The following is a 60,948-nucleotide window of genomic DNA, read 5'->3' on the forward strand; positions in this document are numbered from 1 at the left end:
ATCTTCCCAGCTCTGCAGATTTTGCTGTGAGGAGGCAGAGTCATTAGATCATTTGTTTTGGTACTGTCCATATGTAGCTCATTTTTGGTCACAGATCCAGGACTGGCTGAAGAAATGCAACATTTGCCTAGAACTAACACTGCAGATAGCAATACTGGGTGATTTGAAAGTCATAGTCAATCAATCAATAATATAATAATTATTTTTGCAAAAATGTTTATCTTTAATTTACAATCTGTAGAAGCTATGAGAATAGAAAGGTTCAGTACTTTTGTGAAGCATCACAGCACAGTTGAAAAATATATGCCAAATAGAAATCCAAAATGGATGGTGTTAAGAGATAGATGGGAGGGTTTGAAGGGAGCTGAAGGGTGGGACTATTAATAAGATAACCAATGGAAAACATACAGGGTATGTAAAATGTATATACAGTTGAAGTCAGAAGTTTACATACACTTAGGTTGGAGTCATTAAAACTCGTTTTTCAACCACTCCACAAATTTCTTGTTAACAAACTATAGTTTTGGCAAGTCGGTTAGGACATCTACTTTGTGCATGACACAAGTAATTTTTCCAACAATTGTTTACAGACAGATGATTTCACTTATAATTCAATGTATCACAATATTATTTACTTTTCTGCTCTTTTTGCACACCAGTATCTCTACATGCACATCTTCATATGCTCATTAATCACTCCAGTGTTAATCTGCAAAATTGTAATTGTTCGCTCCTTTGGCCTATTTTATTGCCTACCTCCTCATGCCTTTTGCACACACTGTATACAGACTTTCTTTTTTCTACTGTGTCATTGAATTGTTTATTGTGTTATTGGCTTGTTTGTTTACTCCATGTGTAACTCTGTGTTGTTGTCTGTGTCACACTGCTTTGCTTTATCTTGGCCAGGTCGCAGTTGTAAATGAGAACTTGTTCTCAACTAGCCTACCTGGTTAAATAAAGGTGAAATAAAAATTTAAAATAAAAAAATTCCAGTAGGTCAGAAGTTCACATACACTAAGTTGACTGTGCCTTTAAACAGCTTGGACAATTCCAGAAAATGATGTCATGGCTATAGAAGCTTCTGATTGGAAAATTGACATCATTCAAGTCAATTGGAGGTGTACCTGTGGATGTATTTCATGGCCTACCTTCAAACTCAGTGCCTCTTTGCTTAACATCATGGGAAAATCAAAAGAAATCAACCAAAACCTCAGAAAAAGAATTGTAGACCTCCGCAAGTCTGGTTCATCCTTGGGAGCAATTTCCAAATGCCTGAAGGTACCACGTTCATCTGTACAAAAATAGTATGCAAGTATAAACACCATGGGACCACGCAGCCGTCATACCGCTCAGGAAGGAGACGCGTTCTGTCTCCTAGAGATGAACGTACTTTGGTGCGAAAAGTGCAAATCAATCCCAGAACAACAGCAAAGGACCTTGTGAAGATGCTGGAGGAAACTGGTACAAAAGTATCTATATCCACAGAAAAACGAGTCCTATATCGACATAACCTGAAAGGCTGCTCAGCAAGGAAGAAGCCACTGCTCCAAAACTGCCATAAAAAAGCCAGACTATGGTTTGCAACTGCACATGGGAACAAAGATCGTACTTTTTGGAGAAATGTCCTCAGGTCTGATGAAACAAAAAAATATAACTGTTTGGCCATAATGACCATCGTTATGTTTGGAGGAAAAAGGGGGAGGCTTGCAAGCCAAAGAACACCATCCCAACCGTGAAGCGAGGGGGGTGGCAGCATCATGTTGTGGGGGTGCTTTGCTGCAGGAGGGACTGGTGCACTTCACAAAATAGATGGCATCATGAGGGAGGAAAATTATGTGGATATATTGAAGACCTCAGTCAGGAAGTTAAAGCTAGGTAGCAAATGGGTCTTCCAAATGGACAATTTTATTTATTTTATTTTTTATTTCACCTTTATTTAACCAGGTAGGCTAGTTGAGAACAAGTTCTCATTTACAACTGCGACCTGGCCAAGATAAAGCAAAGCAGTGCGACACAAACAACAACACAGAGTTACACATGGAATAAACAAGCGTACAGTCAATAACACAATAGAAAAAAAGAAAATAGTAGCGAAATAATTACAATTTAGCAAATTAACACTGGAGTGGTAGATGTGCAGATGATGATGTGCAAGTAGAAATACTGGTGTGCAAAAGAGCAGAAAAGTCAATAAAAACAATATGGGGATGAGGTAGGTAGATTGGATGGGCTATTTACAGATGGGCTCTGTACAGCTGCAACGGTCAGTTAGCTGCTCAGATAGCTGATGTTTAAAGTTAGTGAGGGAAATATCAGTCTCCAGCGTCAGCAATTTTTGCAATTCGTTCCAGTCATTGGCAGCAGAGAACTGTAAGGAAAGGTGGCCAAAGGTGGTGTTGGCTTTGGGGATGATCAGTGAGATATACTTGCTGGAGCGCGTGCTACGGGTGGGTGTTGTTATCGTGACCAGTGAGCTGAGATAAGACTTATAGATGACATGGAGCCAGTGGGTCTGGCAACAAATATGTAGCGAGGGCCAGCCAACGAGAGCATACAGGTCGCAGTGGTGAGTGGTGTATGGGGCTTTGGTGACAAAACGGATGGCATCCAGTTTGCAGAGTAGAGTGTTGGAGGCTATTTTGTAGATGACATCGCCGAAGTCGAGGATCGGTAGGATAGTCAGTTTAACGAGGGTATGTTTGGCGGCGTGAGTGAAGGAGGCTTAGTTGCGAAATAGGAAGTCAATTCTAGATTTAATTTTGGATTGGAGATGTTTAATATGAGTCTGGAAGGAGAGTTTACAGTCTAACCAGACACCTAGGTATTTGTAGATGTCCACATATTCTAAGTCGGAACCGTCCAGAGTAGTGACGCTAGTCGGGCGTGCGGGTGCGGGCAGCGAACGGTTGAAAAGCATTTATTTAGGGCAGGATGGATATAGGTCTGTAACAGTTTGGGTCTAGAGTGTCACCCACGTTGAAGAGGGGGATGACCGCGGCAGTCTTCCAATCTTTAGGGATCTCAGACGATACGATGAGAGATTGAACAGACTGGTATTAGGGGTTGCAACAATGGCGGTGGATAATTTTAAAAAGAAAGGGTCCAGATTGTCTAGCCCAGCTGATATGTTGGGGTCCAGGTTTTGCAGCTCTTTCAGAACATCTGCTATCTGGATTTGGGTGAAGGAGAAGCTGGGGGGGCTTGGGCAAGTAGCTGTGGGGGGTGCGGAGCTGTTGGCCGGGGTTGGGGGTAGCCAGGAGGAAAGCATGGCCAGCCGTAGACAAATGCTTATTGAAATTCTCGATTATCGTGGATCTATCGGTGGTGACAGTGTTACCTAGCCTCAGTGCAGTGGGCAGCTGGGAGGAGGTGCTCTTATTCTCCATGGACTTTACAGTGTCCCAAAACTCTTTGGAGTTAGAGCTTCAGGATGCAAATGTCTGTTTGAAAAAGCTAGCCTTTGCTTTCCTGACTGACTGTGTGCATTGGTTCCTGACTTCCCTGAAAGTTGCATATCGCGGGGACTATTTGATGCTAGTGCAGTCCGCCACAGGATGTTTTTGTGCTGGTTGAGGGCAGTCAGGTCTGGAGTGAAACAAGGGCTATATCTGTTCTTAGTTCTACATTTTTTGAAAGGGGCATGCTTATTTAAGATGGTGAGGAAATTACTTTTAAAGAACGACCAGGCATCCTCGACTGACAGGATGAGGTCAATATCCTTCCAGGATACCCGGGCTAGGTCGATTAGAAAGACCTGCTCGCAGAAGTGTTTTAGGGAGTGTTTGACAGTGATGAGTGGTGGTCGTTTGACCGCAGACCCATAGCGGATGCAGGCAATGAGGCAGTGATCGCTGAGATCCTGATTGACAACAGCAGAGGTGTATTTGGAGGGCAAGTTGGTCAGGATAATATCTATGAGGGTGCCCATGTTTACGGATTAAGGGTTGTACCTGGTGGGTTCCTTGATAATTTGTGTGAGATTGAGGAAATCTAGTTTAGATTGTAGGACTGCAGGGGTGTTAACTTTTTAAGGCTAGGGGGCAGTATTCGGAAGTTTGGATGACTGAGGTGCCCAAAGTAAACTGCCTGTTGCTCAGGCCCAGAAGCTAGGATATGCATATGCATGGTAGTATTGGATAGAAAACACTCTAAACACTTTAAAATAAAGTCTGTGAGTATAACAGAACTGATTTGGCAGGCGAAGCCCCGAGGACAATCCATCCAGGAATTTTGTTTTTTAGGTCATTGGACTTTTCAATGCTTTTCTATAGGAAAGTCTAATAATTAGGATCCAGACTGCAGTTCCTATGGCTTCCACTAGATGTCAACAGTCTTTAGAAATTGTTTCATGCTTGTTTTTTGAAAAATGAAGAAGTATTCGTATTCTTTCGAAGTATCCCTCAAAAGTAATCTAGTCTTTTGGCGTGCGTGAATGAGTTCGCGCGCCTCGTTCTTTTTCTCCGGTATTGAACACCTTATATTCCGTCTTAAATCTTAGCGATTATTTACATATTAGGGTACCTGAGGTTGGATTAGAAACGTTGTTTGAATTGTTTGGACGAAGTTTACAGGTAACTTTTTAGATTCCTTTGTTGACATGTTGGGCGAGTTGGAACAGGTGGATTTCTGAATCAAACGCGCCAAATAAACAGACATTTTTGGGATATAAAGAAGGACTTTATCGAACAAAACGATCATTCATTGTGTAACTGGGACCCTTTGGATTGCAAACAGATGAAGATCTTCAAAGGTAAGTGATTTATTTTATCGCTTTTTTTGAGTTTTGTGACACATGAATTCATGTTAATGCAGGAAGTGGGTGAGGCGCTGTGGGTCAGACGATCAAATGCTATGCTTTTGCCATAAAGCCTATTGTAAATCAGACAAAGTGGTTCGATCAGCAAGATTCTAAGCTAAAGAATGATGTATAACACTTGTATTTTTATGAATGTTTAATATTACTACTTTTGTATTTTGAATTTCGCGCTCTGCAATTTCACTGGATGTTGTCTAGCATCCCAATGAACCGAAAGAAGTTTAGGATATCCCAGTTTAGGTCACCTAACAGAACAAACTCTGAAGATAGATGGGGGCCAATCAATTCACATATGGTGTCCAGGGCACAGATGGGAGCTGAGGGGGGTCTATAACAGGCGGCAACAATGAGAGACTTATTTCTGACGGAAAATGTTGTAGTTGGGGATGGAAATCTCAGAATTTTTGGTGGCCTTCCTAAGCCAGGATTCAGACACGGCAAGGACATCAGGGTTGGCGGAGTGTGCTAAAGCAGTGAGTAAAACAAACTTCGGGAGGAGGCTTCTGATGTTAACATGCATGAAACCAAGGCTTTTTCGGTTACAGAAGTCAACAAATAAAGAGCGCCTGTGGACACGTAGGGCCTAGGTTAACCTCCACATCACCTGAGGAACAGAGGAGGAGTAGGATGCTAAAGGCTATCAGAACTGGTCGTCTAGTGCGTTGGGGACAGAGAATAAAAGGAGCAGATTTCTGGGCGGGCGTGGTAGGATAGGTTCAGGGCATAATGTACAGACAGGGGTATGGCAGGGTGCGGGTACAGTGGAGGAAAAATACAAATGTACACGGGAGAAACGACAAACCATGTCTGCACTGCTACGCCATCTTGGAAGAGACCACAAGCAATAACCCCAAGCATACTTCCAAAGGCAAAATGGCTTAAAGACAACAAAGTCAAGGTATTTGAGTGGCCATCACAAAGCACTGACCTCAATCCTATAGAAAATTTGTGGGTAGAACTGAAAAAGTGTGTGTGAGCAAGGAGGCCTACAAACCTGACTCAGTTACACCAGCTCTGTCAGGAGGAATGGGCCAAAATTCACCCAACTTATTGTGGGAAACTTGTGGTAAGCTACCTGAAACGTTTGACCCAAGTTAAAGAATTTAAAGGCAATGCTACCAAATACTAATTGAGTGTATGTAAACTTCTGACCCACTGGGAATGTGATGAAAGAAATAAAAGCTGAAATAAATAATTCTCTCTACTATTATTCTGACATTTCACATTCTTAAAATAAAGTGGTGATCCTAACTGACCTAAGACAGTGAATCTTTACTAGGGTTAAATGTCAGGAATTGTGAAAAACTGAGTTTAAATGTATTTGGCTAAGGTGTATGTAATCTTCTGACTTCAACTGTATGTATGTATGTCGATATATATATTAACCCCCAAAATATATGGAGGATTTGAAATTATGCAGACAATTACATTGATGTAAGCAACAATCTTTCCGCAATAATAGAGCTGATCCACCCCTTATAAAATATATTTTTTTATAACAAAAAATTCTATTAAAAAAACGCTCCATTTAAAAACCCTTAAAAATCCCAATTTGTAGATGAACATGTCGACCCATTGTCTAAGTATCCACCATGAGTAAAGTAAATCGGTCAGTCTATTAAAGATACTATAATTTGTGTTGAAATTGTACTGGCTAAATAACATAACAAACGTCTGGATGTGAGTAGAGAAGAGAGAGACGGTGAGTGAGTGAGAGAGAGAGAGAGAGAGAGAGAGATTGACATTTTCTGCAAATAAAGTATGCAAATCTTCAGTTAGATAAATGAATGCTACTTTTCCAACAGTCATAGGCTTTGACGGCTTAGCAGGATAGAAATGGTCAACAACAAATCATCAAATGTGATTAATTTCAGTAAAGCTCATTTCAGGACTGTTATGGGTATATATTTCTTCATGATCTGTAAACACACTTAGGCCTACAGCTTAGTGTAAAAAATATATAAATCGAAATGAACTGCTGTGGATAATCGGAATAAAATATTCAGACGTTCATAATGATACACAGACATAAAAATCTACCCTGTACTGATCTTAGTATGAAAACAGGGACCTTTGATGAACACATGCAGTCTTCAAACCCTTGAATCATGAATGACCTTCAAAGCTTAGTAGTACAACTGTGACTGATTCCTGATACGCGCTATTCCTTTTGGAAGGATCCAATCTCAAACACAGAGAGAGGGGAGGAGGCCATGTGATTGGTTGGGAGAACCCCTGACTTCTCAACAACAACAAAACAGTGAAACAAGGGAGGGAGTATGGAAGGAAGGAAGGCTGCCCCAATCAATATGTCAGAGTAAAAGTTGGCTCTGTAGAAGCGCTCAGTCATCCATCTTCTCCCACAGTGATGAAGCCCCTATGAATGCAGAGAGAACCTGTAAGAACCATCTGCTGACAGAGAAGGATTGAGCACCATCACACACTATTCTAAACCAGTACGCGGGCTCTCTCTCAGACACACACACACACACACACACACACACACACACACACACACACACACACACACACACTGTGACAAGGACACTGTAAGAACTGCTCCTCCTTCATGGAACAACAGCATGCCAAATTGATTGTAGACAAGCTGTGTGTCCTGAAGGGTAGCCTATTGCTTTGTGTGTCTGTGTTCTGAACATACTTTGTAATGCATGTGTTATCTGGTTTGCTATCCCTACATTGATGCAAAGCTACTCCCAGTTGGTTCAATTACTTCCAAAAAGCCCTCGAACCAAACAGCTATGCTGCCATAAAGCATTGCATCATCACCAGCCAATCGGCAGGCAGCAGTCATGTGCTTTGTGAAACAAAGACCTGGGGAATAAGCAGGTGCATGGCAAGAAAACAATGAAATATAGTCACATACTGTATAGTATAGACAAATACACAGACACGGTACCGAAAAATGCATAACATTAAAGCACACACACACACACTCATAGGTTTCCGCAATTGCTATTCCCTGCTTGAAACAGGCCCATGGACAGACTGAAATGTTTGTGGCTGTATCTCTTCGATTCAGACACGTGTCTCTTCTAATGAAGAGGAGAGAACAAATAAATAGAGAGGAGAGAGCAAGTAAATAGAGGAGAGAGCAGAGGTACACAAGCCTTCTCAAGTGTTATTTTAAATAACTACTCCAAGAGCTACCTTGAGGTACTGTTGCATTAGCCCTATGCCACGGCAGGGTGAAGCTGTACACACGCACGCACAACCACACACTGACGCGCACACACTGACAGACACACGCACGGACGCACACACACAAGAACACGCACACACACGCACACACTTCATTCCACTCATCCCCTTATACAGTAGGCTGTGTTTGTTATTCTTCCGACATCGACAGTCATGCCGTGGTATTAGAATGTTTCCATCCCTCAGAGTAGTGTTATCTCCCTTCCATACAGTATTACAGCATCCTGTCACTAGGTAACATGGTTTCTGTAACATGGTTTCTGTAGCATGGTTTCTGTAACATGGTTTCTGTAACATGGTTTCTGTAGCATGGTTTCTGTAACATGGTTTCTGTAGCATGGTGTCTGTAACATGGTTTCTGTAGCATGGTGTCTGTAACATGGTTTCTGTAGCATGGTGTCTGTAACATGGTTTCTGTAGCATGGTTTCTGTAACATGGTTTCTGTAACATGGTGTCTGTAACATGGTTTCTGTAGCATGGTGTCTGTAACATGGTTTCTGTAGCATGGTTTCTGTAACATGGTTTCTGTAACATGGTGTCTGTAACATGGTTTCTGTAGCATGGTGTCTGTAACATGGTTTCTGTAGCATGGTGTCTGTAACATGGTTTCTGTAGCATGGTTTCTGTAACATGGTTTCTGTAGCATGGTTTCTGTAACATGGTTTCTGTAGCATGGTTTCTGTAACATGGTTTCTGTAACATGGTTTCTGTAGCATGGTTTCTGTAACATGGTTTCTGTAACATGGTTTCTGTAACATGGTTTCTGTAGCATGGTTTCTGTAACAAACATGGTTTCTGTAACATGGTTTCTGTAGCATGGTTTCTGTAACATGGTTTCTGTAACATGGTTTCTGTAGCATGGTTTCTGTAACATGGTTTCTGTAGCATGGTTTCTGTTGCATGGTTTCTGTAGCATGGTTTCTGTAACATGGTTTCTGTAACATGGTTTCTGTAACATGGTTTCTGTAACATGGTTTCTGTAGCATGGTGTCTGTAACATGGTTTCTGTAACATGGTTTCTGTAACATGGTTTCTGTAGCATGGTTTCTGTAACATGGTTTCTGTAACATGGTTTCTGTAACATGGTTTCTGTAGCATGGTTTCTGTAACATGGTTTCTGTTGCATGGTTTCTGTAACATGGTTTCTGTAACATGGTTTCTGTTGCATGGTTTCTGTAATGTGTACTGGTCAACCTAAGTCAAGGGCTTAAGATAGAAACTGAATGGTGATATTTTCAGGCTACTTATTGCTGGCCTTCAATTACCTCACTCAGCAAGTGGGCTACTGGCATACGGCTGACCTCGGTTGTGTCCCAAATGGCACCCTATTCCCTACATGGTGCACTACTTTGACCGGTGGCTATGAGGCTACGGTCAAAAGTAGTGCACTAGGTAGGGAATAAGTGGCATCTGGGACGCAGGCCCTCATGTCTGTTTGGAGGAAAAGAAGCCAGTGGCTCAGCTATTCAGCCTACTAATCCATTTCAATCCCTCCAAAAACTAGACAGCAGACAAAACCCCAAGGACGAGCAGAATGAAGGATAGCGGACAGACAGACAAGAGTCCAAAGCAGCCCCGGCACATTTTGTTCTGGATATGACCGTTGACCAAAGCATTTTAGGATACTGCAGTTTCTTTCTTTCTTTCATCTCTTGACCCTTTTTGAAAGTGGCTTTTCCTTTGAGGCATTTCAGGTTATGTGTTCTGGATGGCTACATGAATAGAATCACACTTGTCTTTGAATCTAGTGTAACCTCAGTCAGGACCAAGTCATCATCACTAAGAGAAAAGAATCTGGTTCAACTCCACCTCTCTCCTCTATAGTACTCTGCCATCTTCATTGTCATCCACATCCTCCTATTACTTACAGTGCATTTGGAAAGTATTTAGACCCCTTGACTTTTTCCACATTTTGTTACGTTACGGCCTTATTCTAAAATGGATTCAATTATTGTTTCCCCTCATCAATCTACACACAGTACCCCATAATGACAAAGCAAAAACGTTTTTTTTTTATTCTTGCAGATTTACAAAAAATAAAAAACATAAATACCTTATTTATAAGTATTCAGACCTTTTGCTATGACACTCAAAATTAAGCTCAGGTGCACCCTGTTTCCATTGATCATCCTTGAGATGTTTCTACAACTTCAATGGAGTCCACCCGTGACAAATTCAATCGATTGGAAATTATTTGAAAAAAAGAAACTTTTGCTTTTGTGAAGCATCACAGCACAGTTGAAAAATATATGCCAAATAGAAATCCAAAATGGATGGTGTTAAGAGATAGATGGGGGGGTTTGAAGGGAGCTGAAGGGTGGGACTATTAATAAGATAACCAATGGAAAACATACAGGGTATGTGAAATGTATATACAGTTGAAGTCAGAAGTTTACATACACTTGGTTGGAGTCATTAAAACTCGTTTTTCAACCACTCCACAAATTTCTTGTTAACAAACTATAGTTTTGGTAAGTTGGTTAGGACATCTACTTTGTGCATGACACAAGTAATTTTTCAAACAATTGTTTACAGACAGATTATTTAACTTATAATTCACTGTATCACAATTCCAGTTGGTCAGAAGTTTACATACACTAAGTTGACTGTGCATTTAAACAGCTTGGAAAATTCAAAAAAATTATGTCATGTCTTTAGAAGCTTCTGATAGGCTAATTGACATCATTTGAGTCAATTGGAGGTGTACCTGTATATGTATTTCAAGGCCTACCTTCAAGCTCAGTGCCTCTTTGCTTGACATCATGGGAAAGTCAAAAGAAATCAGCCAAGACCTCAGAAAAAAAATTGTAGACCTCCACAAGTCTGGTTCATCCTTGGGAGCAATTTCCAAACGCCTGAAGGTACCACGTTCATCTGTACAAACAATAGTACGCAAGTATAAACACCATGGGACCACGCAGCCGTCATACCGCTCAGGAAGGAGACGCGTTCTGTCTCCTAGAGTTGAATGTACTTTGGTGCGAAAAGTGCAAATCAATCCCAGAACAACAGCAAAGGACTTTCTGAAGATGCTGGAGGAAACAGGTACAAAAGTATCTATATCCACAGTAAAACGAGTCCTACATCAACATAACATGAAAGGCCGCTCAGCAAGGAAGAAGCCACTGCTCCAAAACCGCCATAAAAAAAGCCAGACTACGGTTTGCAACTGCACATGGGAACAAAGATCGTACTTTTTGGAGAAATGTCCTCTGGTCTGATGAAACAAAAATAGAACTGTTTGGCCATAATGACCATCGTTATGTTTAGAGGGAAAAGGAGGAGGCTTGCAAGCCGAAGAACACCATCCCAACCATGAAGCACGGGGGTTGGCAGCATCATGTTGTGGGGGTGCTTTGCTGCAGCAGGGACTGGTGCAATTCACAAAATAGATGGCATCATGAAGGGAGGAAATGATGTGGATATATTGAAGCAACATCTCAAGACATCAGTCAGGAAGTTAAAGCTTGGTCGCAAATGGGTCTTCCAAATGGACAATGACCCCAAGAATACTTCCAAAGTTGTGGAAAAATGGCTTAAAAACAACAAAGTCAAGGTATTGGAGTGGCCATCACAAAACCCTGACCTCAATCCTATAGAAAATTTGTGGGCAGAACTGAAAAAGCGTGTGCGAGCAAGGAGGCCTACAAACCTGACTCAGTTACGCCAGCTCTGTCAGGAGGAATGGGCCAAAATTCACCCAATTTATTGTCGGACGCTTGTGGAAGGCTACCCGAAACGTTTGACCCAAGTTAAACAATTTAAAGGCAATGCTACCAAATACTAATTGAGTGTATGTAAACATCTGACCCACTGGGAATGTGATGAAAGAAATAAAAGCTGAAGGACATTTCACATTCTTAAAATAAAGTGGTGATCCTAACTGACCTAAGACAGGGAATTTTTACTTGGATTAAATGTCAGGAATTGTGAGAAACTGAGTTTAAATGTATTTGGCTAAGGTGTATGTAAACTTCCGATTTCAACTGTACGGTCCCACAGCTGTCAGAGCAAAAACCAAGGCCTGAGGTCGAAGGAATTGTCCATAGAGCTCTGAGACAGGATTGTATCGAGGCACAGATCTGGGGAAGGGTACCAAAACATTTTTGCAGTATTGAAGGTTCCCAAGAACACAGTGGCCTCCATCATTCTTAAATGGAAAAACTTTGTAACCACCAACTTCCTAGAGCTGGCTGCTTGGACAAACTGAGTAATCGGGGGAGAAGGGCCAGAGTTCCTCTGTGAAGATGGGAGAACCTTCCAGAAGGACAACCATCTCTGCAGCACTCCACCAATCAGGCCTTTATTGTAGAGTGGCCAGACCGAAGCCACTCCACAATAAAAAGCACATGACAGCCCTCTTGGAGTTTGCCAAAGGCACCTAAAGACTCTCAGACCATGAGAAACAAGGTTCTCTGGTCTGATGAAACCAAGATTGAACTCTCGTCACGTCTGGAGGAAACCTGGTGCCATCTCTACGGTGAAGCATGGTGGTGGCAGCATCATGCTGTGGGGATGTTTTTCAGCGGCAGGGACTGAGAGACTAGTCAGGATCGAGTGAAAGATGAACGGAGCAAAAATACAGACCGATCCTTGATGAAATCCTGCTCCAGAGCGCTCGGGACCTCAGAAGGTTCACCTTACAACAGGACAACGACCCTAAGCACACAGCCAAGACAACACAGAAGTGGCTTTGAGACAATTCTCTGAATGTCCTTGAGGGACCCAGCCAGAGGTTGGACTTGAACCTGATCGAACATCTCTGGAGAGACCTGAAACTAGCTGTGCAGCAAAGCTCCCCATCCAACCTGACAGAGCTTGAGAGGATCTGCAGAGAAGAATGGGAGAAACTCCCCAAATGCAGGTGTGCCAAGCTTGTAGCGTCATACACATGATCATGGTCACCTAATCATCTCCAGCTTACAATTGGCTCATTCATCCCCCTCCTCTCCCCTGTAACTATTCCCCAGGTCAATGCTGTAAATGAGAACGTGTTCTCAGTCAACTTACCTGGTAAAATAACGGTAAAATAAAAATAAATACAAATACTCGAATACACTGTATTGTCTAGCAACCTTGTGTCTTTGTACTGCTCCTGGCCTGTTCTTCCCTCAACCGTTACTTACATTACCATCTCATCTCTCCTAAACTCTCCTTTCTTCTGTCATTTCTTTCATTCTCTCTCTCTCAACCTCCTTATCACTCTCTTCTCAACTGATTTTCCCTCTAGCAACCAGACAGTCCCTGGCTGATGGGAAAATAAGAGCAGTGGAAGGGGAGGGAAAAAAAGAGGGGAAGAGACAGGAAAAAACAGAGAGGGAGGGAAAGAAAGGTAGCAGAATTCCCCAAGCTATATTCCTCCCTCCACTCTGAGCAGTCAGCCATCCCTCCCTATTCCCATTTTCTCTGCCTCTGTGTTTCTGTTACAGCTCCCTCCTTCTCTGGCTTATCAAAGACGCACGTCCATCCCATTAAGGCTAAGGCATGCCTAAAGCATTTTTTATCCATCCATTTCTGTCTTTACATCCCCCACCCCCCGACATACACACACCTTCTCACTCCTCTCTTGCTCTCACTCTCTCTAAGAATTCCTCTTTCTTACACTTGTCTCCCTCCATTTTCAGGGGTGTTTCAGCAAACCAAACCTGTGCACTGCTTTTTCCAGTTAGGAAACAGAAAATGAGGGTAAGAAAGAGAAAGAGAAAGAGAGAGAGAGAGCGAGAGAGAGAGAGAGAGAGAGAGAGAGAGAAAAAAAGAGACAGACAGACAGACAGACAGACAGACAGACAGACAGACAGACAGACAGACAGACAGACAGACAGACAGACAGACAGACATCAAAAGCACACCAGCAGGAAACAGTACTAACCCACCCATTCCTCCATTAACAGCACCATCCCATTTTACACACACACAAACAAATTGACTGTGCTCTACACACCCATTCATTTCCATCTCGCTTTCTCTCACACACACAATCCTTGGAACGCTTAACTTCCCCGAGGCTTCCCATGAGGCTGATAGATGCAGCTGTTGTCACCGCCACCTCCACACACCGGTATTTCCACCTTCTGTTCACCTCACACACACACACACACACACACACACACACACACACACACACACACACACACACACACACACACACACACACACACACACACACACACACACACACACACACACACACACACACATCAGCAACTCCTGCCTCAGTAATGACTGTTCTATTCCCTCAGCTCTACACAAGCCCCCTCCCATTTCCCGGCTCTTCCGCACATGCATGCATCCTGCAACCTCCACCCAATCCATCCAGCATCTCCCAGTATCTCTCTCATCCATAACCCCACATCCCCTCTCCCTTTCCCCAGCCACCCTGCATCCTTGTCCCCCTCATCCGCCTGGATCTGTTCAGAGCATCACATTCTAGCAATGCCTCATCGCCAGCGCCCACATCCAACCCCCCATTCCCTGCTGGGAGAGAATCTGATAGCACAGCCAGCAGATTGGAAAATAAAACACATTGCAAAATAAAATCGAGCTGCTACTTATGTATACATGGAGATAGTAGCGTTGACATGCCTTGGGATGGTGCATTGCCCATGCTGCGACGCGGACAGCTAGAGCCGAGAGTGATCGCGTTTCCTGTTCCTCCTCTTTCTTCTCCTCCCTCCTGTCCCTCGCGTTCTCTTCTTCACACAAGCGTTTAGTCTCTCCTTCCTCGTGCCGTCCCCGCTTCCTATTCGTTCCTCTCCTTCTTCCGTCCTCCTTCCCTTTGTCTCTCTCTCTCCGTTTTCCTCTTGCTCTCTTGGATCCTCCTGGGCGAGATGGCTGTGATCCAGCAGCCGAGCTCTGATATCTGTGAGCGTGTGTGTGTGAGAGAGGCGTACTCTTTAGCAATAAGTGCCTAAGAAGAGAGTGTGTGTGCCTGTGCAGAGATGCTCAGCACACGGCTAAGAATGAACAAAAATTTTGTTGATGATAGTTTATTATGCTCTCTATGTCTCTTTCTCTCTCGATCTCTCCTGTTTCTCTCCATTGCACACCTCTCTCTCTTTCCATCTCTCTCTCTCTCCCTCTCTCTTAAAGGCACAGGCAGTGCGTTGCATTGCTACAGTCCTGAGGGCGCATCTCTCGCACCGAGAGATGATATGGTAACCAACGGGAGCCAAGGGACTTGGTCTTGTGGAGCTGAGAACCAGAGCTAGGAGGAGGTGGGTGGAGAAACGCTCCCCAGTAATGAGAGAGGAGGCTGGGGCAGATAGTGATCCTTTCTAGGTCCCTCAACCACACACTCAATCTGAGGAAGATTGTGTGCAATGTGTATACAAGAACATATGGTGGATGGGGGAGAGAGAGAGAGAGAGAGAGAGAGAGAGAGGGAGAGAGAGAGGGAGAGAGAGAGAGAGAGAGAGAGAGAGAGAGAGCATGGAGATGGTGTACTGTACCAGCAGTCTTTGGCCCATGCAGAGAGGGCATTAGCTCACTATCACAGAGAGTGTTATGCTCTGTCAGCCCACTTTCCCACCCCACTGATGACCACAACAATAAAGTTATGAGTTCAGTTTCATACTTATAAACAATGGTGAGGTGAAAATACCGCCCTGTGACTGGAGCAGCTCGGGATAGCTCTGTGGTGGGCGGGCCAGAGGCAAGGTTACTCTTGACAGGCAGCAGCAACACAATATCAGTCCACAGGGATACAAACCTGAGAGGGGGTGACATGATGGAAATGTGGAGAGCAAAGGTTACCTTGGTAACCCTGGCATCGCTGTTATCAAATGTTATTAGTCACATGCTCCGAATACAACAGGTGTAGATCTTACAGTGCAATGCTTACTTACGAGCCCCTAACCAACAATGTAGTTTAAAAAAATATGGATAAGAATAAGAAATAAAAGTAACAAGGATTTAAAGAGCAGCAGTAAAATAACAATAGCGAGACTATATACAGAGGGGTACCGGTACAGAGTCAATGTGCGGGGGCACCGGTAAGTTGAGGTAATATGTACATGCATAGATGATAACAACAGAGAGTAGCAGCGGTATAAAAAAGGGGGGGGCAATGCATATAGTCTGGGTAGCCATTTGATTAGGTGTTCAGGAGTCTTATGGCTTGGGGGTAGAAGCTGTTTAGAAGCCTCTTGAACCTAGACTTGGCGCTCCGGTACTGCTTGCCGTGCGGAAGCAGAGAGAACAGTCTATGACTAGGGTGGCTGGAGTCTTTGACAATTTTTAGAGCCTTCCTCTGAATCCGCCTGGTGTAGAGGATGGCAGGAACCTTAGCCCCAGTGATGTACTGGGCCGTTCGCACTACCCTCTGTAGTGCCTTGCGGTCGGAGGCCGAGCAGTTGCCATACCAGGCAGTGATGCAACAAGTCAGGATGCTCTCGATGGTGCAGCTGTAGAACCTTTTGAGAATCTGAGGACCTATGCCAAATCTTTTAAGTCTCCTGAGGGGGCATAGGTTTTGTCGCGCCCTCTTCACAACTGTCTTGGCGTGCTTGGACCATGTTCGTTTGTTGGTGATGTGGACACCAAGGAACTTGAAGCTCTCAAACTGCTCCACTGCTGTTCCATCGATGAGAATGGGGGCGTGCTCGGTCCTATTTTTCCTGTAGTCCACAATCATCTCCCTTGTCTTGATTATGTTGAGGGAGAGGTTGTTGTCCTGGCACCACCCGGCCAGGTCTCTGACTTCCTCCCTATAGGCTGTCTTGTTGTTGTCGGGGATCGGGCGTGAGTGAACAGGGAGTACAGAAGGGGACAGAGCACGCACCTCTGAGGGGCCCCTGTGTTGAGGATCAGCGTGGCGGATGTGTTGCTACCTACCCTTACCACCTGGGGGCGGCCCGTCAGGAAGTCCAGGATCCCGTTGCAGAGGGAGGTGTTTAGTCCCATGGTCCTTGGCTTATTGATGAGCTTTGAGGGCACTATGGTGTTGAACGCTGAGCTGTAGTCAATGAATAGCATTCTCAAATAGGTGTTCCTTTCGTCCAGGTGGGAAAGGGCAGTGTGGAGTGCAATAGAGATGGCATCATCTGTGGATCTGTTGGGGCGGTATGCAAATTGGAGTGGGTCTAGGGTTTCTGGGATAATGGTGTTGATGTGAGCCATGACCAGCCTTTCAAAGCACTTCATGGCTCCAGATGTGAGTGCTACGGGTCAGTAGTCATTTAGGCAGGTTACCTTAGTGTTCTTGGGCACAGGAACTATGGTGGTCTGCTTAAAACATGTTGTTATTACAAACTCGGACAGGGAGAGGTTGAAAATGTCAGTGAAGGCACTGTGCTTCCCTTTGTAGTCTGTAATGGCTTGCAAGCCCTGCCACATCAGAGCCGGAGTAGTACAATTCGATCTTAGTCCTGTATTGACGTTTTGCCTGTTTGATGGTTCATCGGAGGGCATAGCGGGATTTCTTATAAGCTTCCGGGTTAGAGTCCCGCTCCTTGAAAGCAGCAGCTCTAGCCTTTAGCTCAGTGTGGATGTTGCCTGTAATCCATGGCTTCTGGTTGGGGTATGTACGTACGGTCACTGTGGGAACGACATCATCGATGCACTTATTGATGAAGCCAATGACTGATGTGGCGTACTCCTCAATGCCATCGGAGGAATCTCGTAACATATTCCAGTCTGTGCTAGCAAAACAGTCCTGTAGCTTAGCATCTGCTTCATCAGACCACTTTTTTATTGATCTAGTCAATGGTGCTTCCTGCTTTAATTTTAGCTTGTAAGCAGGAATCAGGAGGATTCGTCTATGGTACCTCTATGACTCTTTTCGCCTCTTAGGATGTTTTTCACTGTAAGCATTGATGTATTCTTCTGTTGTCTGGGCAATATACACCTCTCAGACATGAACACAACCAGGATCTAGGGCAGAGCCCAGCTACATACACAAGAACAGTTTACAAATAGAAAAATCTATATGGCTATGAATTTTCGTTGCACGTAACAATATGGTATCTGACAGAACAAGGTAAAGTATGAACCACCAGTGGTGAAATCACGCACGCTATAGCGGGGGTCAGGGACATACCAAGGTCGAGGGAAAGAACCACAGGCATTATGGGTGAGAGGAAGATCCTGAGCATTGCAGTCGAGGGACAAAGATTGAGGGGAGAGTGGGAAGAGAGTACAGCAGCTAATAGACTGTGAAAGATGGAGGAGAGAGAAGAGGGGGTGAAATGCCAGAAGATGGAAAGAGATAAGAGGAGGAAGGAAAAAAATTGTTTTTAATGATCGGATTGATAAATAATGTATGGAAGAGCCAGGCTGCCCAGAACTTTAAGAACATGCTGGTCTGTCTGTCTGTCTGTCTGTCTGTCTGTCTGTCTGTCTGTCTGTCTGTCTGTCTGTCTGTCTGTCTGTCTGTCTGTCCGCCCGTCTGTCCGTCCGTCTGCCTGTCTGTGGTCCAGCTGGTTTACAGGCAGAGAAAAACATGAGCCTGTTGCCTGCTGTCACTCCATCTCTATTGGAAACAGAGTCAGAGGCATGGATGGTAGAAGCCTGCTGTACTTCACATAACATACCATAGTGTTCCTTCCCGAGGAGGGAGGGAGAGAGAGACATCTCCTGAGTCCACGTTTTTATCCCAGTCACTCCCCTGTGTTATACAATCTTATAAGAGCTGCCAGTCTTGGGACTCGCGTACACATAGGCACAAACATGCCATTCTGCATTTCACTCTGAGATCATCAAAATAATGATGATAATAATGATAATAGCCGGTAATGATTGTCATGATGGGAATGATTTTCACTTATCATCATCATAAACAGATTGGGTGGTTGTGTGCCACAATGTGTCATGGCAGGTTTGATTTCCACCGAGTGAGTGAGAGAGAGAGAGAGAGAGAGAGAGAGAGAGAGAGAGAGAGAGAGAGAGGGGGAGAGATAGAGAGACAGAGAGAGAGAGAGAGAGAGAGAGGGAGGGAGAGAGAGTGGGGGTTGACATTATTACAGGTACTCAACAGCCCAATATGGAAACAAGACCATCATTACTCATCCCCAGTATGTACATTTTCTATACCGTACTTAGTCCGCCAATTCTAATCAGTTACTATGGATGGCAGCTGGGCAGTGACATATCACAACATGCCATAACAAAACACAAAGCCAACTGTGGGATATCACATATTTATCAGTCATCTATCGTTCTAAACCCAAACAATTAGCCAGTCACCACTCCGATGAACCTCTCATGGCAAAGGAGAGGTAGGCCCTATTAGTGACAACAAAGCCCCCAGAACAACAGATAGGCCTAAACTAACGTACTGTATCACAGCTCAAGGAGAGGGAGGCCCTATTAGTGACAACAAAGCCCCCAGAACAACAGATAGGCCTAAACTAACGTACTGTATCACAGCTCAAGGAGAGGTAGGCCCTATTAGTGACAACAAAGCCCCCAGAACAACAGATAGGTCTAAACTAACGTACTGTATCACAGCTCAAGGAGAGGGAGGCCCTATTAGTGACAACAAAGCCCCCAGAACAACAGATAGGTCTAAACTAACGTACTGTATCACAGCTCAAGGAGAGGGAGGCCCTATTAGTGACAACAAAGCCCCCAGAACAACAGAAAGGTCTAAACTAACGTACTGTATCACAGCTCAAGGAGAGGGAGGCCCTATTAGTGACAACAAAGCCCCCAGAACAACAGATAGGTCTAAACTAACGTACTGTATCACAGCTCAAGGAGAGGTAGGCCCTATTAGTGACAACAAAGCCCCCAGAACAACAGATAGGTCTAAACTAACGTACTGTATCACAGCTCAAGGAGAGGGAGGCCCTATTAGTGACAACAAAGCCCCCAGAACAACAGATAGGCCTAAACTAACGTACTGTATCACAGCTCAAGGAGAGGGAGGCCCTATTAGTGACAACAAAGCCCCCAGAACAACAGATAGGTCTAAACTAACGTACTGTATCACAGCTCAAGGAGAGGGAGGCCCTATTAGTGACAACAAAGCCCCCAGAACAACAGATAGGTCTAAACTAACGTACTGTATCACAGCTCAAGGAGAGGGAGGCCCTATTAGTGACAACAAAGCCCCCAGAACAACAGATAGGTCTAAACTAACGTACTGTATCACAGCTCAAGGAGAGGGAGGCCCTATTAGTGACAACAAAGCCCCCAGAACAACAGATAGGTCTAAACTAACGTACTGTATCACAGCTCAAGGAGAGGGAGGCCCTATTAGTGACAACAAAGCCCCCAGAACAACAGATAGGTCTAAACTAACGTACTGTATCACAGCTACAGAGAGAAAACAAAAAACTCATTTCACTGTAATTTAGTGCAGCTCCCTCGGGCTCTTTTGATGGCAGCAAGGTGATGTGCTTAATATAGTTTTGTGGAGCGCAGAAAGAGGATGTCTTCAGTGGCCATTAAAAATCATTCAGGCCTAGATCACTGTGTGTAGACTACAAGGGGAAAGGAGCACCTGACTGGACTGCACAATGACTGGGTTAGCTAAACAAAACAACACATTCAACATTGCACATACAACTGAAGGCTTAATGCTGCCTGTACTATGACCTTTTCAAAAGCCCCAGAAGGACTCTAACAGTTGTAGGTTACACTAAGTCAATGGAACATCAACATGAGGGTAGAACAGTCCTGCCTTTAAAAGACCATTGGGATGCCCATTATATACTATAGAGATGCTTCTCTACAGCTCAATATCAAAGTCCTATGTGGCTCACTTGTTAGAGCATGGTGCTTGCAATGCCAGGATTGTGGGTTTGATTCCCACGGGGGGAACCAGTATGAAAATATATGGACTCACTACTGTAAATGTTATGCTATAACAAACATTTTGAAAACATAAATCTCATAATTAAGGCTACACACTCACTGGCAAAAACATGTAGCCTATAGGCTACTATGGAATGAGGGGCAGTCTTGTATGGCCATGGGCTTCTTCTTTAAACTACATATCTTTGACTTTAACTGGACAGGAGAACATTTCAACAATGTTTGTCACAAACATTCTCCGGTTAGACTAACATTTATTTTTGAATTGTTATGTGCAAAGTAGGCTAAAGCTATTTAATGCAGTTGTTGGCAGGTTGTTCTGCCGAAGTGCAGACACATTTTTACCAAACGGTCAATACAAAAAGAGAAGAAAAAAAGCGACGCACCTGCAGAGGCCATGCAGACAGATGGAGACAAATTGCCTCTAAAAAAAGAACGACTTTGCAAAAAAAAAAGCAATTGCGTTATGATGAAATGGAAACTTTTTCCCCCATGTCCTCCTATACTAGGCTACATTAAGTGAGAGATATTTGTAGCTTTTTTGTCAAATATGGATTAGACTCTAGAGTATGCTAATTTCAATTGTTCACGGCCTCTCAAAATTCGCTGACATTTATGACAGTCCGCTGTCTTTTTCATCTTCAGCAACTTTGTACACCACTGTGCCTTTGTCTGCAAGGGCTTCAATCAGCATACAAATTCAACGCCCATACAAGGCATGATGGCAGCGATCTAAATGTCATCAGAGATTTTTTAGAAATTCCTAGAACATGGCTGCAATTATGTTTCCTCAATTATATTCCAGAGAAAATGGGCCCTATTCTTTATTAGAACAGCCAACAGCTCAACAATGACAACAATGTTATCTCCCCTTGTTCATGTTTCATTCACCAGTGTTCCATCCTTGCACAAAGGTTACAAATGTTATCTGTGTTATCATATATGTTTGTCCCTAAAGATTCTTGCTTGCACGAAGTTACATATGTTCTCTGTGTGTGGATGAAGAAAACATTATCATTAGAAGCAATAGCAAGCAATGGTGGCAGCAGCCCGTATGAGTTTTGCCTGGGGGCTTTCTCTCATCGGGTCGTGGTTGTGGATTGAGTGAGGCCAGGGAACTGGTTGTTGTACAAATAGCTCAGGAGGCCGAGCTTCATCGTAGCAGCCCTGCAGTGTTCTGCTGGACTGCAGGCTCGGCTCCTGCCTTCTAATAACATGACATATACTGTTAGCCTCTTCACTCTGGAGCTGACTTCATTTGTAGTGAAATGTAGTCCTACCCTATACCCACCCTAACCGCCTCCTCTCCTTGACATCCATTGCTTTTCAGTTGGCTCTTTAACGATGTGTGTGAATTAGATGTAGGCCTACCCATCCTCCCCACCCACACAACTAACCCACATACCCATCACTGTCACTTTAATGGACATACACATCAATCTGGGGAAATCTGAGTAACTGCCTTGCACTTTGTTACTTTCTTAGTACAAGTCTCTCTGCATGCTGGCTGGGGGGGATGCACAGTGGCGGATTTACAATTAGGTAGAAGAGGCAATTGCCTCAAGTCTCACATCATCAAGGGGCCTTGTGAGCTGGGCATAATTTAATAAAATAATACAAGTAATCTTTTATTAAAAAATATATCATTTCTTGGCTTGAGACCCCGGCTGCTCCACTCGATACATATACATACATACACAGTTGAAGTCGGAAGTTCATATACACCTTAGTCAAATACATTTAAACTCAGTTTTTCACAATTCCTGACATTTAATCCTAGTAAAAAATCCCTGTCTTAGGTCAGTTAGGATCACCACTTTATTTTAAGAATGTGAAAAATCAGAATAATAGTAGAGAAAATGATTTATTTCAGCTTTTATTTCTTTCATCACATTCCCGGTGGGTCAGAAGTTTACATACACTCAATTAGTATTTGGTGGCATTGCCGTTAAATTGTTTAACTTGGGTCAAACGTTTCGGGTAGCTTTTCACAAGCTTCCCACAATAAGTTGGGTGAATTTTGGCCCATTCCTCCTGTCAGAGCTGGTGTAACTGAGTCAGGTTTGTAAGAATCCTTGCTCGCACATGCTTTTTTCAGTTCTACCCACAAATGTTCTATGGGATTGAGGTCAGGGCTTTGTGAAGGCCACTCCAATACCTTGACTTTGTTGTCCTTAAGCCATTTTGCCACAACTTTGGAAGTATGCTTGGGGTCATTGTCCATTTGGAAGACCCATTTGCGACCAAGCTTTAACTTCCTGACTGATGTCTTGAGATGTTGCTTCAATATATCCACATAATTTTCCTCCTCATGATGCCATCTATTTTGTGAAGTGCACCAGTCCCTCCTGCAGCAAAGCACCCCCACGACATAATGCTGCCAACCCCCGTGCTTCACGGTTTGGATGGTGTTCTTCGGCTTGCAAGACTCCCCCCTTTTCCTCCAAACATAACGATGGTCATTATGGCCAAACAGTTCTATTTTTGTTTCATCAGACCAGAGGACATTTCTCCAAAAAGTACGATCTTTGTTCCCATGTGCAGTTGCAAACCGTAGTGTGGCTTTTTTTATGGCGGTTTTGGAGCAGTGGCTTCTTCCTTGCTGAGCGGCCTTTCATGTTATGTCAATATAGAACTTGTTTTACTGTGGATATAGATACTTTGTACATGTTTCCTCCAGCATCTTCACAAGGTCCTTCGCTGTTGTACTGGGATTGATTTGCACTTTTCGCCAAAGTACGTTCATCTCTAGGAGACAGAACGCATCTCCTTCCTGAGCAGTATGACGGCTACGTGGTCCCATGGTGTTTATACTTGCGTACTATTGTTTGTACAGATGAACGTGGTACCTTCAGGCATTTGGAAATTGCTCCCAAGGATGAAACAGACTTGTGGAGGTCTACAATTTTTCTCTGAGGTCTTCACTGATTAATTTCAATTTTCCCATGATGCCAAGCAACGAGGCACTGAGTTTGAAGGTATGGCCTTGAAATACATACACAGGTACACCTCCAATTGACTCAAATGATGTCAATTAGCCTATCAGAAGCTTCTAAAGTCATAACATAATTTTCTGGAATTTTCCAAGCTGTTTAAAGGCACAGTCAACTTAGTGTATGTAAACTTCTGACCCACTGGAATTGTGACACAGTGAGTTATAAGTGAAATAATATGTCTGTAAACAATTGTTAGAAAAATTAGTTGTTTCATGCACAAAGTAGATGTCCTAACCGACTTGCCAAAACTATAGTTTGTTAACAAGAAATTTGTGGAGTATTTGAAAAACGAGTTTTAATGATTCCAACCTAAGTGTATATAAACTTCCAACTTCAACTGTACATATACACTGAGTGTACAAAACATTTGGAACACCTCCTCTTTCCATGACATAGACTGACCAGGTAAATCCAGGTGAAAGCTATGATCCCTTATTGATGTCACTTGTTAATTCCACTTCAATCAGTATAGATGAAGGGGAGGAGACAGGTTAAAGAGGATTTTTAAGCCTTCAGACAATTGAGACATGCATTGTGTATGTGTGCCATTCAGAGGGTGATTGGGCAAGACAAAATATTTAATTGCCTTTAACTTCTTATGGCTTGGGGGCATTATTTCCACATCTGGATGATAAGTGTGCCCAAAGTAAACTGCCTGTAACTCAGGCCCAGAAGCTAGGATATGCATGTAATTGGTAGATTTGGATAGAAAACACTCCAAAGTTTCCAAAACTGTTAACATAATGTCTGTGAGTATAACAGAACTGATATGGCAGGCGAAAATCTGAGGAAAATCCATCCAGGAAGTGGGATTTTGTTTGATGTGGGTACTTTTCAATTGAATGACTATAGAGTTTCTAATGGGTTAGGACCCAGATTGCAGTTCCTATGCTTCCACTAGATGTCAACAGTCTTTAAACATTGTTTCAGTCTTGTTTTCTGAAAAATGAAGAAGACTGAGACCTTTCTCTCAGTGGACTGAGGAAGAATGCAGAGCTGGTTTGCAAGCGTGACCGATTGCGCGCCCTTTGTTGTTTTTCCTTTCTATTGAACACGCTATTGTCCGGTTGAAGTATTATCGATTATTTAGACAATTGACAACCTGAGGATTAATTATAAACATCGTTTAACATGTTTCGACGAACTTTACCGGTACTATTAGGACGTATTTGTCTGCATGTTTTGACCGCCTTTGAGCCTGTGGATTACTGAACAAAACGCGCCAATAAAATAGAGTTTTTGGGATATAAAGAGGGACTTTATCGAACAAAGCAAAAATGTATTGTGTAGCTGGGACTCTTGTGACTGCAACCATATGAAGATCTTCAAAGGTAAGTGATTAATTTTATCGCTATTTCTGACTTTTGTAATTCCTTTACTTGGTTGTAAAATGTTTGTTTACCACCAACCCCGAACTTTCTTGTCTCATTACGCACATCTGGTTCCCATTCCCCCTGATTAGTATATTATATATGTGCCTTCTGTTCCCCATTGTCCTTGTAGGTTATTGTTACCATGTCCATTGGTCATGTGAGTACCTGTGCTGTTGTATCAGCTTCCATGCTACGTGTTATTGTGCACTTGTTTTACGGGTCTCGTCCCGTCCCGTCTATTATTTAGAGGTTTGCACCTCGCTCTTTTGGTTGGGGGGAGTAAATAAAACCCCCTATTGCGTATTTCTGCGCCTGTCTCCAATCATTAGACAACGTGACAGCAGTAGAGCAGGGCAGAGAAAGAAAAAGAAAGAAATTTGATTGAAAGTTCCCAGAATTTGCAATTCTAGTCGCATCCCTCCAATAGAGTCCCCGACACTTGTAGAATCTATGCCAAGGTGTATTGAAGCTGTTTTGGTGGTTTGTGGCGGCCCGACGCCCTAAGACACTTTATGTTGGTATTTCCTTTCTTTTGGCAGTAACCTATAATTTCAGCCACTACGAATTGAAGGAAAGTTGGTGGGTGCACAGTGCACTGTTCGGATGCTAGAATCATATGGGATGAACAGGCGAAGCTAACATACTTTTTCAAGTGATTTGTTTGACAATCATATGAAAACATCATGACTGGTTGTGTTCATGGCACATTAAAATGTAATACATTTTTACAGTTAAATTACATGTCTTTACTATAAAACCTTATGGGGGGGCTCAGACTGGCCTCTTTCTGGGTCCTCCAAATCACTAAATCCACCCCTGGTGATACATGGAGAATGGGTCTGCAAAATGGTTTAGATGTTATGTTTTTAGGTTGAGCTGATCACTGCACATAACAACTTGATAATGTTCTGCTTGGGACCACCTCCTTCAGTAGCTCATAGAGCAGGTTACAGTACTGTAGGTGGTGCAATGATGCTATTAATCTAAATGTATCTACAGGTTAATTGCTGGCATTTTGAATTTCCCAGGGCTGAGCTTAAGACTGGCTAGTCCCCTAGGGCTAACACTGTTTGTCATCTTCGTCATCCTCTTCATCACCACCCCTCTCTGTTCTCTCAATCCAAGCATTGCGAGCTCACCGGCCCAGAAACCCTTTCACCGGTACAAGCAGTGGCACAATAGATCTGCACTCGCTCCAGTGGTGATACTGTAGGGGAATGTCAATGACAATGTGATTGGCTGGATGCTCGAGGAGGGGACATGTTTGGTGAGTGGGTGGGGGTGGGGGGGGGGGGTGTGTTATTGTGCTGAGAAAAAAAGGTAACTGCTCAAGTACATCGATCATCCTTCAACCTCACCCCCACCACTCTTACACTCTCTCACACATTCAGTCACTCACCTCTCAACGGTAACCTTCACAGCTACCTCCAGCCAATAACGCAATAACCCTGCATCTTGGATGGAGTGTACTATAGAATAAAATATACACTCCCCTACATATTTATTTGGTAGGTGAAGCTAAATTGTTTAATTTGGCTTTATACTCCAGCATCTTGGATTTGAGATCAAATGTTTTATGAGGCAATAGTAGAGAATGTCACCTTTTATTTGAGGGTATTTTCATACATATCTGTTTTAGTGTTTAGAAATGAAAGCACTTTATGTATCTAGTCCCCCCCATTTGAAGGTGTATTCAATTTAGTCAAAAGTTTTGTATTTGGTCCCATGCTCCTGGCACACAGTGACTACATCAAGCTTTGACACCACAAACTTGTTGGACGCATTTGCAATGTGATTTGGTTGTATTTCAGATTATGTTGTGCCCAATAGAAACGAATGGTAAATAATGTATTGTGTAACTTTGGAGTCACCTTTATTGTACAGTTGAAGTCGGAAGTTTACATACACCTTAGCCAAATACATTTAAACTCAGTTTTTCACAATTCATGACATTTAATCCAAGTAAAAATTCCCTGTCTTAGGTCAGTTAGGATCACCACTTTAATATTTATGTGAAATGTCAGAAAAATAGTAGAGAGAATGATTTATTTCAGCTTTTATTTCTTTCATCACATTCCCAGTGGGTCAGAAGTTTACATATACTCAATTAGTATTTGGTAGCATTGCCTTTAAATTGTTTAACTTGGGTCAATCGTTTCGGGTAGCCTTCAACAAGCTTCCCACAATAAGTTGGGTAAATTTTGTCCCATTCGCCCTGACAGAGCTGGTGTAACTGAGTCAGGTTTGTAGACCTCCTTGCTCGCATACGCTTTTTCAGTTCTGCCCACAAATTTGATAGGATTGAGGTCAGGGCTTTGTGATGGCCACTCCAATACCTTGACTTTCTTGTCCTTAAGCCATTTTGCCACAACTTTGAAAGTATGCTTGGGGTCATTGTCCATTTGGAAGACCCATTTGCGACCAAGCTTTAACTTCCTGATTGATGTCTTGAGATGTTGCTTCAGTATATCCAATTTTCCCCCTCATGATGCCATCTATTTTGTGAAGTGCAGTGAAGTGCAGCAAAGCACCCCCCACAACATGATGCTGCCACAGCCCGTGCTTCACAGTTGGGATGGTGTTCTTCGGCTTGCAAGCTTCCCCCTTTTTCCTCCAAACATAATGATGGTCATTATGGCCAAACAGTTCTATTTTTGTTTCCTCAGACCAGAGGACATTTCTCCAAAAAGTACAATCTTTGTCCCCATGTGCAGTTGCAAACCGTAGTCTGGCTTTTTTATGGCAGTTTTGGAGCAGTGGCTTCTTCCTTGCTGAGCGGCCTTTTGTACCTGTTGTACCTGTTTCCTCCAGCATCTTCACAAGGTCCTTTGCTGTTGTTCTGGGATTGATTTGCACTTTTCGCACCAAAGTACGTTCATCTCTAGGAGACAGAACGCGTCTCCTTCCTGAGCAGTATGACGGCTGCGTGGTCCCATGGTGTTTATACTTGCGTACTATTGTTTGTACAGATGAACGTGGTACCTTCAGGCGTTTGGAAATTGCTTCCAAGGATGAACCAGACTTGTGGAGGTCTACAATTTTCTTATGAGGTCTTGGCTGATTTCTTTAGATTTTCCCATGATGTCAAGCAAAGAGGCACTGAGTTTGAAGGTATGGCCTTGAAATACATCCACAGGTACACCTCCAATTGACTCAAATGATGTCAATTAACCTATCAGAAGCTTCTAAGGCCGTGACATCATTTTCTGAAATGTTCCAAGCTGTTTAAAGACACATTCAACTTAGTATGTTAACTTCTGACCTACTGGAATTGTGATACAGTGAATTATAAGTGAAATAATCTGTCTGTAAACAATTGTTGGAAAAATTACTTGTGTCATGTACAAAGTAGATGTCCTAACCGACTTGCCAAAACTATAGTTTGTGGTTGAAAAACGAGCTTTAATGACTCCAACCTACTTCAACTGTAAATAAGAATGGAATATGTTTCTGAACATTTCTATATTAATGTGGATGCTACCATGATTATGGATAATCATTCATGAATCGTGAATAATGATGCGAAAGTTAGAGGCAAAAATATCATACCCCCCAAAAATGCTAACCTCCCCTGGTATTGTTAATGGTGAGAGGTTAGCATGTTTTGGGGGTATCGTCTTTGTGCATCTGTAACTTTCTCATTATCCACAGAAAAACAGATATGTAATGCAGATATGTATGAAAATATCCTCCAATAAAAGGTGACGTTCAATCCTGTCACCTCATATAAAATGTTTGATCTTAAATCCAAAATGCTGGAGTACAGAGACAAATTAAGAGTTTTAGCTTCACTATCCACATAAATCTGTAGGGGAGTATAGGTTCCTTTGAGAATTAGAGGTTAGAGTAGGGGTATAGTAGTGCATGTGGAGAATATGATGGATATCAAGCCGGTAGATGCACTAATACTGCAATGCACGGTGAACCCAGCCTGATCCAATATACTGACTAATAGCTAACAACCTCAGTGAGAGGGTAATAAAAGCTGGCTGTGACTCGGTTTCACTGTGTGTGTGTGTGTGTGTGTGAGTGAGTGTGTGTGTCCGGGCGTGTGCATGCATGCAATTTTTTTCTCTGCATACTGACCTCACTCAGAGCAAGAAATCCCTTCTTCATCCTTTTCCATGTCCGTGTGCAGAACGTTGATCCCACATACGTAGACCAACACACCCTCTGCATGGCACGCCAGAATCACAGTCTGCCCTCAGCCATGTGTCTGTACTCTGTCTGGATCCTAATGAGCATGTACGCACGCACGTGCACACACACACACACACACACACATGAGCATGCAACACAGCCCAGCCACAACCCCCTCTTATGCTCTATACATTACACAGGAGCAGCTAGGCCATAGGCATCAGTGGATCTCCATGATAGAGACTACTGTCCATCTAAACCAATGAGCAACATCATCATGGGCTTCGTGATTTACATTTTACCCATGATTGCCCACAAGTCAGCGACATTCATCGCAGTCAATATTGTTGCACCAATTTCAGTGTCAACACAGAACAGAGTGAGATAATGTGGGAATCAGCCCTATCTCTTTTGTTTCACCATTCAGACAGCACCAGCATGATCAGACAATGGATTTGACTCCCTTATCAATGCAAAGAGTGCTGCTCCCCAGTACTTGGCCTCCTTCACATACAGCCGCCGCCAATCAACTGACCAAATCCAGTGTTTCCATGGCGATGTAGATGGTAGGAGATGAGTCGTGGTCTTTATGGATGAGGACAGAGTTGGGGGGGGGTGTTTGCACGTGTGTGGAGCAGTGTTGGAGCAGTGTGGGTGGATGGGATTATGAATGTCTGTCACCATGTGTACTGGGTTGTGGCTGGGCTGTGTTGCATGCTCATGTGTTTGTGTTGCATGCTCATGTGTTTGTGTGCGTGTGTGTGTGTGTGTGTGTGTGTGTGTGCACGTGCGTGTGGACTCATGAGGATCCAGACAGAGTACAGACACATGGCTGAGGGCAGACTGTGATTCTGGCGTGCCATGCAGAGGGTGTGTCGGTCTACGTATGTGGGATCAACGTTCTGCACACGGACATGGAAAAGGATGAAGAAGGGATTTCTTGCTCTGAGTGAGGTCAGTATGCAGAGAAAAAAATTGCATGCATGCACACGCCCGGACACACACACTCACACACACACACACACACACACAGTGAAACCGAGTCACAGCCAGCTTTTATCACCCTCTCACTGAGGTTGTTAGCTATGTTCTTACTGATTTATCAAAGGCAGCCATCTCTGGATCAACACAGAGCAGAGGGCTCTGTCACTATGACAGGGGAGATGGACAGTGTACTACTGCAGACAGGGTGTCTTACAACTGTGGAGGAAGGGTAGGACATAATGCTGCTAAAAGAGGGATGGAGAGAGCCGAGGTACAGACAGTATGTACATAGACTGACATTAATAGAGGAATGGAGATACAAGAGAGCATGAGAGCAGTGCTGCACAGAGTATACCCAAGTCTGAGTTAGAGAGAAAAGGTCAGAGGTGAGGTTAGAGAATGTGAGAAGTAAAGTGGGAGGGGAGAGGGAGAAATAGAGATAATTATAGGCAGTGTTTGTGGAAAGAATAAAGAGAAATGTTCTGGAAGATGTATTGTTGTTGCTATCTCTAAGATCATACTAACAGCCCTACAGAACACGCACACACTCAGCCCCCCTCTTCCATCTGCTCTTAGTCCATCTTGACAGGAAATGGCAGATAGAGAGGCTTGTCACGCATGCTTCTTTCTCTCCCTCACTCCCTCTCTCCTTCTCACCCCTCTCTTCAGATGGACCTGCAGTGACTCCCTATGGGATGCAGTAGGACAGGATGGATCAAATGAAAAACTGTGCTGCTGCTGTCACAGAGATCCCCTGGGCTGACGGGCTGATCAGTGCTCCTGCGGGGCGGGGGGGAAGGGAGGGGGGGGGGGTGAATTGGGGGTGTGATGCCTCGATCCAGTTGAGATGTAGGCACTCCACAGAGACCTCCTTCTAAAGGTCATGTTCAGCCGGCCGCTGTTTGGCCATGTGTGAGAGGGAAGGAGTGTGTTTTTATGTACCGGTATTAAGCTGTCGGAGTGTGTTTGTGTCTGTGTGTGAATTTGGTGAACGCTAAGATATTTTTTTTTAAGTCTGCATGTTTATCATACATCATTTTTTGCATATATAGGATCAACATCCACTGTTAAAAAAAAGAATAATAATCAAAAAGTGTTCCACTAGCAGATCACTCCTAAAATCACACTCCATAAGGAAGGGATTCCAGGCATTAGATGGGACTAGCAAGATCTCATCCACATCAACCAATCATTGAATCAGTCTCCTTAGCGATGACACAGCATCCTCGTTAAGCAACCCTCAAACTACAGACCACATTAGCATGAAAACGATGATGTTAAACTGCCCACTATCAACACACACACACATCTTGTGGCAAATCGTCCATGTCTCCCGATCTCCTTTATTTTTCCATGTCTGCCCAACCACTCTCTATAAATAAGTGAGGTGCTGTTTCCAAGGTAACGTCACCATGGAGAATTGTCCACCTGAAATCATGCTGTAGAGAGAACCGTGGAGCAGTGGTCTAGCCAGCACAGTATGGGCTCCGTTTTATATAAACAGACCCTCATCACCAGCAGCACAGCATTCTAGGACCCCCAACCAGGCCTCGCCCAGCCCTCAGCTCTCATCAACCCACCATGATCCTCAGCCCTCATTAACCCACCATGATCCTCAGCCCTCATCAACCCACCATGATTCTCAGCCCTCATCAACCCACCATGATCCCCAGCCCTCATCAACCCACCATGATCCCCAGCCCTCATCAACCCACCATGATCCTCAGCCCTCATCAACCCACCATGATCCTCAGCCCTCATCAACCCACCATGATCCTCAACCCTCATTAACCCACCATGATCCTCAGCCCTCATCAACCCGCCATGATCCTCGGCCCTCTACAACCCACCATGATCCTCAACCCTCATTAACCCACCATGATCCTCATCCCTCATCAACCCGCCATGATCCTCGGCCCTCTACAACCCACCATGATCCTCAACCCTCATTAACCCACCATGATCCTCATCCCTCATCAACCCGCCATGATCCTCGGCCCTCTACAACCCACCATGATCCTCAACCCTCATTAACCCACCATGATCCTCAGCCCTCATCAACCCGCCATGATCCTCGGCCCTCTACAACCCACCATGATCCTCGGCCCTCATCAACCCACCATGATCCTCAGCCCTCATCAACCCGCCATGATCCTCGGCCCTCTACAACCCACCATGATCCTCGGCCCTCATCAACCCACCATGATCCTCGGCCCTCATCAACCCACCATGATCCTCAGCCCTCATTAACCCACCATGATCTTCAGCCCTCATTAACCCAACATGATCCTCAGCCCTCATCAACCCACCATGATCCTCAACCCTCATCAACCCACCATGATCCTCTGCCCTCTACAACCCACCATGATCCTCAACCCTCATTAACCCACCATGATCCTCAGCCCTCATCAACCCGCCATGATCCTCGGCCCTCTACAACCCACCATGATCCTCAACCCTCATTAACCCACCATGATCCTCAGCCCTCATCAACCCGCCATGATCCTCGGCCCTCTACAACCCACCATGATCCTCGGCCCTCATCAACCCACCATGATCCTCAGCCCTCATCAACCCGCCATGATCCTCGGCCCTCTACAACCCACCATGATCCTCGGCCCTCATCAACCCACCATGATCCTCGGCCCTCATCAACCCACCATGATCCTCAGCCCTCATTAACCCACCATGATCTTCAGCCCTCATTAACCCAACATGATCCTCAGCCCTCATCAACCCACCATGATCCTCAACCCTCATCAACCCACCATGATCCTCTGCCCTCATCAACCCACCATGATCTTCAGCCCTCATCAACCACCATGATTCTCAGCCCTCATTAACCCACCATGATCCTCAGCCCTCATTAACCCACCATGATCCTCAGCCCTCATCAACCTACATTATGCAGTAATTCATACTTATAGCCCCAACATTATTCTTAGCATTTCTGCTAACTAATGCAGTTCCACTGACACTCATTTAAATCCTGTGTGTGTGTGTGTGTGTGTGCTCGTGCGCGTGTGCGCAGATCAGAAACCAAATAGAAAGCCAGCAGTGAGCTAAATGGAACTTTGATACCCTCTAGTGGTGAGAGCAGACACTGACATGTTTAGGGTGGATTCTACATAGCAGCAAGGCGGAGAGGGGTAATTACCCATCATCACACACTAGTAAAGCCATATTCAATGTTTTTCTTGTTAGGTTACAGTGCAACATTACAGTTGAGGTGTTTTCCTAAGCTGTGGTATTAAGGTTAGAGGGATGTAGTGTGCATGTGAAAAGAGACAGTCTGCAGTCTGCCTGGCACCCTGCAGGAGGTGAGGAGACTGTCTCTCTGAGTTCCATCTCAGTAGTGCCAGTGGACTTTTCAAACACAGGGCTGTCACTGAGTGTGAGGTGACACCTACCTCTGGTCTCCCTTCACACACGCATGCAGACACACAGACACAGACAGACGAACAGACGGACGGACGGACGGACGGACGGACAGACCACTGTCATCTCTAATTAAAATGTATTTCCCCTAAAACCTGACTAAACCAATCCAATTTCAATCTGAATGAGGGGAAAAAGAGTATTCTCAATCATGGGAGATTTTTCATGACAGAGAAATGTGGAGAATGTGCTAGAGATATATATTGGGCTTCCGAGTGGCGCAGCGGTCTAAGGCACTGCATCTCAGTGCTAGAGGCATCACTATAGACCCTGGTTTGATTCCAGGCTGTATCACAACCAGCCGTGATTGGGAGTCCCATAGGGCAACGCACAATTGGCCCAGCGTTGTCCAGGTTAGGGTTTGGCTGGGGTAGGCCGTCATTGTAAATAAGAATTTGTTCTTAACTGACTTGCCTAGTTAAATAAATATGATTAAAGTGGGCATCTGGGGGATAGGGGGTCTCTCTCTATCGTCTCTCTCTCGCTGTCAGAACAGCTCTCCCATGTGGGCCTTGTTAGGAAAGGTCAACAGTTAAACTCTTGAGGAGTTTTGGAAGGGCCATACTGAACCATCCAGGGCCAATCTCAAGATCTCCTTTGGAGAGACTTCTCAGGTGTCGTCATTAGAATCATGACAGCCACGTCTGTTGAGAGAATTGAGGCAGGTGCCTGCTAATGTGAATATAATGCCCTTCCTTTCCCAGAACCCTACCCGGCTATACACAGAGCATTAATACCCCAACAAACATCAAATAGACAAATTAAATCATCCTGATTAGTCCATCAACACTAATTATCTAATTTAGTTCCTGATGGTACACTAAAAGCAATCATGGAAATTTGGTCTGGAGGAGGAAGAGAGGATTATGGGGGATTCCAATACATTAGCTACTATATTTGCATGGTGATATGACTCTGACTGAGGCAGTGACAGTAACAAAGCCATAGATGCTTCACCACTGCCAGATGGTCTTAATTAGGTGCATACTGATATAGATCCATTTCATATGGATATGCATATTAATTTTTATGAGAGCAAAAATAGTATGCAGTATGTGTGATCAAGCCCTCTCCTGCTGCTGAGCGGCTGTCACAAAGGGAAAGAACACGCCGTCTCTCCTTTGTGGTCAACATCACCTTGTTTTCAATGTCAATGGCAGGTACTTGAAAATGGTGAAAATTGCTACATGCATGACAGGTGAGATAGGCACGTTTCCAAGGGGACAAGTGTCAGTTGGCATGGGGATAAGACTCTAGTCCATCACACTGACCTCAATATGTCACATGTCACATGACCTGTGCATCAGACAGCCAAGATGTAGGGCGAAACAAGGGGAGATCACTCTCTATTGTTATGGTTCCATTTGATAGTCACTATTCTTCAAGGGGTTCCAATAAAGTTCACTTCATATGGAGAAATATGAGGAACATTCCCTAAGACTCCTTTTCAATGTAATATCCTCCCTTTTCATGAGATGAAGGAAAGAAAATGAAGCTTTCTTATCAGAACGAAAAACATTGGGCATGTAAAAATCTAAATTGAATACAGATACAACGACCTGATTCCTTGAATCCTTTGTAGAATTTGGGGAACCTAAACAAAGAGGATAATGAACTGTCTGCATGAGCTTCACCTAAACCGTATGGACCCCTTCAAAAAATCTAACTGAAAATGGGATATGGTCCCCTGTCAAGTATATTTAAGGGCTTGTTCGAAGCTCCACACAGGGACATTCTTCAGGATATTGACTTGTAATGAAAGACTAGCTTAAAACTCAATCTCAGCCTGGTCTGAGGATATTGAGAAATGATATTGAGATAGATCACCTGGGTATTCCAAACGATGACAGAAGTCAGTAAAAGTGCTCTGAGCGTTCTTTGAAAGCATCATTTTTTGATTTCGGGGCAACCGATACAAAGTTTGCATGCCACATATTATTGATTCATCAGGGGAATTCCAGAGGTCATTACTCTTATTCCTGAAGAACCACATTAAGGGGTGGGCAACATAGCCAAAATATCATATCACAATATTTTTCCGATTTTTGACGGTATGTCGGTATTTTACAGTATTTCATGTTTTTGAATAAAAGTTCTAAATATGTTTTATGAGTAGTGCATGACCCAAGATGGCAACAAATGAATTCTAAGTGGTTATAATGGGCTTTCTCTATTCTGATTAGGCTATTTATACTCAACCAAACTAGGACCACACTGTCAGTGGTGTAGCCCAATTTGTAAAACTTTTCATTTGTTTAGCACTGCATCAACATATCGTTACAGTATTGTAAAAATCCATATGGGTATACCAGTATTCCCGATATATTGCCCAGCTCTAACCACATTATTGACCATAATTCTGAGCTGGTCAATGGACCTGAGACAATGAGATGGTGAAACAATCACCTTTTTTTTTTTACTGAAAAAGTACACAAAAGCTAGCATAGAATTGATGTGTGTGGTTTACATTGCCATGGAGGGGACACACACAACATGGCCTAAAAACCACCCCAGTTCTCTCTAGCAGACACTACAGGAAAGGACAGACGAGCCTCTGCAGGCCAAGCATCCCTGAACAGCCTGCTATGAAAGCATTTTCTGTCAGTGGGAGAAACCATGCTACACGACTTATTCTCTGAAAGAAGAGAGAAACATAATGCTGTTGTTTTGTAGGTAGTGCCACACTGTGACTAAGAGGAGTAATTGCAGTCTAGGAAAATCTGCCTCAGGGGCTATTGACATTCTTTTGTAATTTTTGTAACTCAAAAACACTAATGTTAGCCTGAAAACCATAAAGGTTTACCTTAAAAGTGAACCCTTGTTGAATATCATTTGTTTAGCACTGCATCAACATATCGTTACAGTATTGTAAAAATCCATATGGGTATACCAGTATTCCCGATATATTGCCCAGCTCTAACCACATTATTGACCATAATTCTGAGCTGGTCAATGGACCTGAGACAATGAGATGGTGAAACAATCACTTTTTTTTTACTGAAAAAGTACACAAAAGCTAGCATAGAATTGATGTGTGTGGTTTACATTGCCATGGAGGGGACACACACAACATGGCCTAAAAACCACCCCAGTTCTCTCAAGCAGACACTACAGGAAAGGACAGACGGAGCCTCTGCAGGCCAAGCATCCCTGAACAGCCTGCTATGAAAGCATTTTCTGTCAGTGGGAGAAACCATGCGGTGGAATTGTAAAACTGATGTTTCAGTATCTAAGCCTATTTTAGCCCAGTGTTTCAGTATCTAAGCATCTATTTTATGAAATAAATATACAAGAGATTTGTAATAGAGATCTCTTTATTATAGTGCATTTCTCAGATGTTACAAGATGGGTTAAAAAAAGCTAAAAACAAAGGGAAATCCTTAAGTAAAAGAAAATACATATGCACACACACCTTGTGTCATTTGTACAGAAAATGATCTGAAAATTAGAGCTTCACATCTGAACAAGGGTAGCTAAATGAAATTGTCAAGTTAAAATAAATGTTCATACAGAAGTTCATATACACTTTAATTACCTGCCATATACCGGAAGTGACGCTCATCATTCAATTCAATGGATTTTCTTTCAGCACTAAACTCTACAATATCATTACAGAAGAAAAGGGCCAAAAATTAGAGTTATTAATTTGTTGAATCCATTTTCTGGAACAATTCATAAAAGAAAAAAAAAAGAGATCCAATTGTCCAGTTGTACACAGATACAAGGGTAAAGGTCAGTCCTACCCTCAAGAGGTCAGTGTGGAGCTGGGACCTTAGGGTCATCTTCGATCAGCAGGGGGTGTGTACAGTACAGTGTACTAAGGGTTTCTCAACTAAATTCGCAGTAGCCTTTGGAATACATGGGATGTACAGAAAACCATTGTCAGTTATGGTATACATTTTGAAGCTGTGTGTTGATGTGGAGAACAGCCGCGGCTTAAATTTGCACATGGTCTGCTGGTGTAGTTGCTATGGCGATGGTGATGGGAGAGAGTTGTCAATGAGAGCACTGCTGATGTGAGCAGAATGCTCAAGCTTTCCCCCTGCTGCTTGTTGTAAAGAGGTTGATGAGGCAACCTTCCATGGTCTAGTTACAGTACTATTGTATTATAGTGCAAGCTGGTCATGTTTCACATGGAGCGAAGGGGAAGATGTGACTCTACCTGTGCAGCAGAACCGGGATAACTAACCCCGACGACACATAGAGCAAACAACCTAGATAGCCCCGAATAGGGTGTGTTAATTCAGAGTTTGGATTGTAGGCTGAAGTAAAGCGTAACGCATTGAATGCCATGAGAGCTTGATAACAACACGGCACTATGAGGAATTGGAGAGTGCCGTGTTAGTGCAGCTGAAAGTCAGTAGCGGCTGATGGAAGGAGCTAAAGGAGGGGCTTAATGTAATGTCTGGAATGGAATCAATGGAAAGGTATCAAATATATCGGAACCACATTTGACTCCGTTCCAAATATGTCATTCCAGTCATTACAATGAGCCCATCCTCCTATAGCTCCTCCCACCAACCTCTTCTGCTGGAAGTGACCCATCAGGCCCACCCCGTGCCCTGCAGGAAAGTCCAACTCTGCAGCAAACATCCTAAAAGCTAACCCAAACACAACCAGCCCTTCATAAGTCAAACCCAAAGGATCCTAAAGCATTTTGATTGAAATACTGCACACCTGGCTCCTCAGCTCATGCTAGACCAAGGGAACCAGGTCATCTGTACAAAAAAGAACAATGTAAATAAAATATAATAAAAAGGAAAAAAGTAGACAACAGAAAATGTAATGATGAGAAAGCCAGAGTGGGAGCAACTCTCAAAAGGCCTCGCTGTTCCAGTGGACAGGAATGGTGCTGAAAACACCCAACTAATCCCACGTACACTCACCCAATGTACTCGCAGAGCTGTGGCTAGCTGCACTCAACTACACTGACCCTCTGCCTAGCATAGGTAGTATAGTGTAGTGCTAGACAAACACACAATTTATTGCGTTTTCCATACCCGGCGGTAAGGATCGTTCACTCAAAACATTATCAATGATCTCACAAGGCCCTGTGAAAGGAACATCACTTGGTGTTAGCCACCAATAAAGATGCAGCATGATAAAGAGGCCATCACTTGTGATCCTAGAGGGCAGCAGGGTCAGCAGCTGGTTACCATGGTTACCTCTTGGAACAAGTTATTTCCAGACAAGACAAGTCTTGCTCCATTCTAATAAACCAAAGACAATAGTAACAACTCATTTCAGTCAGTAATGCCTACCAAACAGCTGACCCTAAAGTCCTGCAGGTCTTATTAAGCACCACCGTCATCATTCAGGCTAAGGTGGCTACGCTCAACAACAAAAACGAGTGGACGAGGGGCATGGTGACATCACTAATTTGTTGTGCTTCAATGGAGATTTGAGGGTTGGGACAGCGACTGAAAGCTAATAATTTATTAGCTAGTGTTCCCAAGACAGCCAGAACAATGCGGTTGGGCATACTAGAACATGATTTTCCAAAGAATGCAAAGAAGGATCTAGGATGGAAAAGCTATTTTTACTTGTCTTTTTCCCAACCTGATACAGGTTACATTGAGATTTATTTCATGGTGTGGGGTCTCAAACCAACAGTTTAACAAGAGTGTCTGACAGATCGCAACACTAGTGGATGTAAAATCAAAATAGTTTTTTTAATCTATAAACTTGATTCATTTTTCAGATTACACATAAGACTTAGCATCCTGGGTCTTTCTTTGCCTTGTGAAAACCAGGGTGTCTTAGGAGCCACTGAGGGTGGGTTGGGAGGGGGCGCTAGAGTTAGCCATGCTGTCATTTCCATGGGTGAGAGTGACTGTTGAAGGCACAGCAGAGCTGCTCCCACTCCCGGCTCACACACATGCACCCACACATACATACACATTAAGATCCACACAAACACTTGCACTCTCTCACACACACACACACGTATGTGGGGTATCACTGGTCAAAGCCCCAATGGTTGGAGGGGATGGAGTGAGAAACGGGAGGAGAGAGGGGCTGGGACCAGCGCTGTCGCCCATAACACACTGCGCAGACAAAGACGCAGACAGACGGCGGAATGGTGGATCATTTTGCGTTCTTTAGCTGGTTGGAGAGCCAGTCGAGGCCCTCGTAGAGCCCGTCCCCGCTGGTAGCGCAGGTGGCCTGGATGTACCAATTACGCTGGCGCAGGGAGTGCAGGCCCAGCTTGTCTGTGATCTCTGCTGCGTTCATAGCGTTGGGGAGGTCCTGAAGAGTGAAGAGAAAAGGGTTAACCTAGGAAAACTTGCGTCTGCAACAGACCTTCACAAGCCATCTTAGTATTAGAGGTCGACCAATTTACCGGCATGGCCGATTTGAAGTTTTCATAACAAATCAGTAATCTGCCTTTTTGGACGCCGATTACATTGCAATCCACAAGGAAACTGCGTGGCAGGCTGACCACCTGTTACGCGAGTGCAACATCACAAGGAGCCACGGTAAGTTGCTAGCTAGCATTAAACTTATCTTATAAAAAACAATCAATCTTAACATAATCACTAGTTAACTATACATGGTTGATGATATTACTAGTTTATCTAACGTGTCCTGCGTTGCATATAATCGATGCGGTGCCTGTTAATTTATCATTGAATCATAGCCTATTTCGCCAAACGGGTGTTGATTTAACAAGCGCATTTGCGAAAAAAGCACTGTCGTTGCAGCAATGTACCTAACCATAAACATCAATGCCTTTCTTTAAAATCAATAAACAAGTATATATTTTTTAACCTGCATATTTAGTTACTATTGCCTGCTAACATGAAATTGTGCCACATCTCTAGCGTTCATTGCACTCAGAGTCAGGGTATATGCAACAGTTTGGGCCGCCTGGCTCGTTGCGAACTAATTTGCCAGAATTTTACGTAATTATGACATAGCATTGACATAACATAACTCGTAAGCATTCATTCAGACAGCACTTTCGTGCGTTTTGCCAGCAGCTCTTCGCTGTGTTTCAAGCTGTTTATGACTTCAAACCGGGTGGGTATAATTTGTGGAACGTTCCAACAGAAATCTATTCCAAAAACTTCATAAATAACAAGGTTGCCAAAAAACAACGCATACAAAGTTGTATAGCGGCAGAATAAGATACCGGGTAGTGAGTGGTCTATTTCATTGCGTTTTTCACTCATCACGTTTATTCCGAAAAATGTCTGTCCTCACTCTGGTTGCCTATAGACAAACATTAAGAATAAGCTACGTGGTGAGTTGATACCTATTCGGCAGCTAGCTAGCTAGGTTTGTATGCGTTGCTACTTTGTATGCGTTGTTGGTTGGCAACCTTTTACTTTACGTTTTTTTGGAACAGAGTCCTGTTGGAACGCTCCACAAATTATACCCACCCCTTCAAGCCTGTCAACTCCCAAGATTAGGCTGGTGTAACCGATGTGAAATGGCTAGCTAGTTAGCGGGGTATGCGCTAATAGTGTTTTAAACGTCACTCGCTCTGAGACTTGGGGTAGTTGTTTCCCCTTGCTCTGCATGGGTAACGCTGCTTCGAGGGTGGCTGTTGTCGATGTGTTCCTGGTTCAAGCCCAGGTAGGAGCGAGGAGAGGGACGGAAGCTATACTGTTACACTGGCAATACTAAAGTGCCTATAAGAACATCCAATAGTCAAAGGTATATGAAATACAAATCGTATTGAGAGAAATAGTGCTATAATAACTACAACCTAAAACTTACCTGGGAATATTGAAGACTCATGTTAAAAGGAACCACCAGCTTTCATATGTTCCCATGTTCTCAGCAAGGAACTTAAACCTTAGCTTTTTTACATGGCACATATTGCACTTTTACCTTCTCCAACACTTTGATTTGCATTATTTAAACCAAATTGAACATGTTTCATTATTTTTTTTTGAGGCTAAATTGATTTTATTGATGTATTATTTTAAGTTAAAATAAGTGTTCATTCAGTATTGTTGTAATTATCATTATTATAAATACAGTTTTTTTTTTTTTTTTTTTTTTTTGTTTTTTTTTTGTTTTTTTTTTTTTTTTTTTTTAAATCGGCTGATTAATTGGTATCGGCTTTTTTTGGTCCTCCAATAATTGGTATTGGCGTTGAAAAATCATAATCGGTCGACCTCTAATAACAATACTGTACTACCAATTACAGATGCAGTTTACTGGTGAAGCCTTGGGCTGCGTTAACCTGATACGGATAGGGGGCAGTATTTTCACGGCCGGATGAAAAAACGTACCCGATTTAAACTGGTTACTACTCTTGCCCAGAAACGAGAATATGCATATTATTAGCAGATTTGGATAGAAAACACTGACGTTTCTAAAACTGTTTGAATGGTGTCTGTGAGTATAACAGAACTCATATGGCAGGCAAAAAACTTAGAAATTCAACCAGGAAGTGTAGGATCTGAGAAATGTAGTTCTTTCTAGTCCCTTTCGAAACTACAGCATCTGTGCTCTCATGTTGCACTTTCTAAGGCTTCCATTGGCTGTCTAAAGCCTACAGAAAGTGTTTTTAGCATTCCCCTGTCACTGGGCAGAGTATAGTAGCTCAGTTTCTGAGTGGACTGCCTGGGGACAAAGAGATTGGATATGCGCGTTCCCGCGAGCACGCTGTTTTTTTCTTTTCCTCCTTGAATGAATACACTATTGTCCGGTTGGAATATTATCGCAATTTTACGTTAAAAATAACAAAAATTGATTTTAAACAGCGTTCGACATGCTTCTAAGTACGGTAATGGAACATTTTGACTTTGTGTCTAGAAATGCGCTCGCACGTTACCCTTTGGATAGTGACCTAAACGCACAAACAAAACGGAGGTATTTGGACATAACTATGGATTATTTCGAACAAAAACAACATTTATTGTGGAAGTAGCAGTCCTGGGAGTGCATTCTGACGAAGATCTGCAAAGGTAATACAATATTTCTAATACTAATTCTGAGTTTAGTTTGCCCAGAACTTGGCGGGTGTCTTAATACTCAGAATATTGAAAAATGTGCTTTCGCCAAAAAGCTATTTTAAAATCTGACACAGCCATTGCATAACCTCTCTAGGGTAGGTGGCACCAAATCGTCCCACCTACGTAACAGCCAGTGGAAATGCTATTACTTCAATTTCTCAAACATATGACTATTTTACAGCATTTTAAAGACAAGACTCTCGTTAATCTAACCACACTGTCCGATTTCAAAAAGGCTTTACAACGAAAGCAAAACATTAGATTCTGTCAGTAGAGTACCCAGCCAGAAATAATCAGACACCCATTTTTCAAGCTAGCATATAATGTCACAAAAACCCAGAAGACAGCTAAATGCAGCACTAACCTTTGATGATCTTCATCAGATGACACACCTAGGACATTATGTTATACAATACATGCATGTTTTGTTCAATCAAGTTCATATTAATATCAAAAACCAGCTTTTTACATTAGCATGTGACGTTCAGAACTTAGGTAAACAGACGAAAGAAAATAAAGCATGGGGTCGACTCGGGCACGCGCCTAAGCCTATTGTCCTCTGATCGGCCACTTGGCAAAGGCGATAATGTGTTTCAGCCAGAGGCTGCCTCGATATCCTTCAGCTTTTTCCCGGGCTCTGAGAGCCTATGGGAGCCGTAGGAAGTGTCACGTTATAGCAAAGATCCTCAGTCTTCAATAAACAGAGCCAAGATGAAACACAACTTGTCAGACAGGCCACTTCCTGCATGGAATCTTCTCAGGTTTTGGCCTGCCATATGAGTTCTGTTATACTCACAGACACCATTCAAACAGTTTTAGAAACTTTAGGGTGTTTTCTATCCAAAGCCAATAATTATATGCATATTCTAGTTACTGGGTAGGAGTAGTAACCAGATTAAAATCGGGTACGTTTTTTATCCGGCCGTGTCAATACTGCCCCCTAGCCCTAACAGGATAAAGGAGTTCTGTATCTATAATTCTTAAAATAATTGTTATGTATTTTTTCAACGTTTATGATGAGTATTTTTGTAAAGTCACCGGAAGTTTTTGGTGGGAATACATTTTCTGAACATCACGCGCCAATGTAAAAAGCTGTTTTTGGATATAAATATGAACTTGATTGAACAAAACATACATGTATTGTATAACATAATGTCCTAGGAGTGTCATCTGATGAAGATCAAAGGTTAGTGCTTCATTTAGCTGTGTTTTGGGTTTTATTGACATATATGCTTGCTTGGAAAATGGCTGTGATTATTTTTGTCTATGTACTCTCCTAACATAATCTAAATGTTTTGCTTTCGCTGTAAAGCCTTTTTGAAATCGGACACCGTGGTTAGATTCAGGAGAGGTTTATCTTTCAAATGGTGTAAAATAGTCGTATGTTTGAAAAATTGAAATTATAGGATTTTTGAGGTTTTTGTATTTCGCGCCATGCGATCCCATTGGCTGTTGGCTAGGGGTTCCGCTGACGGAGTTCCGCTAGTGGAACGCCTAGATGTAAGAGGTTAACCTCAGCCCAATTGTGATCTTTTGCCCAATTAGTGGCCAAATATTTGATCTGATTGGTCAAAAGACCAAATTGGTGGGAAAAGGATCACCTGTTTGTTAGTCTCGCTCTGCTCAGTGTAAAATTGCGCTCCGATTCCATTTTTGAAGAATTTGACGCACCGCTCACGCCGAGAACACTTGATTTAAGTGGCCTACTCTTTACGCGTCAAGCTAAATTTACATGTCCAGTGTAGCAGGTAAAAAGAAACTACGGTTTTCCTGACGCACTAGTGTCTCTCCCCAGTTAGTCAGTTCACCTGTTTGTTAGCGAACACAAGCAGCACAGCGTCTCTCAGCTCATCCTCAGCCAGCATCCTTGTCAGCTCCTCCCGTGCCTCGTTCACTCTCTCCCTATCGTTACTGTCCACCACAAAGATCAGACCTGAGAGAAGCAGAGGGTGAGAAAGGATGGAGGGTGAGGAAAATATGAACATTTACCCGGGACAGTCTCAACTCAAAGTCAGAAAGCGTGAAGATGGTGCTGAGGGGGTTCTGGTGACAGTGTCCACTCACCTTGGGTGTTCTGGAAGTAGTGCCGCCACAGAGGCCTGATCTTGTCCTGACCGCCCACATCCCACACTGTGAAGCTGATGTTCTTGTATTCTACCGTCTCAACGTTAAAACCTGAGAGAGCGAGAAAGTGTCTTAGGTTGCTGACGTAACTGATCTAACATTCCAAGAGGCTGTGTGAGATGACATATCAGCAATCCCAAACAGGCAAGCTAAGTCACTCCCTTAACACAAATGTCTGCATGAATGTCTTTGCCCGAATGTAGCTGCAAATTAAAATGTATATTTGAATAAAATATGCAAAGTGAATGAACATCTACTGGAATATGAAATGTCATCAGCCTTGTTACATTCCTATAAAGCAACATTTATTTCGGGGGGGGGCTGTAAAGCTCCATTCATGCCTATATTTAAAAGTCACTTAATCCCTATGACAACAGCCACATTGCAGGACGTTGCCTGCCTGCGGGAGCTCTGCAGCTGATGTAGGTAGGCTACACAGTGCCCGACCCACGTCTCCTAATGAAATCCATGTACAGGCAGACTGCTGGCCTTAACAGGGGCCCACTCATTGCTTCAGAGCCGGAGGGCAGCTCACGGCAGCTACTCTGGGCATGTGGGAAGTGATCAGGGTTCAGATGAGATGAGGACAGAGGGAGTACATGGCTATACGTAGGACATTCATTTCTACTCCCCTACAACTAAACAAACAGGAGCCTAGATCTCATGAAAATCACATGGAGCAAGTTATTGGAGGAACATTGGGGAGCATTTCAGGAGGGGTTTGTACCTAGGTGAGGGGTGTGTGATGACAAGGGGTAAAAGGGATAAGGCTAAGCTACTCACCGATGGTAGGGATTGTGGTGACGATCTCTCCCAGTTTGAGCTTGTACAGGATGGTGGTCTTGCCGGCAGCATCCAGCCCCACCATCAGAATCCGCATCTCTTTTTTACCAAAGAGATTCTTAAACAGGCCTGCAAACATGTTCCCCATCTTGGCTAATCTGGAGGAAAGGAGACAGAAACCAAAATGGTTAAGCTCGTAGTCGTACAACATTCATTGCGCCTAACACCAGGCTAAACCGGCCGTGTGTATGTGTGTCCACGTGTTCGGTAACACAAAAGCTATGTCAGGCTAAGCTTCCTTATCTCTGATAAAGGGCAACCACAGAGATTAAATTCATGAGGGGGAGAAAAAGTGCTGAGAAAAGCTTTCAGTCGCTGTCTGTGTTTATTTTGCGTCTTAACAATAGGCCCTCACACCACACAGGAGCAGGACTTGGCTGATGGGGCTGCAGGTCAGTGTCGTTCTGACTGGCAGGCAACTGTTTACTCATAGTCAGGAGCAGAGAAGTGGATCACATGACTGGCAGAGCACTGACCAGAGACACGATCCAGGGGTAGAGGCTAGTTACAACATAGCTCCACCTGAACACCTATTGCCCAACACCCACCAGACAAGAACACCAACAGGCTCTGTAACAGCAGCCACAACGATTAGAATGTAATAGCCTAGTCAGTCCCAAATAGAAGCCTACATACATGTCTAACACAACACCATATAACTAATTCATGTTTTTTTTTTTACATAACTTTCTCACAGTTGAAATGCGTTTCTAAATGTACATGGGTCTTTCCAACAATTTGGTGCCTTTTGAGAAGTGTAACTTTCACATAATTTCAACTTCATGAAAAAATAAAAATCCTCCCTAAGAGGTACATTTTGTTTTTATAAAGACTATGGTAAGTAGTGCCTATTAAGTGCAAAATAAAGTAACAGGGTTGATGATTTCTTCTTACATCAACCATAAAATTTGGGGCGGCGGGTAGGCTAGTGGTTAGAGCGTTGGACTAGTAACTGAAAGGTTGCAAGATCGAATCCCCGAGCTCACAAGGTAAAAATCTGTCGTTCTGACCCTGAACAAGGCAGTTAACCCACTGTTCCTAGGTCATCATTGAATATTAGAATTTGTTCTTAGCTGACTAGCCTAATTAAATAATCGTGTAAAAAAAAATATTATAATATCCACTTGTGACAGGGAAACTGTCACAGAAAAGTTTGAATGCAAGCTTCACACAAAAAAAATACATTGTTACAACATTTCTAGTCTATGGGTAACAGGATTGACATGTTATGCTCGACCCGCTCAGTTTTGCACCACACAATTGCCAAGAAGAGTAGAATCAGCTTTTACTCTAAGATTACTATTAAAATGTTCAATGTTTTAAAAGACAGTCTCACCATATTAAAATGAGAGTTCAGTTCACATAACAGGGTTGAGGGACATACTTAAATGAATCACATGAATAATCATCTTCAGAAATACCCGTCTAGCAACAAAATGACTAGGGCTTTACAATGATGCTGAACCCTGGAGAAGTTTTGGTATTATGTGGGTTAAAATCTTCATAGAAGTGAGAGTTGACAGAGGGATGTCAAAATTCAGCATTTTGGCACTTTAGCAGATTGATCGCATTATCCATGTTGCCTATAATATTAAATGGCACCGCATTTAATATAACAGGCTTTTAAAATCCAATATTGGTGCACAATATCTACTTAAAATATCAAAGGGCACTCTCATGGAATGACCCACAAATGTATCAATTGTTGACTTTCATTTTGAATTAGGCATATTCATTGCAATAACAACCCTTCCTATTATTCAGTACGTTGCCAAGCACATCGCAGAATCATGTGATTTAAGACACGGCCTATGATGAAACAGGCTCACTACATCAGAAAAATCGTGTATCCTAAACACCATGACAAAAACAGATTCATATTTGAGACAAGTTAGCGGTCTTAATACAAACTGGACAAGAGTAAGGACGATGGGATCGCATTATAAAAGACCCATACAGGTGTTGTAGGTGAAACGAAGAGCATGCAGGCTGAGCTCAAGGAAAAGCACACAATGAGTCCACTGATGTGGCGAATATAGGTCAGCGCTCAGTAGAACCAGAGTACTAGAGGCTGGATATTGGAGAGGTAACAACACACCTGTAGGCAGAGACACACTGCTGAATTAACCAGGAGAGAGACAGGGAAACAATGATCCGGTCTCAGCAAATAGGCTATTGAACACTCAGGTCTTTCTCCAAAGGACACAAATGACTTCTAAAATAATGGAACATTTTGCTACACAACTCTGATCTTGTGCAAAAACCCTCCCACTAACACATGCCTACAAATGATAGCATAGGATAACACCAACACAGTATTATTACACACCTTCAAGACAATTGTGTGGCAAATGGTATACAAATGAACATAATTCAGAAAGGCGTTCTTCGGTGGAAATATGCTGAAGCCATTTAAATATGACACACGCCTTGGCACTTTGAAATAAACTATACAACGACTAGGCAAACAAAAGCCAGGAGGGGTGTGATTAGAGTTCTAACATCACGAACACAGGGAGTTGTCAGTTTCACAAAGTGCCTTCCTGGATTCAGAATGTGACAACGAATCTAGCTCTAGCCAGCAGACATTCCACAGAGGGGAGTTCCAGAACTAGAAAAGCTCATAGCTTGCAGATTTCTAATGACATCACAACAATGGCAGCTCATTTGAATCAGGATTGTCCACCCCGTTCCTCAACTAAAGCAAAGAGGAAGTGCATCGTCCTCTGAGGAAACAGGAATAACAGGGGAGGGAGGGGTTATGGGACGGTCAGCAGCAAGTCATCAGAGTAGTTAAGCAAACTTATCACAGTATGCATGTGATATAGGCTGCCTGAGGTGGTCTTTTTGGGGTGCATCGGCAGTCAATGTTAAGGGGTTCTAAAAGAGGTGCCAGTTACCAAGAGATGCTCATAAGTTTCAAATGAGCCAATGTGGATAAATAATTGACTGGCCAAATGACAAGGGGGTGGGACATGTGATGTACAGCCTACTACATACAGTACACACATTAATATTGCGGGAACACTAGGGGCATCAAGGAGGCTCACTTTCTGGTCAGACAGGCAAATAGTGGACATTTTTCTTTTAAGTCTAGCAATGTTTTTCCATAAGGGAAAGTTAGGCATGCTGGGGTTATCCTGCTCCACCGGTTGTCTGTCCTGAACAAAGTAGGAAAATCTGCCAGATTCCTGGAGAACTCAATGTTTGAATATGGAAGACAGAGACATGGGTGTCACAGTCATAAATAACACTAAGATGTGTGTAGCTTTGTATGCATCTCACACACACACACACACACACACACTATTCTGCTCCAGTTGTCTGTCCACTAAAATGACTTGGGTCTAACAAGTTAGCTACATTAATTTGTAACACACTAGCTAGTGACTAACCATGTGACGCGTTCAGTTTGAAGACACTGACAACAGTTTCCAAAACCAAATCTAACCATCCAGTACCAACAGTTACGCTAGCTAAAGCTTCCCGGCACAGCTTAGTTACCCAGCTAGAAGGCCGTAGAGACCACTACTTCCAAGTTACCTTACCGTTTAACCCACAGGCTGGTTAACTACATTCATTTAGAGACGTGTTTAACGTCAGTTAGCCAGTTAAACTCGGACGACTAAAATCTCAATCCACGTAAATTAACGGTACGCATTCAGAAAATTGGCGTAGCTAGCTAACGTTAATTTTGCTTACATCGTTAGGTAGCACAAGCAAGCGAAGCGGCTCGACATAATGACTCCAAATAGGAGGACGCTGAATGTCCAATCACAATGACCAGCGAATACTTACTGACACAATTTCAGTAAAGTTAGCGGAATAATGCTCTCACGACTTTTACAGGTCGTGAGAATATAATGCCGGGCGAGCTAGCTAACTAGCTATTGACGGCAGATGATCCTCGTTTGGTTTGAGTCTACGCAGGGGGATTCGTTGTTAAAGCTTGCGGTCAAGCCGAAAGGAAATAAGCAATCGTTTGCATTCCTGATCCTGAAAATAAAAAAAATACGATGAATTACATCTATTATATTGCTACGTTGTATACATGTTTTACCTTTTAGTGGCGGTTTCTCGATCTTTCTTTTACGCTCCTATTCACCGCTAACAACAAAATGGCGTCTTTCACAAGTGTCAAGAAAGCCGCGTCATGGACGTTGCACATCGTAAGATCTTCACCAATCATGTTATCCGTGCAAGTTACAAAAACGTACCTTGCTGTGCTGCGGGCCAATCGATGCAACAACATTTAATGTTGAGGGCGGAGATTTACAAAAGGCCCTCCTCCAGTTTGCCCTACAAACTGAAAGACCAGTCAAGCTTCCCGTAGGATCAAGCATCCCCGCCTCTTCCCCGCCCCATGTTTCCGGCTTCAATGGAGACTGGAGAAATTTGCCACTGGCCCAACCCATCATCATTTGGTTAGCAAACAAAACAAACCGGTTGCAATTGTTCAATCCAGAAGAAGAAGAAAAAAAACGTCCGGAAAATACAGGACCATTGGGTGTGTATAGCCTTATATTGGATATGGCAAGCAAGTGCTGCCTTATATGTCTTATGGCTAGGTCACTTACTCATAATGTCATAGAGATCATCATTTCAATCAATAAGCAACAGCCTACAATTTACATTTCTGATCCAAGAATTCCAGCCTGTTTCTGTCATTCATCTTTTAGTTAAACAGCCTGAAAGAGTCAGAGCCAACACCATAAAAATAGGAATTATAATACAAATTAAGTAATTTAATGGGATCTCTATGGCCAACACAAACATGCAAGGTCTACAATGACAGCTAGGTCTATAGGGCCAACAAGTAGGTAAACTGGAGTTGGGGGGCCCCTGGAGGTGGGCAGAAGGGAGAAGTGGGTTGCGAAGTTCAAGGTGCATCAGGGTTCAAGCGTTCATCAAGGTTGTTGGGGTCATCGTTAAAGGCTCACAGTGTGTGTTGTTCATATTAAATCCACTAGATGGGGCCGTCTCCATGCTGCAGTCATAATGTCCCAATAAGTCAAAGCCAATAGTTTCCGTTTCGTGTTTCCTTTCCATAAATCAACCACTCTGAAATTATAGGCATAGGCCTATGTGAGTGCAATATCATCAGGTGGAAGTTTGTCCACCTTTCATGTGTTTGTGCTCATGGTTAGTTAATTCAGGTGGTTGTCCGGTTATGCAGGTGTCACACTGAGCAGACAACTAGATCTTTGATAACCCATTCATCCACATGGTGATTGTAAACCAGAGTTGTTGTTGTTGCTGTTGGACATGAAGTGAATAAATGGGATTTTATATAAAAATGGCCTATGGACTGAGACATCATGGGTGGTAGGCAACTATATCTACAGGTGTCATGAAGCACATCATATCCTTTCATAATATCTCAAGGTATAATTCTTGAGATGCATTACATTAAAATAAAAGCTTATTGTTGATGTTTGTCTGTATGTGTTGTTGTACAGTAATGACTTATTCACCGTGACTAGGCAGTGGGCATGCCACTTGTTATTAGTTTGTGTGTTGTCTAGGGCTGTCTATCCCACAATGGGTTCCTTCTCTTTGCAGGTGTTTGGTCAAGCACCAACGTGAGCATAAATATATTACAAAATAAAGATGTAATTCATTTGAGTACAAAAACGTATTTATAGAGGTTTTTCCCTGCTGCTATGAAACAGTAAGTAAGAATCAAAGAAAAAAGCACTGTTAGGCAGAGAAAATTAGATTGGAGCCTTGGTGGTTTGTAAACATTATGACCAAAATGAAAATAGAGTTATCAAGAACGAGACAGACCATCAGCGAGTCTTTGCTAGCAATGCAAAATAGACAGCAAGTGATGGGGGAGATTCAACTGTATAAAAGTATTTATTGCTTAATAGATGCCTATGTAATCCTATACCTATAATCCACGATCCATTTTTGCAATAACAAGTGTATCTGCATGTTTGTATTTGTAGGCTATGTCTACCTTCTCAGGAAACTACAGAACTTCTTCAAGGAGCACACTCGGTTATAGTCATTCTATAGCCAGCCACATCCTATAGCCTACACTTGCCACTGGTGTATCCACCATAAACATGGTACAGTAGATCTGTCAGTGGGTAGAATGAAAATGCACCAGCAAGTTTGAATATGAGGCACGATAATGACAAAACCCAGACGAATTCTCATCACAGCCAGGTAGATTTCCTACCTGTCACATCTAAGTGGGGGGGCGTTTCAATGGTTGGGGCGGGACGACAAGGGAGTCCAATGGGCGTGTGGCACGATGATGCGCTCCCCAGAGGCCTTGCCTCCCTTGGGACCGCGCCTGCCGCAGTGGACCGAAGTTTGTGTGGGCCACTTAGGAGGTGAGCCTGCCAGACGGCACAGACTTTCCCAGTGCAGAATCAGCGAGATGAAGAGCAGCGTCGACCCGTCATCATGTGCTCTAGGCTCCCAAGGACCGCCTGCCTACTGCGACTCATTGAGCTCTGCATCCTCCTCTCGCACACGGCAGCATATTTTGGGTCAGCCACAACTCTTTTACTGTTATGTCTCTGCAGTTTTATTGTCTTTTCCTTACTTCTAACATATACAGCAGATCGATGTCTGTAGGAAATAATGCATGTGATGCGACGTACATTGCCTGCCTACATGATGGAAGCCCAGCGTTCCAGACTATCGTGCGCAATTACGCACGAGACCATAATGTGGGACTGTAAATGTTGACTTGTTTGGATGTTCAAGTCCACAGAGATTACTTATGATTGCATTTTTCTGCTATCTAAAAGTAAACAAAGTAGGCTAGTTTCCACGGCTGTGTGACAATTTTTCAAATAGGCCTTCATCCTTATGATACCACTACAAATTATAATAATATTATTGATAATTATTAACTTGCCAAATACGTCTCAGAGCAGAATATTTAAGATATCCTTTGTATGATCTATGACTTGCTGTGAGTGTGAATGGTTTCTCACGGTCTCTTGACCTCTCGACTTTGGCACTCCCTCAATTCTCTCACTTTTTGGCAATAGTCGAAATTTGTATGAGGGAACTAATTTGCATGCATAAACAGATTTGTTTTAATATTTTATTTTAAAATTAGAATCCTACACTCAGTTTCCTTTTTTAGCATTAGTATGTGGTTTTATTGGGCACATGTGGGTAGGACAGACGAAGTCAAATATAGGCCGATATGTGCGTAATTTTACTTTGGAAGCAAATTCAGACATTTTGATATGACTCACTACGTTTATACTTAATTGCGCGTATACCTATGTGTAGTGTGTTGTTATTAAAAGCTTGTAGAGTCAGCAAAAACTATACATATTGTTTCGATTTATAGGCTATGGCTCTATAAACAAAATGTAATTGTTATGGACACATGTTATATAGAAATTACTCTGGAACAACATGTTTTCTTTATTCCCAGGACCACCAGAACGTTGGGTATTATTTATAGGTCTACATATTTATATTTTCTTGATAAGATTATTTATATGACATTTTCCTTTTTGAATTTGGTAACGTCAGTGATAACTATACTGCACTGAATGTATACATTTGTCTCCTTTGAAAGGCTGACAGGCCGAGAGCCCTTGGTCTTTTTGCCTGCCCCGTTCTCCAATGAACCCCCAACGGGAAAATCTCACCTAAAACAATGCGAGCAGATGACCCTGGCCCGTAGGCAGAAACGACTGTGTCGCCGCGAGCCGGGTTTGGCCGAGACGCTGCGTGAATCAGTGCGCCTCAGCCTCTTGGAGTGCCGCTATCAATTCCGGAATGAGCGCTGGAACTGTAGCTTGGACGGCCGCGGGAGTCTTCTGAAAAGAGGTGCAATAATATGTCATCAATTCATAGAGTTCCATGTATTTACACACATAGAGATATGAGGGAAACATTTCCATCTGGAGGGACGCATCATGGGAAGCAAGTAAACATGTAGACCTAATAGCCTAGACTGATGTTGTGTTGTGAATATCGTAAGGGTCAGATTACTACTTGATGATGCAAAGGATTTCTCAAGTGCAACAAGGCAATTGATTGATAATGTAAGTATGTTGAATTGATAAATTGACTGTAGGTGAGTGATCTCAAAATAATGAGCCAGGCTAAACTCTAGTCTATAGCCTACAACAACAACACAAAGTCAGCGGCTAACGCTCCACCCCAAATAAAATCATTTTAGAGCATGGTTATGCTATCAGCACGAAAAGCCATGAACAGGTCAGCATGAAGTTAATTAAGGGCTAAAGAGCCAAAAAGCCCGGTGCGGCGGGGCCGACGAGGGCCCAGTGGTTATTTATATCTCCCAAAACCGCCCAGTTACCAGAGGAAAAGGGCGGCGTGATTACTCACTTTCATCTGGGGAGAAAAAAATCCTTCCTAGTCAAAATAAGAATTAATTGGATTAAAATACATCATAGCGATGTCTCTGGGCTAAGCAAATAACAGTGCGAAACCAAACCACCTGGAACAGTCAGCAGAGGAATCATGACACAACTCTTTAAACGGAACACTGGAGTAGAAACATGGGAGTAGAATGTAACCAAAATATTTATCTCATGAGCTTGGATGATAGTCTAGTCTTTGCATGTCTGGGCCTAGCCAATTTACGAGGAGTAAACAACATTACATTTTTTTTATTGTAGACTATTATTAATTGTTGATGTCATTTGTCTATTCCAGGCTTCAAGGAGACGGCCTTTCTCCTTGCGGTGTCTTCAGCGGCATTGTCCCACGCACTAGCAAAAGCTTGCAGCTCAGGCCGAATGGAGAGGTGCACGTGCGATGACTCCCCAGGAATACAGCATCGCGAGGCATGGCAGTGGGGGGTCTGCGGTGACAACTTGAAATACAGCACCAAATTTCTCAAGAAGTTCTTGGGCCAGAAGAGGGTCAGCAAAGACCTGAGGGCGCAGATCGACTCCCACAACATTAACGTTGGAATCCGGGTGAGTGAGTGAGTGTTGACATGTGGATAAGCTCAAGCAAAACAACAAGAAAACCATTAAGCATTTGTGAGTGACACTATTGTGGCTTAAGTTAATTTTTTCAAAAGAGAAAGGTATAAGTCTTTGCCAGTAGTGAGTGTTTCCTCCCAAGCATCATAAACATATCAGCCAATAACAGCTCCATTTTAGACCCACCAGCAGAGGACAACCCCAACACTGCTTACCATACAATGCACTCTTCCAACAGAGACAGCAGGGACTGTGTGACTTTACCAGGTCTCGCCCTGACTCCTTGCCCATATATCTCATCCAGTGCCAGGAGCCCACTCCCTGTGCATGGTGTCTCCCTTCCTGTAGCCCTAGTGGATAGATAGCTACTGGTCGAGGCTGAGGGAGGCAGCAAGTAACAAGGATAGGAGAGGAGACAGACTGCTGTCAGATCCCTGGAGCCAGGTGTTCCAAGGCAGGCATGATAAAGCTTGCTGTGCGGGCCAACAGAAAATTAAAGGTCTCCCGCCAGAGAACAATTATAACTGTTGCCTCTTTTAATATACGAGCAAGCATTTTTTCCACTTACTGTATGGTGCTGAACTGTGCTCTTCTCCATAAATCCACATAATGTTCATACGGTAACACTATGTGTGTATTTGTGTGTGTAGCTTAGAAACAGTCAGCCCCAAGGCTCTTCCCCTTTACCTTTTAACTGAGGCAACAGGCCCTTCAGAGACAGAGGGAGAGAGAGCGAGGGAGAGATAAAAACAACAGGATGAACTGAAGTAGTCTATCTTATCTTTATTGAGTGTGGTGTTTTCCTCACCTTCCACCTATCCGGCTCAGTAGAGACCCGGAGGTGGCTGTTTTTTTCACAACACCCCCCTCTAACCCTCATCCCTCAGTAATGTTCTGAGATGCCCCTGAGGGGTTCATACCTGTGTAGGGCGGAACTCGGCAGAACTCTTCAACCCTGAAGTAGCCCCTGGGTCTCCCCCTCCCCGTAAGGATGACCCCCATGCCGCATGACCTGTCTCTGGCCCCCACCCAGTTAGAGTCTCTCTGGCTGAGTGCCTCAGCGCTGGTACCCCCACTCCACCACCACCAAGCTCAGTGAACTTTTGAACGAAGGCAGGACACCATCCTTTGGCCGCTAACCCAAACTCTCTAACTGTTTAAGCTTTTTAAACTCTTATGATCGTTTTCCGTGCACACACACACACACACACACACAAAGAACAGGGTGGAAAGATTCTGCTGTCTGTCTGTGATGCCTGTCTCTAATGCCTCAGGCTTCATAGGAGAGAGACAGGAGAGAAGTAGTGAGAAAGAGCTAGTTTCAACACATTGAAAAAATGTATCCGCAGGCTCTGTCTAAATGCGAGACGTCAGGTGAATGAAATACTGCATGCCGAACAGTCTCCCTAATCCATCATCTCAACCGTTCATACTGAGCTAAACTAAAGGGTGACTAGCCCCATACCATCCGCCCCCCGCCCCATCCACCCACCCTGCAGGAAACTGGTTCACTCTGTCTAGATTTGTAATGATTTTTTATTTCACCCTTATTTAACCAGGTAGGCCAGTTGAGAACAAGTTCTCATTTACAACTGCGACCTGGCCAAGATAAAGCAAAGCAGTGCGACAAAAACAACAACACAGAGTTACACAAACAAACGTACAGTCAATAACACAATAGAATAATCTATGGACATTTTGTGCAAATGTAGAAGAGTAGGGAGGTAAGGCAATAAATAGGCCAGAGGCGAAATAATAACAATTTAGCATTAACATTGGAGTGATAGAGCAAGAGGATAAGTAGCAATATGGGGATGAGGTAGTTGGTTGTGCTATTTACAGATTGGCTGTGTACAGGTACAGTGATCGGTAAGCTGCTCAGACAGCTGATGCTTAAAGTTAGAGTGGGACATATAAGACTCCAGCTTCAGTGATTTTCGTTCCAGTCATTGGCAGCAGAGAACTGGAAGGAAAGGCGGCCAAAGGAAGTGTTGGCTTGGGGGTGACCAGTGAAATATATCTGCTGGAGCGCGTGCTATGGGTGGGTGTTGTTATGTTGACCAGTGAGCTGAGATAAGGCGGGGCTTTACCTAGCAAAGACTTATAGATGACCTGGAGCTAGTGGGTTTGGCGACGAATATGTAGTGAGGGCCAGCCAACTAGAGCACACAGGTCACAGTGGTGGGTAGTATATGGGGCTTTGGTGACAAAACGGATGGCACTGTGATAGACTACATCCAGTTTGCTGAGTAGAGTGTTGGAGGCTATTTTGTAAATGACATCGCTGAAGTCAAGGATCGGTAGGATAGTCAGTTTTATGAGGGTGTGTTTGGCAGCATGAGTGAAGGAGGCTTTGTTGCGAAATAGGAGGCCAATTCTAGATTTAATTTTGGATTGGAGATGCTTAATGTGAGTCTGGAAGGTGAGTTTACAGTCTAACCAGACACCTAGGTATTTGTAGTTGTCCACATATTCTAGGTCAGAACCGTCCAGAGTAGTGATGCTAGTCGGGCGGGAGGGTGCGGGCAGCAATCGGTTGAAGAGCATGCACATAGTTTTACTAGCATTTAAGAGCAGTTGGAGGCCACGGAAGGAGGGTTGTAATGGCATTGAAGTTCGGCACCAAAGATAGGGACCAAAGATAAGAGCCAAGCTAATGAATCAGACTGAATAAACTGACATCTCACTCTCATCTCCTCCCTCCTCATCACCCTCCTTTCCCCCCTCCTTCCCTTTCAGGCGGTGAAGAGTGGCCTGAAGACTACCTGTAAGTGTCACGGCGTCTCCGGCTCCTGTGCCGTGCGGACCTGCTGGAAGCAGCTGTCCCCGTTCCACGACACCGGGCGGCTGCTCAAGTTCCGCTACGACACGGCCCTGCGTGTGCTGAGCGTCACCAACGCGGCCACCGGGGAAACGGAGCTGGCGGGGCCACGTCGCCACGGCCAGAGCCACCGCTCCACTGACCTGGTGTTCCTTGAGGACTCCCCCAGCTTCTGCAGGCCGTCACGCTACTCTCCCGGCACGGCCGGACGCTCCTGTGCCAAGGACACCAGCTGCCAGAGCCTTTGCTGCGGGCGCGGCTACAACACGGCCATGCACCTCACCACCCTCTCCTGCCACTGCCAGGTGCGCTGGTGCTGCCATGTAGAGTGTCAAACCTGTGTCAGGGAGGAGGAAGTGTACACCTGCAAAAATACCTGAAAAGGGGGAGAGAGAGAGAAAAAGATAGGGAGAGGAAAACGGCAACACACTGAGAGAACATTCAAAATGGCAGGGCTAGAACCACTCAGACATTACTCTTGATAAATTGAAGGGTTTGACTTTTAAACATACCCTTACTGCCTGTTCTGAACTGAGAACTGTTTTGGGAAGCATGGAAATGGAACAAGGTCATAATGTTGTTGGTAGTTTGCCACTTGTTTGAATCGAACATGCGCTGTCTCCTCAGATGAGGCAGTATCAAGACCACTTTCTGCTTTGCTCTTACTGAATGCACTGACATCACAGACCTTATGTGAGGGGGAGAGGGTTGCCTTGCTGGACAGTTATGGGCAGGGAACGGGCTCTTCACAAGGTACTGGAATGAACAATAGGTCACCATCATTATTTGGCATCATCTCTGTGGGAGCGCTGACAGTTCCATTGGTCCTGTCCTCTTGTCGGTCTGTTCCTTAGTCAGTTTGTCTAACTGCTACTATGCTGTAGTACTTATATCAAGATTTAGAGCATTTCCAAAGCGCCAGAAAATGCCGAAAAGGAATTTAGAGCCTCTTGACGTCTGTCTCCGTCTGCCTGGCTGCCTGTCTCATTTGCTGTTTGCTTGTCTCTTTATTTGCTGTGAGAGCAGTCTAAGGGTTCATTCATTCGTAATAGAAAAATGAAGCACTTAAGTTGGCTATGTTATGTATAGTACTTTACTCCTTTGCTTTAAGGTGAGAAATGTATCTGGGTTAATACTGATATCCACCACACACCTTAAAAAGTCCCATTGAATCACTGGATGTCTGAACATGGAACGTTAGTACAATGTTAGCCTATAATCACAGCTAGTTAGTATGTCATTTATGACTAAATGCAGTCATAGGGTTATTGTGTGGTAAAGTAGACCTGTTGTCTCTTGTGAGAATGTCTATGATAATACTACATGTTTGACATTGTTAACACAGTAAAGGAAAAATGCTAAGGAAATTGCACTCAAACTAAGGGAAACTCCAAACACTGTCCATAAAAACGGCTATGCAAAGTTCTTCTCTTGCTGACACTGTAAAGAACTTTGCTCTATTTTTTATTTATAAGTGGGCATGTCTGCACGCACTGTGCTGTGCTTTCAAGTGTGTTCCCCTGACCAAATCAAACCGTTTTCTCTACAGTTTAATTCAGGCACATCTTTGTTCTCTAATGTCTTTGAAATGGCCCAATCATGCTGCTTGTTTTCTCAATTACCAATCAGAGAAAATAGCCGTATTTGACTTCGCCATTCCTCCAGCTCTCCATGCCAGACCTCTGTGTCTGTCCGTGGGTTAGGGTTAAAGGTCCATGTCTGCCCCTAGGGCTATTAGGCACCCATTTATGTTTCCAATATTTTACAATCGTTTCAGTTCCCCGTGCCACTGTTTATTTTCTTGTTTATGCAGAGATATATAGTTATGTACATGGATATAACATATCAGGCTCAAAGCATATTAGACAGTGGAATCGTATATATCTCTACCTCATCTGGTCTTTGGGCAATTATCATAATGATTTATTTGCCTTGCAAATACTTCCTTGTGTCTGTCATGAAACTAAAGTCAAACTTTTAGATCAATGTACAATTCCTTTAAACTGGGTCATAGCTGTATACTGTAACTATATTATTGTCATTGTGACATACTGTATATTCTTATTTAAAAGCAATTAAAATAAATCAACATACATTTGTAAAAAATGGCTTTGTCTCCATTTATAGTTACTATAAGTAATGATCTTGCTTGTTACTTGTTTCTATGTTTTACTTTCTTGTCTTAAAATGAAAGTATGGGAGCCTTGTGGGAGTAACTTCTCTTTCTTTCATCCTGATAAATTTCTGTCTCCCTTTCCCTATCTCTGCATGTCTCTCTCGCTCGCTCGCTCGCTCGCTCGCCCGCACACACATACACATATCAATCACAGAATCACAGAATCACAGTCACAAAAGCCACTGCCATACACCTGCCCTGAGCTCCACACACGAGCAGTCTCTCTCCAGCAAAACCACTTCCTGATTGTGCTGCCCTGCCCTCCTTTTCATCTGAAAGGACTGTGGTCTCAGTGCATCACTCTCAACCACCAACTGCCCAACACATGCAGGGGGAGGAGAGCAGCACACACACATACAGGTGTTCTGCCTCTGGCACAACAGGCCAGCCACGATGACAACAATAACGATGATGATGTCAAAGACGATGATGCAGGAGAATGTTGTCTACAGAATATTTTTTTCCCCTTCGACCTCAATATGCAGTGCACCCCTCAAAGGGTAAAAGGTCATATCTAACGCTAATGATCAGAAATGAAATATTAATTCCTGTGAGAGAAGGCTCTCCACTGAGAACCAAATCACACAGAGGCTTATTGTTTGAGATATTGCTACATTTACAGTGTGTCGTGTCCCGGAGCGTTTGATGTTTATCTCTGATCACAGTGATTAGACATGAACATTCTCTGCTCCAACATAATGAGCTCTGCTCTATTAAAACATCCAACAGGTCACAGGTTGACATGATCAGACTGCTGGCTCATATAGGACCCCACCTAATGACTGTTTATCAACATTTACCTTTATTACATATAATTGCTTTACAATAAGAGGGGGGTGAAGAGGGAGAGAGAGTGGGAGAGAAAGGACGGGAACGCAAGGACACGACGGAAGGATGTGTCGTTTACTTGCGAGCCGGACGAGGGGAGAAAGAGAGATATGGAGAGAAACATTAAGAGAGAGAAGTCGATGGAAGGATGAGACGGGGGATCGTTTGGAGCCCAGGAGGCTGATCTCCTGCTGCTGCTGTTGTTGTTTTATAATGAACTCCTAAAGCCTTCATTTCCCCCAATGCCCTGAGTGGAGGGGGCTGCTGAGTCCACTGCCATCTTCTCACGCACAAGCCCCCAAGGACAGGACTGAGGCTGCTCAGAGTTGGGAGTCTGGGGAGCTTCAGAGGGAGGGTAACATACATGTGTATGTGATTGTATTTCTATGTGCAGACTGAAAACAGCAAGGTGAGGGAAGATAATTGTTTTTGCATATATGTGTGTGTGCACCTGTGGTTAGCATAATGAGTGGTGTGTGTGTGTGTTTATAGTCCCAGTGTTCATGTGCGGGTGTGTGA

The 60,948-nt window shown here is 43.5% G+C and overlaps 2 protein-coding genes across 2 annotated transcripts; one reads left to right on the forward strand and one right to left on the reverse strand.

The window, feature by feature from the left end:
• Positions 1 to 37,019: 37,019 nt before the first annotated feature.
• Positions 37,020 to 49,853, reverse strand: LOC115171143 (ADP-ribosylation factor 2). Its single transcript, XM_029727679.1, has 5 exons — positions 49,723 to 49,853; positions 45,603 to 45,760; positions 44,760 to 44,870; positions 44,504 to 44,628; positions 37,020 to 39,972 (listed from the first exon to the last, which is right to left on the reverse strand). Exons 2-5 carry the CDS (start codon positions 45,748 to 45,750, stop codon positions 39,811 to 39,813), a joined length of 546 nt encoding a protein of 181 aa, XP_029583539.1. The 5' UTR covers positions 45,751 to 45,760; positions 49,723 to 49,853; the 3' UTR covers positions 37,020 to 39,810.
• A 2,114-nt stretch (positions 49,854 to 51,967) lies between these two features.
• LOC115171144 (protein Wnt-9b) lies at positions 51,968 to 59,531 on the forward strand. Its single transcript, XM_029727680.1, has 4 exons — positions 51,968 to 52,165; positions 53,221 to 53,474; positions 54,330 to 54,595; positions 57,344 to 59,531. Exons 1-4 carry the CDS (start codon positions 52,080 to 52,082, stop codon positions 57,803 to 57,805), a joined length of 1,068 nt encoding a protein of 355 aa, XP_029583540.1. The 5' UTR covers positions 51,968 to 52,079; the 3' UTR covers positions 57,806 to 59,531.
• Positions 59,532 to 60,948: the final 1,417 nt, after the last annotated feature.

The sequence above is a fragment of the Salmo trutta genome, chromosome 32 (genome assembly GCF_901001165.1).
Source record: "Salmo trutta chromosome 32, fSalTru1.1, whole genome shotgun sequence".
Classification (NCBI taxonomy): Eukaryota; Metazoa; Chordata; class Actinopteri; order Salmoniformes; family Salmonidae; genus Salmo; species Salmo trutta.

Bases quoted from the DNA above. Each gene is read 5' to 3' on its own strand.
- LOC115171143 (XM_029727679.1), bottom strand. From the start codon at position 45,750: ATGGGGAACATGTTTGCAGGCCTGTTTAAGAATCTCTTTGGTAAAAAA. The intron at 44,629-44,759 runs GTGAGTGGACAC...TGCTTCTCTCAG, and splicing joins CTACTTCCAGAACACCCAAG to GTCTGATCTTTGTGGTGGAC. The intron at 39,973-44,503 runs GTGAACTGACTA...TTCACTCTTCAG, and splicing joins TTGTGTTCGCTAACAAACAG to GACCTCCCCAACGCTATGAA.
- LOC115171144 (XM_029727680.1), top strand. From the start codon at position 52,080: ATGTGCTCTAGGCTCCCAAGGACCGCCTGCCTACTGCGACTCATTGAG. The intron at 52,166-53,220 runs GTCAGCCACAAC...CTCCTTTGAAAG, and splicing joins CACACGGCAGCATATTTTGG to GCTGACAGGCCGAGAGCCCT. The intron at 54,596-57,343 runs GTGAGTGAGTGA...CTTCCCTTTCAG, and splicing joins ACATTAACGTTGGAATCCGG to GCGGTGAAGAGTGGCCTGAA.